The sequence below is a fragment of the Conger conger genome, chromosome 5 (assembly GCF_963514075.1).
Source record: "Conger conger chromosome 5, fConCon1.1, whole genome shotgun sequence".
Lineage (NCBI taxonomy): Eukaryota > Metazoa > Chordata > Actinopteri > Anguilliformes > Congridae > Conger > Conger conger.
In genome coordinates, this window is record NC_083764.1 from 43,039,137 (window position 1) to 43,100,084 (window position 60,948).

At 42.5% G+C, this 60,948-nt stretch overlaps 3 protein-coding genes across 3 annotated transcripts; 1 reads left to right on the forward strand and 2 right to left on the reverse strand.

Moving 5' to 3' along the window:
• Window positions 1-9,635: 9,635 nt before the first annotated feature.
• Window positions 9,636-11,533, reverse strand: camk2n1a (calcium/calmodulin-dependent protein kinase II inhibitor 1a). The gene is made up of 2 exons (XM_061243127.1): window positions 11,085-11,533; window positions 9,636-10,369 (listed from the first exon to the last, which is right to left on the reverse strand). Exons 1-2 carry the CDS (start codon window positions 11,251-11,253, stop codon window positions 10,299-10,301), a joined length of 240 nt encoding a protein of 79 aa, XP_061099111.1. The 5' UTR covers window positions 11,254-11,533; the 3' UTR covers window positions 9,636-10,298.
• Window positions 11,534-22,833: 11,300 nt separating this feature from the next.
• Window positions 22,834-28,666, forward strand: alg3 (ALG3 alpha-1,3- mannosyltransferase). The gene is made up of 9 exons (XM_061243674.1): window positions 22,834-23,107; window positions 23,809-23,908; window positions 24,034-24,181; window positions 24,538-24,698; window positions 25,270-25,390; window positions 25,492-25,697; window positions 26,156-26,231; window positions 26,734-26,879; window positions 27,460-28,666. The coding sequence occupies exons 1-9, from the start codon at window positions 22,927-22,929 to the stop codon at window positions 27,635-27,637; spliced, it is 1,317 nt and encodes a 438-aa protein (XP_061099658.1). The 5' UTR covers window positions 22,834-22,926; the 3' UTR covers window positions 27,638-28,666.
• A 24-nt stretch (window positions 28,667-28,690) lies between these two features.
• vwa5b2 (von Willebrand factor A domain containing 5B2) lies at window positions 28,691-53,110 on the reverse strand. Its single transcript, XM_061243673.1, has 22 exons — window positions 53,019-53,110; window positions 46,858-47,070; window positions 46,310-46,525; window positions 44,747-44,972; window positions 44,423-44,583; window positions 43,297-43,428; window positions 42,584-42,708; window positions 41,661-41,837; window positions 41,257-41,367; window positions 39,853-40,055; window positions 38,041-38,155; window positions 37,372-37,557; window positions 36,469-36,688; window positions 35,784-36,064; window positions 34,759-34,996; window positions 33,528-33,833; window positions 33,066-33,203; window positions 32,217-32,345; window positions 31,418-31,468; window positions 31,218-31,308; window positions 30,832-30,955; window positions 28,691-30,595 (listed from the first exon to the last, which is right to left on the reverse strand). Exons 2-22 carry the CDS (start codon window positions 46,994-46,996, stop codon window positions 29,915-29,917), a joined length of 4,050 nt encoding a protein of 1,349 aa, XP_061099657.1. The 5' UTR covers window positions 46,997-47,070; window positions 53,019-53,110; the 3' UTR covers window positions 28,691-29,914.
• Between the last annotated feature and the right edge of the window lie 7,838 nt (window positions 53,111-60,948).

Genomic DNA, 60,948 nt, shown 5'->3' on the forward strand with positions numbered 1-60,948 from the left:
TATTGCTTTGAAATGAAACACAAGCCTCACAAGAAATCTGAAGGTTCACATACATTTGGAACATAGACGAAACGAGACGTTTGGAATATAAATATTAACTTAACCCAGTTGGGGGGCAGTGCCATGAGATTAGTCATGATGGAGATGTGTACGCAGTGAAACCATGTAGTTTCATGACTTAGTGAAAACACAATGGGCACAGAGGTGACCTCTACTGCCCCTGTAACCATTAGTTGTAGTCACACAAATGTAGACTGCAAGGACAGATATACTGTATCTATAGTGGCGGAATATGTTCTATCTAGAGCAGGGCTCAGCAATCCTGGTCCTGGAGAGCCGCAGGGTGTGCTGGCTTTTGTTCTTACTCTGCACCAGGGGTAACAAACTCCAGTCCTGGAAGTAGTATCTGCTGGTATTTGTGGTTTCCTTTCAATCAGCAGCCAATTAAGGCCTTGAGAACAAGATGTGTGGACTCTTTAGCCAATTAAAGACTTTGAAATGTATCTCTCATGCTGAAACACACCAGACACCAGCAGACACTGCAGCCCTTTAATTGATCAATTAAAGCAGTCGATTACAGTTAACTCGCCTCACCTGGTTTCTTGGGTCTGAATCAGTTGCTGGTATTAAGGCAAAAAAAAAAAAACCAGCACACCCTGCGGCTCTCCAGGACCAGGGTTGCTGACCCCTGATCAAGAGGGAGCAACCGCAGTTATACCATGATTTGGAACCCATGTCTCTTTGGTCATGCTATGTTACAACTTTGGAAAATGTCTTTTACCAGGAGCCCCACCCCTGTTGGCTGCAATTTCCTGTTATCTCAATGCCTTTGTTTCTATTCATGGGCCTCCTACCATAACCAGTCCCAGCTGCCGGCAATGAGGCAATTAACCAAAACCAATGTTAGTTGAGAAGAGCGATTACCATGCTCTGCACTCAATTATCCCCACATGCATGCAAACATAATCATTTAAACAATTTTGTCATTCTGAAAGTATGATTCAATCAGACATGAATTGACGAAGGACATCACCATACAGGCAACACCTGCATGTGAATTCCCAGTTGCATTCCCTTGCTCTGTAGCAGTGGTCCTCATGCCCAGTCCTGGAGAGCCACAGGGTGTGCTGGTTTTTGCTTTCGGCCTTAATATCAGAAACTATTTCAGACCCAAGAAACCAGGTGAGGTAAGTTAACTGTAATTAACTGCTTTAATTTATCAATTCAGTGCTGAGTAACAACAAAAGCTAGCGCACCCTGTGGCTCTCCAGGACCAGGAGTGAGGACCACTGCTCTACAGCATATCTGCCAAAAAAAACACAAAAACAGTCTGTGAACAATGTCTTAAATTTCTTCAATTGGCACTCTGTGCGGTTCTACATTGTCAGGCAACTGAACTGAACTGAACTGAACTGAACTGTACTGTAACTGGAGCACCTGATCAATGTGTTTTTGCAGGGACCTCTGGTTCAGTATATTGGCTCCTGCATTGTGTTAATTACTGAAAAGTCTCACAGCTTCTGTCCTTGCGAGTGACTCAGAAGTGTTCATGTTGTCCCATAAGTGTCACCAGTTCTGTATCGCCATGTTGAACAGCAGGTGTGGACACTCCGACAGCCTGCAGCCATTTCCACAAGGAAACCGACCGTTTTTGAGACCCAACTCGATGAACGTTCCAGATTCCCCATCTGACACTAGTGCCAAACTGAATCGTTTTCTTGATATGGTCTTCTATCTTTTAAAGGGAACCAATTCATTTTACATAAAATTATTTTTGAGGTAATACTGTATTGATCAGACAACAGATCAAATTGATAATTACTGAAACTTATCCAGCCGACTGTTTGATTTGCAGAGGATGTTCCACTCAGTGGCTTGAACATAGAAAGTTATGTTTTCAAACTCCAGTACCATCATATCAAAGATACAAAAACAGGACAATACTGCTGTTCTGTGCAGCAGTTATCGTTGAAAGGGATGCGTTCTGGGTATCGACTACTTTCCAGGTGTCCACTTGTACTTTATCCTGCTTCATGCTTCAAAGATCAAGCAAACTCTGACCCAGAGCACCACTCTATTAGATCAGCTTCCAGCAGAAGAAACAGACGTGACTATTTCACCATTCACTCAATGTCCTCTTCAAAGGAAATACAAACGTGAGAAGTTATGCTCATCAACTTACACTCAGTGAGCACTTTATTAGGTATTTATTTGACTCATTTTTTAGCCTTATTGGCTGCTGCTGTAGCCTATCTACTTTGAGCCTATCCACAAGTTCAGAGCTGCTCTTCTGCATACCACTGTTGTAATGTGTGGCTATTTGCGTTATTGTCACCTTCCTGTCAGCTTTGACCAGTCAGGCCCTTCTCCTCTGACCTCTTTCATTAACATGGCGTTTTTGCCCGCAGAACTGCTGCTCACTGGATGTTGTTTGTTTTTTAGTGCTCAGTAAGTGCATAAGAACGTGTTATATTTTATCTTTTGGAGCTCTTCTGCTGGCTTAATTAAGGACTGAATGTGTAGCTTAGTGGGGGGAGATGCGTTTTCACACCCAGAGGTTTCGACATTAGAGAAAGCGGAAGGCAGGTTTCCGAGCCTCTCCGTCCTGCATTATTCATCGGCTTCCTGTCGACACACTACCTCTGTGTGAGACGAGTCATGTGACAGGACTCACTGTGGTATGCAGTAGCCCGCCCCAGGAAAACTTGCATTGCCTCACATTACATTGCGCTCAATTACGCTACTTACCTTTTTCTCTTGTAAGGCCGATCGCATAGGTTAGTACTGTGCTTATGGTTAGGGCTCAGGCCCAGTAGAAGTGAATCAGTGGGTAATGGGATTTTAAGTAAATGCCTGAGGCAACATGTACGGTATGTATGTATGTATGCAGAACGCATGTGCGTGGAGTAACTGTGTGGTTGTTACCATTTGGGAAAGAACCTGCGTGTTGTTATGTGTTAAAAACTTTAAGTGGGACAACTGTGTCCAGTCTGATCATGAGTCAAGTGACGGTGTGTTCACTGACTGTATGTAAGGTGATTGTGGGTAGAGACTTTACCAAAGAGCGGTGCTCTAGTGTATTTTCAAAAAGGCATTTCCAAAAATCCTTTCTAAAAATCCTTAAAAATGAATGTTGTTGCAACAAAGTATGCTTGTTTATTTACTGAATTCATATTCTGCTCTTTTTCATCCTGGGCTAGCCTTTTGTCCACTTAACTATTTATGTCCCCTCACAAATTTGCGGCTGTGAAACAAATGATCCTGGAGCCCACTTAACTAAAAGGCATCCATCCATACATGACAAACACAGCCCCTCATATTGTCATTATTATTATATCATTATTATAAGAGGAGCATCAACTGAAGGCACGTGCTGCTGCTGCAGCCTAAATATAGACTTCCAAGGAGCTTCTCTGTGACCATTAATAAACCAGAAATCATTTATTTTTAATTCTCCACTGAAATGTAATTACAGTCTATTTTTAACACTGGAAAAAGCATGCAATTCTTTTTTTTTTTTTTAGACTTGCTCCTGTTTGCCACGGTACGCTTGTGAACAGAAATGATCCCCGTTTTGTTTTTTTTGTTTTTTTAATTCTCTGGAATGATGGTCCGATGACTCCACAGCAAACAATCGCACATAAAAGCATAATTAATGAACTGGAAGCAGAAACTGGAGCGGTGCAGAAAAACAAAGCAAGAAAAAAAAAAACAACAACAACAAAGCTCAACAGCAGGCACTAAGAAACATGAATAATACAGCGTCTCACTGACGTATGCTGGAAGTGAATGGCGATGAAGGATTTCTGCCTGATGCTGCCAGAGTTCTCGCTCTCCTACCATGTTGATACTAAGTTGCCTCAACCTGCTTCTTAACCCCAGTAGGACACAATGTTGATGTAAACACAAGGTCTATTACTGGGAGATAACCTACAAGATGTGTGGTGGGAAAGAACAACAGCTGTGTATGAACTGTAAGGGGAACGGGAGATGGCTACCTTCACGTTTATGTTGATTCGGCAATAACAGGAACAATTGGCCATGCAAAACCAAGGCCATTGTTGAAGGCCACACTTTACCTCTTCATTTGCTAAGCTTTAATCAGTCATACAGAACGTGTTTTGAAGACTACTTCTCTTTATTGACAATAACTAAATTAAGGAATACTCACTGTATGGAGTCATAGACCATTCAAAATTTTACCCACAATAATTACATTTTTGTTTTACATAGTAAATTTTTTTGCAAGGGTTACTTTTTTCTTTTCTTCTCTTTGGTGGATAAATGTACTCACCAAACTGAATAATAATAAATTAAACTAAATAAATGCAAATGCAAATTAAATGAATTATTTGCAATGTTTGTTGATTGGCAGTCTGGGTGCTTATGTAACCCTAAGAGATGATGGATTCGACATTGATAATGGATGCAACCATGGTGGGTGGCCACTCTGTAAGAGAAGTGGGGTGTCCTGAGGGCTTGGGTTTGCATTGTTCGCTGACACATGACAATACAAAAGATATAGAAAGCAATATAATACTTGAAACCCAATCCATGGGACTACCTTGCAGGCTGTCGAGTGCACAGACACTCAGAGGGCAACCACCCAGAACCCTGGCTTCCATTACAGCTCTCCTAACTGAAAGGTGTAAAGTTCCCTGAAATCTCATTTATTTCCCCCATCTGTCTCTCAATATGGCTTTCTGAACCTGCCTACTGTAGGTGGTATCTCTGGATTTATACATTGTTATACATGGAGTCTGAAGTCAGGTCCTAAATTGTTGTAAAGATCACCTTTTCTGCAAATAGGTCATTGTAGACCAAGGCTGTATTTTCAGAGGCTTCAAAAATAAATTCCTACATTTAAGAAAAAACCTCTTTTGTCTGGGAAACTGTAGGCAGATGCTTGACTTTACTTGCTTTTCAAAGTTGGGCTCAGTAGTTTAATGGCAACAGGCCCAAATAAGATAAAACTTTTCTTGAGTCAGTTGTATTCTTGCCTGTAAGCTGTATATATATTTTTTCATTGTTAGAGCAAGCTCATATCTCATTTTAAACTATCTGATCACAACTGGTTTCTTTATACTGCTGCTACAAATCTTGTGCATGTGTGTGTGTGTGCACACATATGCACAATGTTTGTAGCAGTGATATGAGGAAACCAGTGTGTGTGTGTGTATGTGCAAACCCACAATGTGAACATAGTGTGAACACATTTTATGCCATCTGCATGCTTGCCTGAATTTGGTAGTTTGGTGTCATTTGTTTCTAATTATTGACCTCGCCATTTCCAGCACATTTTCCAAAAAAGTTCCATCAGATGAACATCTAGCCTACAGTTAGCATGCCTACAAGCTAAATATCCTACATTAAACCACATGGGGCAGAACTATGTTGTTAGCTGCCAAATCTGCCTCTGAACAAGTAGGTAAAAGTTTCATAGAATAATAATAATAAATAATAATATGTAAGCCCCGGCAAATTATTGGTTTTGAACTGTGAGCATAATGTAAACATAAACATATGCAGCAGAGAGCAAATGGCAATTCATCGAAATTTCACCAATTCAGGCACCATCGGGTGCATTGTTACTGGACAAGTACAATAAGTCACCATTTTGGGGGGCAGCAAATTGCAGTGGATTAGGTATCGTTTAAATTAATTTAAATGAGTGTTTTTTAGGCTTAATCGTTTCAGGCCTAGTCAGGGAGTATTGATCTGTGGTCTTCCCTGAGCTCAGGTTAAGCACAGCTAACAGATTACCCTGGCATGTACATTATGCTGAGCTATACCTTACAATATATATGACTGGCACGGTTTTCTACACATCCTGTACTTTAACCAGTGATAGATGAAAAATGGAAATCATAAGGTAGAAAAGTACCAAATAATTTTTGGTTGTATAATCCGCTGAAACCCTTTCCATCTGTTGAGTGAGGAGAAAGAGGACATGGATATCAGCAGAGATTGTGCTCTGGGGAAAATAAAAAGTAGAGCCTGTTAACTCAACCCTTTTAGCAAAGCATTCAAAGTCCTGCAAACAATCTAAGGCTGCAGTTCTACATTTAACACAGTGAAATCACGAAAGACAGGAACTGAAAAAGAGCAATCTCAACAACAGGCTCATTCATTTTGAGCTAATCTTCAGAATAACTGTTGATATAACTATATTCTCAGCATTTGCCACTTGATATTGTTTTCCTATGAGTACCACAGTTTGTTCTAACAGTTTTCTGCTGAACTTTTGATGAATATTTTTGATGAAAATAGAAAAAGATATGACACGTGTGACAATTTTGTGAATGACATGGTTTATCAAACAGAGACGAAATGGCATTGGCATGTTTCTGGCAAAGGATAAATGGTCACTGCGTGGAATAGCCTTCCAGGTCATGTAGTGAAGGCAGAAACACTGGGGGGTTTTCAAGACCAGGCTTGATATGGTGCTAGACACTATTTAGCTTTTAGGCAAACTAAGCAGTACACATAGTGGTAGGAAAAGGCAAGCATTGATAGCTCTTTCTTTATCCCTGTGGGGAAATTTCAGTCTAACAGCAGCAGAGATTAATAGAATAAAAGGAATAAGGAAATAAATAGGGGGAACACAATCAAAATACTTATGTAGTATGTTAAGAACAGTTATGTGTGTCAACATATGAGAGTATAAGAGAATAAAAGTGCAAGATGTCCATAATAATCAATACAATGCATTTAGTCCATTTAGAGGTGTGGGCCTCAGGAACCACTGGAGGAATCACCATGGCAGGTGGCATTATACAGACGAACCATTGCTAGGTGGAATGGCCTGTTCTTGGCATAATGTTATGTTAAATCTGATGAGAACATTTCATGTTGACTGTAGTGGAAGCTTATTGTGTCTAGTCTTCTGGTAACGAGAAAGGTATAGATTTTTGCACTAAGCTGTCTCCTCTTCTCCCTCAATCACACCTCCGTTCAAGGAAATTCTACTTCTTAACTCCAAAAACAAGTATACACAATGTTTGCAACTTTACCTATCAAATTACTTTATTATATGTTTGTGTGTGTGTGTGTGTGTGAGAGAGAGAGAGAGAGAGAGAGAGAGACCCACTCACTGGAGGCAATGTGTGTATTGGTTATGTAGCTATTTTTTGAACCAAAATGTTGCACATTTTCAATCCTTTATGGGGCATTGCCATTGTACCCTTGAGCTAATTACTTAACCTGGCATGCTTAGGTACATTTCTCACTGCAGAAACAGATCACGTGTGAATTGTAAACTAGGCCAGTCTGTTTAACAAATGATAATAATTAACCCAATTTGCCCTATTCTGTGGTCTACAGAAAAGCATTAATCAGCATTGTTTCTTTCCATGTTTCTGTCTAGAAACTGCATTCTGTGTGTATAGTCATAAATAGTTAATATTGTACCCTTACAGTTGCAAACATATATCTTTTTAAATTGCCCCAAAATGTATTTACAGAATACCGGAATTCCCACTTGGCAATGAAGCAAGCACAACATTGAACTGTGAAGGAGTTGTTGTCAATGAGACACGTTGCATGCCCGAGTTGTGCTTAGGTTTCCATCCCAATGTGACCTGTGCAATGTTGTTCTGCATTAGTGGCCAATGAGCCACAAACTGCAGTATTCTGTATACTTTCAAACATGTAATGATCAGTAAACATATTTCTGTTATTAACATGTTCCACAATTTCAGTAAGGCTCAACCATTGATGTTCCATTTTGACTTTAATCACATATGGAAATTGAAGCGTACCCTTCACATTCAGTAACTGAAAGTAATGATATCATAGAAGTTGCATTCAATTGTAAGTATAACAAATACTGAGCATCTGTTTAAAACTTAAATGCAGTTACTATTAAAATATAGAAGATTTAACATATATAGATTTAACAGTTATATATAGGCTACAGCTACCAGGAATTGGTGAAAATTATTTTGAATAGTTATGTTTGATAATGGTGCAGGCAATTTAATTTAATTTTCTATCGTATTGAATGCAGTTCTTGTGTTATTTCTTGGTGCCATATCTGTTGAATTACAAATGTGCAATTAAAATATATGACCAGAGGCAATACCTCAACATAAATAGCTTGTGAAGAGATCTGTCTCACTGCAATATCTTTGATGTTTTATTTTCATTAAAAACTGAACAGAGAAAGTGTAATGAATTTCTTTATGTAAGTCGGTTGAATGCAGAAGACATGTTTGCTTGTTGCTGTAATGCTCTGGCATGATTGTATGGAACATTGTTTTGATCACTGTCTGTTGCTTCTGTTCAGGGTTTTAGACAAGTGTGCTTTTCCTATTAAACTGTATAGTTTCACTTGTATTTCTCTGGTCAAATAGTTCATTATGTGTAAGGGAAGATTGTTATGGCACCGTTGCCAGTGAAATTGCTTGGTTGAAGCTTAGCAGTTCTTGGACCTTCTAGCTATTGTGCCCCCGACCTCCCCCCCACCCTGAACCACATACACACATACACACCTTGAAATTATTCCCATGTCAGACTGTTCAGAATTTTAAATATGGCTCAATTTAAACAATTTACCCATGATTAATAAATACAACAATGTTCTTTCACCATTTATTAATTCACCAAATACAGTGAAAATGGCATCATAATATACAATGAATCATTCTTAGAATGTCATGACGTTTTGTTGCTTTTTTGCTTCATAAAATGATGTTTCATTTTTTGAAAATACTAAGGTTTCATGCACAACAAACCATATTAAGTGTCTTTAAAAGAATGGTACAAAAGAAATAAAAAACATAACTGTAATGTCCAAAAGAAATTCTGTCAAATAACAATGCGTTATTTGAGGATACTCGTAAACAGTGCAATAGACTCTAAAGTTGCCATTTCTAACGAATCCATCAACGAAGCTCAAGTCACAGTATACGATTTCTCAATAATAGATTAACATTGATGTGTGCAAAACCCGAAAAACATTCAGTAAGTCTTAAAAAAAAAAAATACGTCTCACACTTGATATAGAATGAGACAGACAAAACAAAATCTCGTATATTCTCCGGTAGTCTCAATCTGAATATCCTTTCCAAAGTACAAACATTTTTGTTGATGAATTGTAAGACGTTAGACTAGCATATCATTTTAAATAACAAATATTTAGATATAAAAATACAAATATGAATTTTCTTAAAAAGAAGCGTGCCAGGGTAAGAACGGTGATGGCACCTGTACTGGCACCGGAGCGAAAGTTCATGCAAAGAGATGGAGAAAAAAGTCAACTTTTTATTTGTGTAAGACGAAAACATAAATAATTTTAAGATTTCAAAATAAATAACAATATAATCCTTCCCAGTCCATTTAATTATTGTTATTATTACTGTTATTCCATTAATGTTTGTTTTGACCATCCCTGCTGGCATCGGGAAATGTCTTCCGATATTTGTAACTGTTATTGTTGAACAGATATGTTCAGGTGGGGACAGTGAAGATGCCAACCTGAAGCACTTAAAAGGGGTAATAATAATCAGCTTTTTCTTTTAAAATAATTCAATGTGTTTATTTGTTTACAACGTAATGTCCCGAGACAAATTATATATATATATATATATATATATATATATATATATATATATATATATATATATATATATATATATATATATATATATATAATACGAACAATGCATCATCCTCGTGTAGAATTTCCATGAATACATACATAGGGTCTTTTTTAATTATGAGACTTCAGTGTCTAGTTGGTCTGTTTGAAAGATAGCGCTAGCAGCAATCGGAATGCATTCTATACGTTTGATCAGTGCTGAACTGAACAGCTCCCTTGAATGCGGCGTTGCCGATCGTTTTCAATATAAAAGCATGTTTTGGGGAAAGGGGATCTTCGACCTTAGATACTGTACAGCTATAGAAACAGAGCTTAAATGCAATTCAGTTTCCAGTTGTTGACGTTATGTGGCTTGTAAGCTCTTTTTTGGAAGAAGATGGTGGTGAAATAATGGCAAGTTCATCCATTGCTATACATCTGCAGAGGTGAAAGACGGAGTAGCACAAATTAGCCATCTCCGTATCTTTCTGCGCAGCAGTGGCTTAAATCGGGTTTCGTTTGGAGAATTGCCAGCAACCCCAAAATAAATCTCGGTCTTTCTATCTCTTCTGCTTTCTTCATTTTCTGTTTCTTTCGCTCCCTTCTTCGTTATCGCTTCGTACCCTCGTTTCTCCTTACAATCCTCGTACACATGCACAGTCGACAAGTGCTTCAAACCGGTGATTAAAATAAAAAGTCAGCAAGGCGTCGTTCACTTTTAAACGCCAGGTGACGATTTGTCCGTCATTCCCTTCAGAACCTCGTCTATCCGGTCGTCTTCGATGACCACTGTAGAAAAAGAGTGAAAATATGTTTATGTCTCATATCCTTTTGTTGCAACATTACTGAAGAAAAAACTGTATTTTTTTATCTGTATTTTATATTTCCCGGAATTGCTTTAATTGATAGTTATTTGAAGTGATGTGAAATGCAATATAATTCGAACAGTTGTTATATACCCTATATATTTTGCGAAAATACTTCGACGTTTTTGTGCTAGGCTATGCATGAGGAAAACAAAAGGCAACTACAGCGTTGAGGTGGCTTAGATGCCTCAAATCTGGCCAGTAAAGACAATGCTGATTTATGGCCAGTATGTTTATTTACCTACTGCAGGGTTGACAACGCAATGCAGGGAGCAGAGGTGTCAATCGAACGGTTTACATTACGTTTAAATGGCAATTCCCCCCAGAAAACAACAACTGTAACGATGCAATTTTATGTATGTAATAGTCTATTGACGTGCAACAGTTTGGTAGGTTGTCGGCATACAGCAAATATTATCAGTTTTCTCTGTTTGCATAATTCAGTCTGTCTCAGGCATATCGTCGTTTTTTCATTTAGGCTATGTAATTAATAGATCCTTTTTCGCATTTTATGCCAAAAGCTAACTTATAGCTCAACTTAAATTAAGAATAAAACGTGTATATATGGTATACTTTTATATAGGCTACTGTCGTCAAATATCCCACCACACGACTACATGATTTATTTCTGTGCTTACCTCGTTTAGCTCTGCCAATCTGTCCAAGTTTTGGGGGTCTTTTCCCCTGCGATGCTCCGAAGAAGGCGTTAGTGTCTTGCAGCCCACAGCTGAATGACATTTGACTGACTTCGCTGTCTGCTCCATAGCCGCTCATTTTCCCCTCGCTGTATGGCAAAACCTCGGACATTATGGCACAGAGATAAAAACGGGCTCGCGCGAAGAATAAATCTGTTATAATCTTTTGGAGATCAATGCAGATCTCTGTAGATAATTGCACTTCTCACACTGTCCTCGAGAAATCCTTAGACTCAATGTAACTCAAACTCTTGTACAGCCAGCTTCTGGTGGTGCGGAGCCTGGGTAGATAGCGTCTTGGTAAGCGAGAGCGATGAATTGACTATCGACGATGAGCGTTGTGTTCGCGTCTGTGTTCGGAGAAGTCTGATGAGGGAAGTGGGAGATCCCGGGATCATAAAGGAAACCCAGGCGGAACAGTGAAGTCATCCATCCGGGTTTTGAAGTGGTGTGTGTGTGCGTGTCTTTGCGTGTGTGTGTGCGTGCGCGCCTGTGTTGTGTGGTTGGGGAGAGGTCTCCAAATGCTAAGAAAGAAGAAAGAGTGACCTCCGCAGGCGAACGGCGTAATTGACTATGAGTACTGAGGAAAAATAATGGGCTGCAGTATTAATCCAGGTCCACTGCATCAGAAATAAGGAAGAGTGAATAATGTTTTCGAACTTCGTGGGCGTTATTTATATTCATTTATTTGGTCGACACGATTATGCACGAGTAGGCTACTATTTGACTATTCGGGCAGTTATGTCAGTACATTTGGCGAATATCCCAAGCAAATAGCTAATATTCAACCGTTTCACATTAATTCCGTTAGCATACAATACGGAAGCTAATCAATAGTTTGTTTTAATCCAAAAATCGAAAAATCAAGCGTTATAAACGATGTATCCTTATTCGATTTATTAACATATTGGGCTATTTTGAAAATCAATATATATACTTAACTACACAATAAAATGCAGCATTACAACATCAGCATCAGATGTTCTCTAGCTAGTGGAATTGGAAATCATCTAGGATAGCCATGAACACCTATTGTAACCGACACTGTAGTATAGCCTATATTATGTAGATAGTAATAACGATTGCAGGAATGGCATCTAAAATGTACTTCGTGCAGTTAGCAATTACTCGTTCAAACTGCGGATTTTCATCTCTAGTAAACAGAGGGCTTGCTTTCCCCCTCACACAAAGTAAAAATTGCCTTAACAGCTGACCTCGAAAGTGTTTTGAAGCGAGGCTTTCCTTTCACGTTGGTGGATGGATGAATAGGCCTATATTTAACAGCAGTTCTCTTCAACTTTAAATATACACCAATGTGATCTATTTGGTCAGACATGAGTGAGGTGATTACACGCCGTCCCCCCACCAGACCCAATCTAGAACTTGTGAAATAGAGACACGGTAGGCTACTGCATGATCGCTACGCCAATTTGGCGGTAGACGTACAGAAGCACTTTCCTGTCTGTTAGTATTTGACAGCCCCTGAAACTCTCGGTTTTATTCGTACGAAATGTAGCCTAGAAAGCTGCTAAACATCAAACGCAATTCATAAAATAAAAACCTTTTTTCCGTTACAGTATCGCTGTGGTATAAATGGAATTTTGTAAATACCATTTTTGTAATGGGATACTTTGTAAATACCATTTTTGTAATGGGCGCTGCCCTATGACATTCAAAATAGTTCCACCACGGTCCATTTCCTGGCATAGCCTTCACGCCAAGAGTAGCTGTGATAATTTATTAACCAGTCGCACTGTATCAGTCAGGAAGTGTCTGGAAATGTTACACCGATTGTCTTGCTTTTGCCAGTATAGGCTACTTAATTAATGCTTTTTGCCACTCTCTATATAGAGCTATATATCGAATATTAACGGCGTTGTACAGTCATTCATACTGTTTCAGAATTATGCATATTTTAAAGCATACTTGGTTTGAGCTTGTGCTGTATTGTACAATTTATAGAAGAAAGCTTTATAACCGCACTGTTACCCTTAAGGGCTTACCCTACCAATAGCCTCAAAAGTCATACACCTTCTACATTATGAACTATTGAAAATACATTTTTTACAAATAATCGTATAATATTTTTGTGCAGATGTATATTTTTCCGGAGAATATAGCCTATTCCGTTTTGTACCCATGATATTCGAATGGAGCTATCCATTTAAAATGATGGCCTTTTTTTCTCTGCTGTAACTGAATACATTTATATTCAGCACCAAGGCCAGCGTTCAAGGCGATCTGTCGCAGTCTGCAACTTCACCGACTGCAGAAAATGATTCCGGGTAAACAGCTCCACACAAGCCACTGTTCACCCATAGCTGGTTACATAATCCCAGGTCGTTACCTTACACATCTAGCCGGCTATAACCATTACTGCCGATTCTTATAGCAATGCACGAGGCCCAGGTTCGTTATTTTCCCCAAGATGCCCAAGGGCGTACGGGGCTGGCACTACCTGCCCTTTGCTGGGAAGAGCATAGAGAAGGAACCGCCTTTTCAAGATAAGTTTAGTAAAAAGTTAGATTGTCCACGCCTTCCACACGAGATGATTTGTTGATTACATGAAATAAGGAAAAGGGTTATTTGACATTATTTATAGACGAATGATTTGTAATGTTTTGATTGATTGTTGATTGTTTTAAAGTATGTCACTTTTAAATTGATGACTCTTGTCTTCGTTTATTTATCGAGTGAATGGTTGAAGTGTTGCTTTGTATCTTTTCTACAATGGCGTTCGTACTTAACCCTTTGAAGAGTAGGTTTTGTGGAATTACCATGATTGGAATGTTCACATTGGATGTTCAGTGGAGAACATTCCACTAACATATTTGTGATCTCACACCTTACAGGGTTAAAGTAGAAGCTGGTCCTCGCGTTATGTCATTCTTCTCTCTGATTGGCTCCGAATTTAAAGGAACTTGCCTGCTGTCGGAATAAAGCCTCGATATTAAATTAATCCATAACAAGGTTGTGTAACAAGACGGGTTTTCTGAAAATACCGTCTCATGGAATGTGGTTGTTGTCAGGTATACTTAATGTCCAGTTATTTGTAATTTCGGATCATAATAACCTGACACTTACCCGTTTTATGTAACATTTTATTTTCATGAAAAGGTATGGTAAACCGTTTTTGATGGAGTCTTGATTTACGAAGTAAAAAGGAAATAAATACTAATTGGAATGTGGATAATTCTGGTGGTATGGAAAATGGCATTTAAAAAATGATGCACTGATTAGAGCTTTGCTTTTCTGCTGTGAGTTTAAATTATCATTCTTTGAATGTCAGACTTTTCCCTTTCTAAAACCTGCTATGCTTTCAAATACATGCAGAGCACATCTGAACGATGGAACTTCTTTAATGATGACCTTGATAAACCCATCTTTGAATAATTGCATCCCATTTTTTCTTCCCTTGTTCTCCCATTCTCATGGAAGAGGAATGCACTTCCTGGCAGCTGCACAGGCAGACTGCAGGGGCCTGATTGGCCAGTTGAATTTTCCTTGCATGACAAAGCAAGGTAAGCTCTGCTGACTGATTCCTTCCATCCCTGAGCAATGCCACAACAGTGTATGTTTTCATGCTGGTCACCTGGGCAAATCTGGCACTAGAGTGTGTATTGTACACTCACTGAGCACTTTATTAGGTAGAGCTGTACACCAGCTTGTTAATGCAAATATTTAATCAGCCTATCATGTGGCAGCAACTAAATGGATAAACCCATGCAGACATGGTCAAGAAGTTCAGCTGTTTTTCAGACCAAATGTCAGAATGGGGAAGAAATGTGATCTAAGTGACTTTGACCGTGGAATGATTGTTAGTGTCAGACAGGGTGGTTTGAGTATCTCAGAAACAGCTGATCTCCTGAGATTTCATTACATTACATTATTGGCATTTGGCAGACGCTCTTATCCAGAGCGACGTACAGTTGATTAGACTAAGCAGGAGACAATCCTCCCCTGGAGCAATGCAGGGTTAAGGGCCTTGCTCAAGGGCCCAACAGCTGTGCGGATGTTATTGTGGCTACACTGGGATTAGAACCACCGACCTTGTGTCTCCCAGTCATTTACCTTAACCACTACGCTACAGGCTGCCCCTGTACATGCACAATAGTATCTAGAGTTGGCAGAGAATGGTGAAAAACAAAAAATCCACTGAGCAGCAGTTCTGCAGGCAGAAACATGTCATTAATAAGAGAGGTCAGAGGTGAAGGGCCAGACTGGTCAAAGCTGACAGGAAGGTGACAGTAACGCAAATAACCACGTATTAGGGTGGGTTACATTACATTACATTAATGGCATTTGGCAGATGCTCTTATCCAGAGCAACGTACAACAAAGTGCATACCCATAACCAGGGATAAGTGAGCTGAAAGACCCTAGAGGGAAGTACAATTTCAACTGCTACCTGTTTTTTTTTAAACTAACAAATAAACAAACAAACAACAAAGCAAAATTGACCAAACTTAACTATCCAAACACTGCTTACCTAGCCAACTAAAAATACCGATAAATCACAAAGACAACAATTAAGGTTCACAGGGAGGTAGGGAGGGACGGGGAGAAGTGCTGCTTGAAGAGGTGCATCTTCAGTTTGCGCTTGAAGGTGGGGAGAGATTCTACAGTTCTGACCTCAACGGGGAGTTCGTTCCACCACCGTGGAGCCAGAACAGACAGTAGTCGTGAGAGTGAGGTGGAGGTTCGGAGAGGGGGAGGTGTCAAGGGGCATGTGGAGGCTGAATGAAGAGATCTGGCAGGGGTGTTGGGTCTGATGAGTTTTTGTAAGCTGGGGAAGACCCCTTAACTGCTTGGAAGGATAGCACCAATGTTTTGAATTTGATGCGAGCCATGACAGGCAGCCAGTGGAGGGAAGTAAGCAGGGGGGTGACGTGTGAGTATTTGGGAAGGTTGAAGAGGGTTGTAGCATAGTGTTTAAGGTACATGACTGGGTGGTTCGATCCCCGGTGTAGCCCGTTGGGCCCTTGAGCAAGGCCCTTAACCCTGCATTGCTCCAGGGGAGGATTGCCTCCTGCCCAGTCTAATCAATTATACGTCACTCTGGATAAGAGCTGCCAAATGCCATTAATGTAATGTAATGTAATGTATTACAACAGTGGTATGCAGAAGAGCATCCCTGGACACACAACGTGTCAAACCTCTAAGTAGATAGGCTACAGCAGCAGAAGACTTAGTAAGTCTAGAAAATAGGTCTAATAAATACCCAATGAAGTGCTCACTGAGTACTGGAACAAGGTAAATAATGGGAGTGCATTGTGTCAAAAAGACTGAAACCATGTGCATAAACACTCTCTCTGCTCACTCTTTCTTCTCCCTTTCTGTTTCTCTTCCCCTTTCTCAAACTCTGCTCTCATTTCTCACTCTCCTTTTTCTGTCCCTCTCTCTATCTGTCTTTCTCCCTCCTTCCCTCTTGTTTGATAGGCAGCTCTTGTGTTGCCCGGTGCAGCAGCTGACTTGATCAATCCCAGACCCTCTGACAAGGGCATCAGCCTCCAGATCTGTGTCTGTGTAAACCGTGCTTCCAATTACTGAGGCCTTTCAGTGCTGACTCACCCCCAGCACTACCTCTGAGGATGAGGGCAGAACACCAAATAAGTAGGGGCCCTTCATTTGTAATGGATATGTAATGCCTAAAGGAGTTTGTGTGTGTGTGCATGCCTGCCTGTGTGTGTGTGTGTGTGTGTGTGTGTGTGTGTGTTAAAATTAAATTGAAAACCAAAAGAAAAGTTTTAAAAAATGCTACAAAAAAAAATGCAGAAATGTCAGCCAGTGAAAAAATTGAACCCATCATTACTGGAATAGAGTAGCCCTTGTTAACCCCTGTGGTGGTATACATACATATAGTGGGCTCAAGAATTATTGGCACCCTTGATAAATATGCACAAAGAATACTGGAAACTAAAGAATAATACAGTTATTGCCACAAGTTATACTTTAATAATAGAGTATATATGTTTAGTAGTAAATATATTGAAATGAAAGGATATAGTTTTCCAATATGTTTGAACATAAAATATAGATCACATTCTTTTCTAAAATAAAAAAAAACACATTCTTAGAGGACAGATATAGGTCGTTATAAGAACATTCATATATAAGAATAATAGGGGTCCCAGCGTTGACCCTTGAAGAATTCTACATTCAATGAGCTTAAAATCAGAGAGGCAATCCTTCCATAATACACACTGTTTTCTATCAGATAAGTCATTTCTGAACCATCCATGTTATGCATAAAGTTATAACTTCTCTTACAGGATGCTGTGGTTAACTGTATCAAATGCTTTAGAAAGATTTATGAAACCTCTGACAGTTATTTAATCATTATCAAATGCTCTAGAGATATTTTCTATTAACTGAACTCAAGCCATGGAGGTAGACTGTTCATGGAAGATAGTGATACAGTGTTTTATATTTCTTTCAGATGACATATAGAGATGATACATACATACAACACTATGTTTCACTGCACAAATATGATCAAACTTACCATCCTTATCATCTGCCCACCTTGGTCCTGGGCTAGACTGAGGGTGCAGACAGGTTCTGAGATGTTCCCTTTCCCTCTGCTGTTCACCAGGGAGAATCGTGGACAGTTGCTGCTTCATCCTTCCCAGCATGCCGCACCTGATGTCTCCTGCTGCTTCTCGCTGTCAGGCTCCTCCATAAATTGGCTGTTAGCTGGGAGCTACAGGCACCTCTTCACTGGATAGAGAATACTTATTTTCCCACTGAGTTGTGTGTGTGTGTGTGCGTGTGTGTGTGTGTGTGTTGTATCTTCATTGCATAAGTGAATCTAATTTGTATGAGGGATGAAATAAAATGTTTAATTATTTAGTTGTTGGACCATAAGCCAAAAATGCTGAATTAAATGAGAATGGAATGGAATGCTTGTATACGAAGGTAATAAATTAAAAGATATCATATTTATCAAAAATAACCTGAGAACACCCTCATAAATAATCATAAACGGCACTGATATTACCCATGCCTGAAAGTGTGAGTGAATGCAGATTGCTTTGCAGTGAGTCATTATTAAATGAGAGTTTCATGTAGTAACTGTCGGTGTGAGGGGCAGGTGTGATTTTTCAAAAATTCTATAAAGGGAGTGACATTATATTTAAATATAAATCATTCAAAATAAATATTCTTGCTGTAATTTCAGCTCAGTCTTCCTCATTGCATTCCAGTTCATATTCTCTCTCATAACCTCGACTGTAAATCTCTTTTGGGTCAATTTCAGGATTCGATAGCTTAATAATACTCAATTCCACCATCACGAATGTGTTGCACCCACCTGGGTCATGCACGGCAGCCATTTTGTGCCAGAACTCTCACTACACAACAGCTAAGGTGAAAGGGAAATCACTATTTAAAAGCCAATTTCTGTAAACTGGGGAAGATTAAGTGGCAGTTTGAAGGTTGGGAATTAGTCTGGACCTCATTTTAACACCCCGTCCAAAACAAACAGCATGTCCTTCAGCACAGTGTCCCCATCATCGCACTGAGGAACTGTAGTTTATTTAACCAGAGGAAAGATTGCCCCCTACAGGCCCACCACCACCACTTCCAGCGGCAAATTATTTTTCCCAGGAGGTTTCCAGTTTAAGTACTATTTAAGCCCACACTTACTTAGAGTCAGCCACTTGCCAAAAGCAGGGTACATGGTGGTATGGCTGCAGGCACAGCTTATATCAATCCTACACACTGGATGAAGCACAGTGTGTACACAGGTCTCCTACAGCACATGGCTGTTACCCTTGCTCATCTACATAAAACCAGGAGTCAATCCAGGGTACCTGGAACAAATTTAAATGGTGCTCCTTGAGAACAGCCAACTGTAACCTATGCCACTTATGTTTTACAGAGGAAACGCCCAATGTGAAATTAATGAATCTCACAGGACAACATAAAGACATAAACTACAGTCCTTAATGTATACTTGCTGTCGTTTATTTTATTTTATTTTTTTTTACTTCAGAACCTGCTCATGTGACTTTGGGAAAGTATTTTTATGATGAATTGGACTTTTTTGTGAACAATATTTCACATGATATATTCTTAAAACGTCATACAATGTTTTAATATAATTTTATTAGAATGAAGGTTCATCATATTCAGTAGCTAGAATAAAGACCTCAAGTGCACTAGCTGTTTTCATTAAAAATCTAGAGCTTTAGGCTCACTATACTGTATATTATTAATACATAGGCATGTTTTTTTGTCACAGTAGTTCAGCAACTAGGTCACAAGTGACACGTGCTTTCAGAGCCCGCTGGATGCAGGTAATTGGCAGTGCCTGGCTGAGGTGTCTTTTTCAGATGCTGCCTGCCACATTGTTTTCAGATACCCACAACTTCCAAAGGTGTTCCTATCAGCAATGACCGAGTGCCTTTGGAGAGGTGGCTCCTGCTGCATCACCTGTAGTGAGCTGCGTATACCATAGCTGTTGCCTAGCGTGTGGCAGCAACTGCCACTTCCTGTCCTCCAACAACTGCCTCCTGGGACACAAACAGTATTCTAATACGGTGTAAAACCATAGGTGGAACATTGCCCGCCTGTCATAGCAAATTACTTTCACCACACTATCGCAGCACAGACATTTCTCTCCCAGCTAGCCACTGACTTTTCAAGGAACTTCAGTTGCGCTTCAATTCATTAGGTAAGAAAAGACCAATTCCATGTTTTGGAAACAAAAGCTAATTACTGTGAGAGACAGTTGCACTTCGTCTTGTGTGACTGGGGTCAGGGTTATGGATATTAATTCAGCTGTACATATTTTTGTCTTAAAAAAAATAAAAATAAAAATCATTGCAGTATACCAAAACTATTTCCACATATAAGCTTGGATAAATAATAAAATGTAAAGTTTTAAAAACATGAAATGTTGTTTCATTCATATACAAAACACAGACCCCTAAATTCAAGGAAAAAATCAGTGCTCAAATCTGAAAGTATACATAATCAATCCTATTTCAATATGATAGGCCTTTGCCAACCTTCATCATTGTGGACCACAATTTGCTTCAGCACTTGGTCCATGCAACATGTGAGTCACAGAAGAATCATTATAGACTAGATATGAAAAATCAAGTATGTAGAAGTGGCAGGAACCATAACTGCAATATGATTTTCTTTGCTGCAGTAAGTAAAGCAAGCAGCAATTTGCGGTCTGGGTGAGATCCAGGAGATAAATTATGTGGGGGTGTGATGCTGACATTTGTTTTATTTTAGAACAATTTTTCTATGTTTTCAAACATGCAGGAGACGACATTATACAGTACAGTGTGGTAAAAGGCCCATGGCTGCTCACAAAAGTATTGTTAACAGGGAACTAATCCAAAACAGGATACATAATGGTACATTTATCGACCAACATCTGATAAATTTGAATCCCTCAGAATAGCTGCATAATCTTCTGTTGCACAGAAATGATACTATTGTGAGACAGCAGTTACACATATGACTAATTAAGCTAATTTATTTTCTTCTTCTTTTTAATATCAGTGCTCTGAGAGCAATCATTAACCTCATGCATGAAAACATATGTAACATTTCTCAGGGTTTACATGGATTTCATACCATCCACAGTTAGAACCAAGGCTTGTTCTTTCCCTTCATCTGATTCCATGCAATGACTAGTGATTTCATTAGTCTGTTAGGCCCCCTGGTGGACATTTTCTTAACAAATCTCAGTATTTTCCTATGCTGCACAGTATTATAGACAACTATTTTAGGACTTTCTCACAAAAAATAATTATCCTACAACCACTGATGACATTGAGGAGAACAAGAGCACGAATGTAAGAAACAGGCCAAAGCAAAAACAGTCACCAAAGAACACAAAAATAAACAAGATGGAGTCCCTCTGGACGTCAGGCAACCTAAAGGCATACGGGGTGAATGTTTCTCAGATCCTACAGCAGTCTTTTCTTTGCCCAATACACAGTTTAACAAGAGGCAAGCGTCACCTGATCCGTGCAGCTGTTGCTGGGACACTTGAAGGATTGACCTTTCTCACCCCATGGGGGATTTATAGAACTGCAGAAGTGCCACCTGCTCCAAACCCCCCCTTACTCCCCCACCCCAATTGGATAGTATTTTCTCAGTTTTTCCATTTCATCACTGTAAATAAGTCTGCTATCTTTCCATCTCTTGCGCCCTCCCCACCAAAACAATAAATAAACTCTCCATGTTTGAAGCTGGCAGAAATAGCAGTATGTTTGGAGTGTTTTTCCCCCCAGTAATGCTGCCAACATGGAATGACAATGTATCCAGTGTATTCAAAATCCATTTCTCAGCTTGACAACACATTATGCAGAGTATTCAGGTGTTGGAACAAGTGCTTTTGAGTGTGAAATTGAGATAATAAAGAACTGTCATCTTGAGATATCTAAGAGAATTGTACTTGGGTCTGAGTTTGTTATTTTGAATGGAAAGAACTTAATTTTTGAAAAGCAGTTGGGTGCACATTTAATTCACTTCTATTTTGTGATTTCTTTTCAGAATTTAACACTGAACCAAGAACTTGAAAACCATGTTGATGTCTCGGACTTGGGTTGAAGACAGTGGTTAGAAAGACACAATATAGCATACATAGGGTCCCAGTATAATATACACATAGTGACCACTTAATTTGGTATTTTCTTTTTTTACTTACTGTATTGGTCTCCTGCTGCTGTAGCCCACCCACTTCAAGCTTTGATGTGCTGTGTGCTCAGAGAGGCTTGTCTGCATAACACTGTTGGTTATTTGAGTAACTGTTGCATTCTTGTTAGCTTGAACCAGTCTGGCAATTCTACTCTGACCTCTCTTGTTAAAAAGGCATTTTTGCCTGCAGAATAATGTGTTAATACAACACAGTGAAGTAGTCATCCTTTGTCAGTGTTTAAATAATTCCCCTTCCTGCATTAGGTGAGGGTAGGCTGCCTAAAGTACCCACTATTTTTTGTACAGGCTCCTCTTTATTTCTGCCAAAGAGGGGTTCCTATGAGAAGGCCATGTTACCAGATTTTTTACTGTGTGGAAAAATGATATATACACTTGCTCATTAGCCAATCGGAATCAAATATTTATCCAAGCCATACTATATATAACTTTACAAGAACTTTTACAAATTCATTTTTTCCCTATAATGTAACAATTACCTTACTGCTGCTGAGTGTAACATTACATTACATTACATTATAGGCATTTGGCAGACGCTCTTATCCAGAGCGACATACAGTTGATTAGACTAAGCAGGAGACAATCCTCCCCTGGACTAATGCAGGGTTAAGGGCCTTGCTCAAGGGCCCAACGGCTGTACGGATCTTATTGTGGCTACACCGGGATTAGAACCACCGACCTTGCGCGTGCGTCCCAGTCCTTTACCTTAACCACTACGCTACAGGCCGCCCTAACAATGGACCATCTGTAACTCAATGTTCTATGTACAGAATACATGCAGTAACATTGTACTCCCCCTAAATTGAGAAATTATATATTGTTGTGTTGCTTCAAGTGGGGCATACTTGTGCTCACTTCGGTTCAAATTCAATGTAAGCAAGCAACAGTTTGTTTCATAGTTGTAATTGCACAACAAGCTCTTATTTTGAAATGTAATCTCTTATTTTGAAATACATGTCCTTATTGGTCACAGGAAGTAACATCAGCTGGCCTCAAGAGAAATTATTTGAAGCCCGCATGTAGTTGGCTTTGAATTTTCCCCAATCATGTGACTGCAGCGAAAATAGCGTTACACATGGTTCGGCCTACTTGCGTGGGCAGACATGGCTGGAGGTGCAAAGAAGAAATCAACCGGTCAAGTGTCTCGCGTATGGGGGACTCTTCGTACATTATGGCAGGAGAAGCATTTGATTTTATTCAAAGCCGAATACACTTTCCTGGTGGCTGCAGTTCTTTGGTTCTTGGAAATCGGAATAAATATTTGGGTTATACGCAAGGTAGCATGTAAGTAACTACAGTTCAGTGAATCATGCCGACTTACTATGCTAGCTAGCTAAGTTAACGCTAATATGGTTTATAGCCGTTTCGTGTAACTTACTGCTTCTGTGGCCACGTAATCAGCTGTTTCGTTGGTTTGCCACCATGTTCTTTTAGCTAGGTCGTCAGCGATCCATGCTATCGTAATGTCAGCTAGCTTGCCATCTAGCTGCAAAGTACACTTTGTTGCTGATAGCTGTCAGCTAACGTTAATCACTGCATGTATTGGGTTGCTGGCTGGCTAACTAACGGTATCTCTGAATTTGTAAACCTGCACATTTATCATGCTGTCCATTCATAGTGACTATCTTTGCGTTTCTTAAAGGAAACTTCCCTGAACCATTCAATGCCTTAAATAATGTGTTTCTTGTACATTAATGTTTAGCAAGTTAGCTACGTAACTAGCGAACTAATCTTAAGTTTATTTTTATTTTTATATATATCCTCCACTAGATGGGTAGCTATAATACTTGGCTAGCTAGCTAATGGGCGAATGCTTAGTGACATCTGTGACTGACATGTGGCATCACCAATTATGGGTTGTAATATCCAGATACATTAAGCACTGGTGAAGTATTGCTTTGAATGAAGATGAAGATAAGATAACCCTAATGTGGTGCTAAGGCTGAGCTAATGCACCGTTTCATTTGTGTTCTGATTCCGTACAGACACGGAGATCGACTGGAAAGCTTACATGGACGAAGTGGAAGGTGTCATCAACGGCACCTATGACTACACCCAACTTAAAGGAGATACGGGGCCGCTGGTGTGAGTTTCAAAACCGTCACCACTGTGCTTTTCTGACCACCCGAGGGAATTGGAATAAATACGCACCTTGAGAACCACGGTGATATGCAAAGTACTATTGTTTTTATGTATTTGTGCCTGTGCAGGTACCCAGCTGGATTTGTGTACATCTTCACGGTGCTCTACTATGTCACTGATCACGGCGTGAATATTCGGATGGGGCAGTATCTCTTCGCCATGTTCTACCTGGTCAATCTTCTGCTTGTGTTCCGCATTTACCACCGTACTCAAAAGGCAAGACTAGTCATACATATTTGGTATATTTCACTGTGGTGGTTTAATGTGATCACAAGACTATTAATGAACAGTGGTGGTAAAATGAAACACTCAAAGGCTGATTCACAGACGATGTGGTAATATTATGAATCTTCTTAGCGCAAACACTAATGCTGATAATTTGCAGGAAACGTTATGCTCGACCTGTTAAGGGTCATATCACGTTTTGTGACTTAGAAAGGCAAAACCTTGCTTTGGACAGCCTTCAAGACTGATTCTGCAATGCCTAACAATGAGCACAGCGTTTGTTTGATGAGCTGCACCAAAAGTAGTGTTTCTTACTGATACCTTTCTCCCTGACGTGGCCTCCGCAGGTTCCCCCCTACGTGTTTTTCTTTGTTTGCTGTGCCTCTTACCGCATTCACTCCATCTTTGTCCTCCGACTCTTCAACGACCCCGTAGCCATGATGCTGCTTTTCGCTGCAGTGAACCTCTTCTTGGACGGTCGCTGGATGCTGGGTTGTGGGCTGTACAGGCAAGTGCCTTAACCTCTAGGAATTGTATATCTGCATACTAATGTCCATTTAGTTCTTGTTGTTAACTTGTTAACTGATGCTATCAGGAACTCTCTGAATGTCATCTGCTCAATATACTAACTCAAAAATATCCTGCATACCTTCCTCTCAACGGACAAAGCTGTGTGTGCAAGGTGGACCTTGGTAAACAGTTTGTGGAGGAAAATATGTGATTTGGCCCCCCAATAAGTTATCTGTTTTGGAGCATAATATGTTCTCTGAAGTAATTTCCTGAAATGCTTTCACCCAATAGGCAGAAATTGTCAACAGTCCAACAAATTGCTTACAGTTACGAAGCACATATTTACTCAAATTTTCATAACAAACATCTTCATTTTCACGTATGTACACTTTAGCCAGTTCCTTGAAAACTGCTTGTTATATTTTGGAGTGTTTGCAAGGTTTCCTGATATCTAAGTTGTTAATGTCCATGATGCGATTCTCTGTCATGGCTTTGTCTCAGTCCATTGGCTGACAGAGACTTGTGTCCCTCTGTCATATTTGATGTCCGTCCTCTTCTCTTGTGGACAGTTTAGCAGTGTCTGTGAAGATGAATGTGCTCCTCTTCGCCCCCGGACTCCTCTTCATCCTGCTCTGGGAGTTTGGCCTCCTGAAGACCCTGCCCAAGCTCTGCCTGTGTGCGGCCATACAGGTGAGCTCTCCACGTCGCCCCGGTGACACTGGCACCCGTTCGTCCAATCAACAAATGGCCAGTGCGTGAGCCCTCCGCCCCTCTCCTCCTGTGCATCATAGGTGCTGCTAGCCCTGCCGTTCCTGCTGGAGAACCCTGTGGGCTACCTCAGCCGGGCCTTTGACTTGGGCCGGCAGTTCCTCTTCCAGTGGACCGTGAACTGGCGCTTCCTGCCTGAAGAGGTGTTCCTCAGCCGCCATTTTCACCTCGCCCTGTTGGGGGCGCACCTGCTCACCCTGCTGCTTTTCACATTCCGCCGCTGGAAGAGGTAACGGACCGACACGTCGCCCGCCGAATGTTCGGCTAGGCGCGGCTGCAGGTCTCCAGTTTTTAACCGTACTCCTCTCAGACTTATAGGGTGAATGTGTGTGTTTGTCTGGTACCACTGGCATTGGAAGTAGCCCATGATATCGGTCCGAGCTTTGGGCTCTATCCCTGAGTTTTTTTAATTTTTTTATTCGTAGTGTCTCGCTAAAAAGCTAAAAGCTCTGTTAATTTATGGAAGGTGAGCTGCAAATTTGTACACGTTAAAGCAGGTTAGTTAATGAACTGAAAGTGAACATGTAAGTCACAGCATTAAGGTTAGATGCTTTCAATAGTAAGATACTTTCATAGTGGTTTGATCATTGCAAATTAATTTTTGTAAGTAAATGGGGAGCTAATTGTTTGGCCTTTGTTGTTTGTGATATTTGAATGTGCGAGCATATGCTGTTGATGTAATTCCAGGCCTGGAGAGAGTATAATGGCACTGCTGAAGGATCCAGCTGACAGAGAGCAGCCCTCACCAAAACTGAGTGCTAATCATATCCTTCTTTCTCTGTCTGTCATGTACCGTTCAATTACATGTACCGTTGTTGGAGGGAAAAAACACAATAGTAGCCTGTCTTATATCCAATCTTTATCTAATTAAAGCCCAACATACAGAAATATTTTTGTTAACAAAAACTTTAGAGACAAAAACAATTCATGGATAGTGACATAAATTTGTGGTCTGTAGTGGATAAGGTACATGACTGGGACCCGCAAGGTTGGTGTTTCGATCCCCGGTGTAGCCACAATATAAGATCCGCACAGCCGTTGGGCCCTTAACCCTGCATTGCTCCAGGGGGGGGGATTGTCTCCTGCTCAGTCTATAAACTGTACATCGCTCTGGATAAGAGCGTCTGCCAAATGCCATTAATGTAATGTAATGTAATGTAATGTAATGTAATGGTCTATCCTGTGCCCAGCCATTTCACCACAGCCTTTGTGACATCGGTCTGTTGCCCTCCCCCTTCACCTCATTTCTCCTTAATGACCAATCACAGATGACTTTGGTCCTGTTTACCTCCAACTTCATCGGCATGTGTTTCAGCCGCTCGCTGCACTACCAGTTCTACGTGTGGTACTTCCACACCTTGCCCTACCTGCTGTGGAGTGGCGGGGTGAAGAAGCTGGCGCACTTACTGAGGTGAGAACAGCACTGCTCCATGTGGGTGCTGCCGTTGTGTCATTTTTCACTGAAAGATAGTACGGGTGAAGGTGGAAGTGGGGGTGCGTGAAAACCTCTTTGTGTCGCTACTTCTGGTGTTGGTATACATGTCTGCTTTGTTACAGTTCCATGCAGACGATATTGAAAAACTTTGACACTTTGTAAGTGACATGTTGCATATTTGCTACTTTTGTAAGAAATACATGTTTGACCAATGCTGTAAGGGTCCTAGGGGTGAGACCATGTACTCCAGTAAACGTGTGCTTTCTGAAAAAAAAAAATCGCCATAGTAATGGGTCAGAGCATCTATAGCCTTCTATATGTATTCTGCTAATCCCCTAGCAAGCCTCCCCAGTCCATAATTGCTCCTACCATGCAGAATTAATGATCTGTAAGTGACCTGTTTGCTGAGCCAAATAAGTTAGCCCATCCTTATATTGTGCATACCATTGAACCTGCATAGTAGTTGTTATAGTACAAATTAAGTTGCTGCCCATTTTCTATCCGAGATACAAAGCATTCTTTTTAGCGGTGCTAAAAGAGTCTTCTTTCTCCACAGGGTCCTCATCTTGGGGCTCATCGAGCTGTCTTGGAACACGTACCCCTCCACCGTCTACAGCTCCGTTGCCCTGCACGTCTGCCACTTCATCATACTGGCCTCCCTCTGGCTGTCTTCCCCCATGCCTAGCCACCAGGGCGGCGACGGAGAGTCTCAGGAAAAGCCCAAACGGCTGTGACCAAACTTCAGCACACGGCGAGGACGCTCGCCCGTCACCACCCTGCCGTCAGTCATCTTCCACTGTGGGTGTGGGCTCGAAGAGCAGGGGGCAATATCAGTCTTAAATGCCAGCAGCCCTACCCTTTTCCACCTAGGCGTGGCCCCGTCCCTTTGTTCCCTCCACCCACTACTCAGGAGGCAGAAATATCTGCAGGTTTGAGGACTGGCAGCTAAAATAACTTTTGTTTTTGTTTTTTTTCTCCCCTTTTCATTTCGTCTTACCTCCCTTCTATGGTAAAATTTGTGGTTGAGCAGAGAGGAAAGTGAAAGTCGGAAGTGCTTTGAACATCACTGTTTCGCACAGAAGGTTTTCATTCTTGATTTTATGTATTTAGTATTGACTAAAGTTGGTCACAATGAAAAGGTTGCACTGGCCACTTTGGGAGAGGTCCCATTGGGTTTTGTGTGGCATTCAGGCATAACAAACAAGACTCATGCTATCATGATATTGTACTTATCCTGCCTACGTGTTCTAACCTGATGAAGAATGACCTATACTTCCATGGTGAAGAGTCAAAGCCGACTTGTAGCTTTAAACGCTGCCATCTCTGCTTGTTACATTTCAGTCATGGAGAAAGTAAAACCTGAAAGTATGCAAAAAGAAACAAGGTATTCGCTGGACGGAGAGAAACAAGCATTCCGGAAACGGTGTTTGTGGTTTTGTAAAATGTTCTGACAGAATCTGCAGGGCTCCGGTATTGACAATCGCAAGAAAAATATGAAGAGCATTTTATTTTTCTACCACTGTGATTTTCTTTCATTGTCATGTACCAGTGTTAGATTTACACTGAGACCCTTTTGGCTAGAGCCTACTGGGCAGTGTTCAGTGGTAATGAATTGGAATTAATAAATGCTATTTTCAGGATAGAGCTTTTCTTGTGTGGGATATAGTGTGGGGGTAATCATGGCTTTGGAATACTTGCTGAATGGATAATTTGCATGAATTCTTTTTGTGGAATATTTGACAGTAAATAGAAAGTGACAAAAATGATTCAAAGCATCCCTTTATTACATACTCAGGAGGACTAAAACAAACTTCAATTACATTTCAAATTGAACAGCAAATTATTGCCTCTGACATTAGTAGTTCGGTAATTATTCACCTCTTGAAGTTGACCATTGAAAGTACAGTTGTGTAAGTCAGTTTTCAGTTACTCCCGCCTTCCCAACACGCACGCACGCACGCATACACACACACACAAACTCTTCAGTTCTATGTTCCTAAAAAAGCAGTTTAACTTGCACTGTGAATGTGTAATGAAGATGTGGGGAATGCTCTGAAATATAAAACTACTGTGGGATCAGGTTGATGGATTTTAATAAGGATCTGAACAATGTACCCATTGTGTGTCAAAAGTGTCAAAAGATTCACCTCCACTTGTTTAACAGCTGTAGTGTAAAAAATATTTTATGCCTTCATGTCCTTTAAAGGTGAACCTTGGGATATGATATCACACACGTGCAAATGGAGCAAAGATTGTACAGTGGGCAACTGAACGAGTCACCATTCAAGTGTGAATCTTCTACTCTCCTTTGCTTCCAGCAAACCTGGCTCTGATTGGGTGATGGCAAACTTCAACAAAAGAAAATTGATATGTTTCATATAAAATAGATGGTTCTATATCTTGTAGTAACTCCTGGAAGATAATGCAGATATTATTCAGGGGAGATATTGTTAGTGTCTTCAACTGAAGAGGTATAATAAACATTTTCATTCCTGTTTTGAAAGCTAGCTTACTATAGTTCCATTTACTATAACTTGCAAAGATAACTAGCAAATTAATAAATGAATTCAATTTATTGCACTTGTTTTGCTTCTACATCATATCATAGGCTCCATTAATACACTCCAGAGATTTAACTGAAGTAGAATAAAATAAAAAAAGGTCTTGAGCGGGGATGTCAAACTCAATTCCCAGGGGGCCACAGTGTCTTTCAACCCGCTGACAAGTCAATTAGCCAATCAATAACTTGAATGAACCGCAGGTGCTGAGAACAACCAGAAAACCAGACACTGCGGCCCTCCAGGACTGGAGTTTGACATCTGTGGTCTAGAGGTTGAGGTTTCAAGGCACATGACTGTTTCTTCTCCACCATAACTGGTTGTCACTACCAACATCGGTGCATAACTCCCTCTTCCCCACACACAATTTCAAGTGGATTCTTATTGCCCACGATTCATTGTCAAGGCTTGGGAGGTGATGGTGACAGAGTAGCAGGGCGAAGGGGGTAGTGGTCACATATTATTGGGGTTGTAGCAGAGCAAGTTGAGCTTGATGTTCTCGTCCCAGTGACGCAGCAGCAGGAACAGCTGCCGCGCCGCCCCCTTCAGGCCGGCCAAGTCCACGCCCTCAGGCAGCGTCTGCCCGCGGAGCCAGAAGTCGGCCTTGGCGGCCACCAGCTCCCACTCCACGAAGAAGGCGGCGCAGCGATGCTCCAGCCAGGCCAGAGCCACGGCCGTGGCCCAGGTAGAGCCCTCCAGGTCCCGCAGGGCCAGCCGTTCCCCCGCCAGGTCCGGGGGCTCCACGGGAGACCCCTCGCACACGTCCGTCTCCGAACCCCGCCCGCTGTCCGCCTGCCCCGGGCCCCCGCCCGGCTCTGGGGTGGTGTCCTCCGGGCTCGGGACATCCGCGGGCGGAGGGACGGAGTCGTGCTGAGAGTGGCGTGGCCTGGGGACCCTGTGTTTGGAGGGCGGGGCGCCTGACTTGGTGTCCTGGTTGCAGGCGGAGAAGGGCTTGGTGGGGGCGGGGTTCGGGTTGGTGGGGCTCTGCGGGGATCCGCAGTGGAAGGGAGGACTCTGGCTGCTGCGGTGGATGGTGTAGGGAGAGGCCCTCTTCAGCCTCTCCTGGGGGATCTGCAGGCATTCCGAGTACAGCTCCGTCAGGAGGAAGGCTCCGGAGGCCAGCTGCAGACGCACCTGTCGTAGGGAGGAGGAAGGAAAAGAATCCGCATGAAACGGTAGGCCTACCATCCTGCCTAGAAGAAGTCTGCTGCACTTGAATGACTTTCATGGATTTGGCCCAAGTATGATACGCTTTTCCCCCAAAATCTTGGTCAGATGTGATGTGAGCGGTGTAGAGCAGTAGTTGTCAGCCAGCAGCGGTGTTGAGTTTGCGTGTGGAAACTAGGCCCTGGTCCGTGTGCTGTTCTCACCAGCTGCATGTAGTCAGTGCTGTCGCAGTCAGAGGGTTTCTCCGCCTCGGCTGACAGGCAGTGTGGCTTCAGTGGCACCTGCTTCCCTGTAGAGCTGGAGGCTCGGAGCTTACCCAGACTGAACCTGCAACACGGACAGGGACTCGGGTGTACTCTCAAACAGACCAACTTCAATACTCCATTTTACACTGACAGATTAGGTTAGGATTAGGTTTGAGTTTCAACTAATGTTATCTTTTGACTTGTTACGTTATTTGAATTCCCACACAGTCAAGACAAAGGGTTTACAGTTGTGCCTTTTGCCTAGGTTAGCCCTCTGACTTTCACTTCTTTGGCAGTCGTGTGATATCATCAGTGGTGTTCAGCTAAGCCTCTCCAGTTCTCACCTAGAGCCAAAGAAGGTCTCCACTGACCGGCTCTCCATAGACCGCTGGGACTTCGCAGATGGGCTGACGGGGTACCAGCTGCCCCCTGTACCTGCAAACATTTACACAGGTGTCATGTTTTATAATGCATTCACTTTATCTTTCAGCACATGTACGCCAAATCAGATCATTGGGAAAGTTGGGAAAGTTAGGATACTCACTGCTGTCCCAGGAAGTCAGGCTACAGGGAGAGGCTGGGGTGTCCTCCCGGTCTGCAAAACCAAGACAAGACATTACTATTTCTGGAAGAACGGAATCAGCAGCAGTGATGCTGGAAAGTTCTATGTTAGAAAATAATTACTAAAGGCTCTGACTGAATGAAACTGAGATTAACCATTTTGTCTAATGAGGACAACACAGGTGTCATTGCTGAAGCCAAATTAAACGTTACTGGGAGGTTACCGTCAACACAGGTGTCTGCTGCCGGTGTGGTTATTACAATGCTTGACAAGTGGCTGTGTTGGGTGTTCGAGATAAGCAATTTGATGATTTTGTTGTCAGCTATAACGTTTATGATCAATCGTATATGTTCTTATCCCTTGGAATTCCAAATGACTACTGTCTGTTTGGGATACCTTCAGCCTGCTTTGGCTCATATATGAAGAAAGAAGTGTCTATTAGGACCTTAACATAAGATGTTCAGTGAAAGAGAGAGAGGAAAAAAAAAGGTACAGCTATTTTTACTTCAGTCCCTGTTCCAGATTTAGATAGGGACTGGGTTTTACTCAGTGCAGTTATCCAGCTAACTCCGTAATCCTGCTTTGTGGAAGAGGGCCCCGGACTACTGAGCTGGGTAACTGCCTAATAAAACCTGGAGCAGCTCCTTTGACTTGTATTTTACTTCAGAATTGGGAGCATTCCGATTTTCACGGAATCCAACTAACTCATTCATCATCCTGAGTACAATTAGGATAAATAATGCAACATGAATATGTGTTTATTTGGGGATTCCTGTTTTACCTGTTGATGCGAAGGTGTCCTCAAACTCCTCAGAGTCCCGACTGGATGGCCTACGCCCCAGTCCTGTGGAGTACGCCCTCTGTCTGCGGCTCCCAGAGTGAGAGCTCCGTCTGGTGCTGAAGCGCACCCCTGCCAAACGAAGGCGGCCATGCTCGGTTACCATGGGGACAAGGGCTAATACAGGCTTGCTGATTGTTTTAACCCTTCGAAGCCGAAAGACGCCATTTACGTCAAAAGCACTCCCTTTAACCTCTAATGTTTATTATACCTCTTCAGTTGAAGTCACTAACTATATCTCCCCTGAATAATGTCTGCATTATCTTCCAGGGTATACTACAAGATATAGATCCATCTATTTTATATAAAATATATCAATTTTTTTGTTAAAATAGCTAACTAAAAAATTAAAAACTAAAAATAACAAAAAAACAACAACTGAAATATCAATAAAATAAAATAAAATAAATACAGCATAACATACGCAAATATATACAGTATAAGACTAAGACTATTACACCTATTATTTTCATAACCAATAAATACAGCATAACATACGCAAATATATACAGTATAAGACTAAGACTATTACACCTATTATTTTCATAACCAACTCTAACTCTCAAGTGGTGGAGTTAGTGTTAGTGTACAATTGTGTATCTTTAAGCAGGCAGGGCCACAACCGTAGCAATCACACCAATGATAATATAACCAATTAGATACTAACTACTATTCACAATTGTGCCCCTAATCCTTTTATGGCAGAGCACAGTCATCTTTGCTATTGCGGCAGGTGCTTTTTATCTTGGAGCCCCAGGCCCTGATAGCTGGTAGTGCTTAATAATGTCATACCTGTATTTTGCACTTCCACAGACCCCGAAAGACCCTCTTTGGTGTTGCCATCAACCGCAGCGAAGGCTGTGTACATGCAGATTGTGTTGCAGCCCTTACTGGTCTGGATGGCTTTCATGCGGTACCTCTTTGCTGGCCCTGCCAGGAAAACACAGTAAGAGGAGCTTGTTTTTCTGCTGCTGACCCACCCCACATCCACGGGCATGATATCTTTTAAAATCGATAACTGCCTGGGAGTAGTGTGAGGCATTGCATCACTGCTCCTGCTCAAGTCACATTTCCTGAGGACTGGCACCGAGGGTGGCACTTAAAGAAAGAGTTTGGTTCCACCTTATGCCAAACTATAATAAAGTTAAGCAGTCTTAACTTCTACTCAGACCTCAACCTCTGCCGAGAAACTACAATACCCAGGATTCCCTGAGTACCAGCCCACCAAGATCAGTTTGAAGACAGAACGCTCACCGTGCTCAATGTCGGCCTCCTTCTCCGCCATGTTCTCGAAGTCCCGGATGACAGAGCGGGCGGTGAGGTGGTGCACTATCTCTTCCCAGCCTTCTGGCCCCGGGGCGGGCCCCTCGGGGGTCCAGAGGGGGGACAGATCCACAGTCACCTCCCAGGACACAGGCTTCCCGGACAGCAGCCCGTGGATGACAGAGCGGCACAGGGCGGGGGGCGACTGGGGCTCCTCGGGGGGGGCAGCGGAGAACAGGTACTCTGGATCAGTGAAACTGTCCCAGTCCAGAGGGGAGGCAGGGAACAGCAGGCCACCTGGGTTACAGGAGGGGAGAGAGGTGACTGTATGTTGCTGAATGGCACTCATTCATCTATAATTTGGAATTGCAGGCTCATAGATGGTAATCTGTATATCGTATTAGGGGCTATGCATAGTCTGTCTGGGTGTTCTTAATGAGAATGGTAACAGAGAACAGAGAAAGGCTGAGGGGTGAGATATATAGTGCTGGGATGGAAGTTGTAGTTTAATGCAGTTGGAATTATTTGAAATATAGGATTTAAGGTGCTGGATTTGAGGTTTCATTAGGGTAAAAGGTGCCGTGGAGTGTAAAGTGTAAACATTTAGGTAGTTTTGTATTTGGGGGTATTTGAGGTGTAGCAATTGAGGTGTTAAATAGGAGCAGGAAAGAATGGTTTGGTTTATTTCTGTTTCACACCAACTTCTGCTCTTAGTTTATTTAGCCCAGTCTTTTACAGGATCTGACATTGTAGCTACATTTGTTGACAAACTAATGAAAGACAGCTGAATATACTTGTGTCCTTGAATAAAATGTTTCACTGTGGTCTAACCTATGAGTTAACCAACATGCATACAGTTAATTTATCTAGGACAACTGGTCGAAACAAAAACCAGCATACAGAAGCCTCCAGAAATTAAATTACCCACCCTTTCTTAATCAATAAAAGGCGTATACTGTATTTTGAAGTGTAAAGTGCAAGGGTATGGCAGGCTTGGTTTTTCGGGGTGCGGTATTTGGGATGTAGCATTTGAGGAGTCCGTTGATTAAAGCTGCATGTTGGAGTGTAACCTGAGCAGTGAGTGTATGCCAGGCTTGGTTTTTGGTGGTGAGGTCTTTGGGATGCAGCGTTTGAGGAGTCCGTTGATTAAAGCTGCATTGTGGAGTGCAACCTGAGCAGAGAGTGTGTACGGGCAGTTTGGTGAGGAGGTCATGGGGCTCACTGGAGTCGGTGAGGCTCCGTCGAGAGAGGGCCACCATGGGGGTGGGCTGAGCCTCCCCGTCGCTCTCCTCCAGCCGGCCACCCACGGCCTGGTCGAAGGACACCTTCTCCAGGGCCCGCCGCAGACGGTGCATGTCCAGCTCGCCCTGCGGCGAGGAGAAGCTGCGGCTGGCCATGGCCGAACGGGCCAGGGCCTTCTGTCTGCGCCGAGACTCCTCCGCACTCAGCACCCTGCCCGCCTGCATCACACCCGGAGACAAGCCCACACAGACACCGTGTATCTACCTTAAAGCTTAAGAAGAATATCGGTGTGTTTAACAGTACATACTGAATACCTTAAAAACATTCAAACAAAACAGTGACAGACAAACTAATGACACGAAAGTAGATTCACCCTATTTTGGCTTAATGCAGGTGCTGTGTGGAAAATCTCTGTCTCAGCATTTATTGGTGAGCATGTACTGTACGTCAGCTTCCCTTTGGTCACGTTAAGGATGCAACAGGTAAGATTTTTGTGTTAAAACATTGTTACAAGACCATTGTAAATCCCTTCCTATAATTGAAAAAGGCTCACTGACATGTTGACTCACCCTCTGCCTGTGTTTATAGTCCTTAAATTCGGGTTTTAAAATGTACAGTTGATGGCCTGACACTCTGTACCAAAACATTGTATAACCGTACAATAATTCAAGCTCATTGGTTGAAAATTCTCTCATTTCTAGAGAAATTGCTACAGCCAATGGCATTTCAACGTCAGCGTGTTAACAGAGAAGGGGGAGGGATAAACAGTGTTGTGGTTTGAAGGTGTTTATTGCTGCTATTCCTCTCTTGACCATTAGAAGTCCGAAATTACCTATTGTACCTTTCACTGAGTTTAACTGGGACGGAATGAAGTTGCTGATACACTGAATGGCCTCCACTTATTTTTTTTGCTGTATCCAAACTGGCACTAACACGCAGGCACTGGTTACAGTAATTGCTGCCATAAATGTCGCCTCTTATCAGTTTCCACCAGTCGTCGGTTACCTTTCCTGACTCTGTTTCAGTGCTCTCCGAGGACTGCGGGTGTTGCCACGGCGACTCCCAGCGCGATAGCCGGCCTTGCTCGGGCGGGGCCATCCTCTCCAGGCCCTGGGGCAGGGAGACGGTGTCCAGCAGGGGGGGCTGTGGACACTCGGAGCCGGAAGACCCCTGGGTCAGGCCCCTCTCGCTGCTGAGCGAGCATCGCGTCAGAACGTACTGCTCCTGCACATACGAGTCCCTCTGGATCCTCTTCCGCACGTCGCTCGACGGCTCCACGTCGCCCCCTGCAGACACTGCGCACACGCCCGTCAGCAATCGCACTTCCTCTGTGGATGACTTTTAATGCTATTTCCAGTTGTACATTGCATTACATTACATTATTGGCATTTGGCAGACGCTCTTATCCAGAGCGACGTGCAGTTGATTAGACTAAGCAGGAGACAATCCTCCCCTGGAGCAATGCAGGGTTAAGGGCCTTGCTCAAGGGCCCAACGGCTGTGCGGATCTTATTGTGGCTACACCGGGGATCGAACCACCGACCTTGCGGGTCCCAGTCATTTACCTTAACCACTACGCTACAGGCCTCCCTTGTACTTGACTCGAACACACAACTTTCTGCTAACAAGCCCAGTTCCCTAAGCAACCAATGCCACTGTGTTTTCCAGACACACTGACGAATAGGCCTCACCGTTGCCAGGGCTGGTATCTGTGGGCCTGGCGCATGAAAACTCGGAGGAGATCTCGCGGGATATCTCCCGAACAGCCTCCTCCACGTTGTCCTGCTCCAAAGGGGCCAGCAGGGGTTCGAGGGGGTCGGCCGTGAAGGGGACGCAGAGCTCGTCCTGAGAATGGCCGAATACGGAGCCCATTGAGCCCCGGGACTGGCCCTTGTAGACGCGGCTCTTTGCCTGTGCAAAGTGGGGAGAGGAATATACACTCACACCAGATTCATTCCAGTCTCACCCTGAAGGCATTTGTGTTTATTTACCAATTGGTGCCATATAATGTAATACACAGTAATACACTGAGGTACTGTGGCTTTAATGACAATTATGCAGTGTCTTAGGTCTGCCACTTGGAGAAATCTGTGCAGAGCAGAGCTGGCTCAAAGTGGTAATTGCTTATCTGGCTGCATTGTGTCTCTGACTGCACTCAGTTTGGTAAAGCTCCTTTTGCAATGATATTTGGTGCCTTTATTGGATATTTGACATTGTACATTGTATTTCACCATCAATTCGAGAGTTATACCAATTAAGTATCAGCTGGTCTTTCAAGATCAGAAGTGGAACTGGAAAACAATCAGTGACTAAATACCCACAGAACAAATGCCCCACACAACACTTATTCTCATGAGCTTGGACTTCTTAATCTGATTACTTCCTTAAACTGAAGTACTGCTATAGACAGGTTTAAAGAAGTCATTTGTGTTCTACTGGGGGTGGGTTGGGGTTTCAGGTGGTGAAGAGACAGAACACTGATAAAATACATTTGAAGGCAATCGAGGTGAAGTTGTAAAATGTGTTTGAACTGTTATTTTTCTGGGAGACCTATGACTGCATTCCATCAGCGTGGCTAATTGCTTCGCACTTACCTCATTCTTCTTACTTCTGAAAGGAGACACATCATAGATGGTGCAGTAGCCAATCAGGCAGTTTCCAGGATACAATGGAGGGATTTCATTGGGTGAGAGGAGGGCCTCCAAGCTATCCGGGACATACCAGTCAATACGTACATCTGTGAGTACGGGTTCAAAGGCCTTCTTCAAGGATTTTATCAACTGCAGGAAAGTAAAATTACATTTTGAAGATGAAAATAGATAAAGACAACAAGTTAAACAGTAAATACATTATAAGTTTGAAGATATTTTAAGTAGTTTTAAAGGTACAATAGGTAATTTTGGACTTCTAATGGTCAAGAGCGGAATTGCAGAAACAAATACACTCAAACCACAGCACTGTTTATCCCTCCCCCTTCACTGTAAACGCGCAGACGTTGAAACGCCCTTGGCTGTGGCAATTAGAACCATTTATCAACCAATGAATTATTGCACAGCTATACAATGTTTTGGCCTTCAACTGCATATTTTGAAACCCAAATTTAAGGACTATAAACACAGTCAACATGTCAGTGAGCCTTTTTAAATGATAGGAAGGGATTTACAATGGTCTTGTAACAATGTTTTAACACAGAAATCTTACCTATTGTACCTTTAAAGGTTCTTTTTTTTCCCCAACAGAGGTCAAAGTCACATCATCCTCACCTTGGGCTGCAACCTTGATTCCTCATTAAGGAACTCTGTGATACCTCCTGTAATTTTGGCAACCCCTTGCAGCAGCCTTCTACAGGCTAGTGGGCCCAGGCCCACTCCAAAACACCTGCCAATCAAAAAAGATTTAAAGTACATAACAAATGGATTATGAAAAAACAAAAAAATGTATTGGCCTCAGAAACCACATAATATAGAATTGTTCTGAACATTTTGGTTTGTCACATGAGCACGTTACATCAATCTACCCTGTGCAGAATCTGGACAACAACAACATCGCAATGTTATGACAAAGTGGGGACTTCACTGTTTGCAGTAAATGAAAACTCAAAAGCAACAGATGTCCTGGAAGGTGAGCTGGCCTAGCTCTCCCTGGAATGATGAGAGGACTGTGAGGAAAGAGGATCATGGGAATCCCACTGCCCAGGTGAGACACTAACCCACATACAGTACTGCAGTGCTACTTGCATAATAACTCAGTAACAAACCTTTGAGGAAACAATCCCAGAAGTCCAGATGTAAACAGGACCCCACTTGAGCTTCACACTCACACTATATTACTTCACATTATTCTCTGATCAGTTTCTCTTGCTAACTGGACATGTTTATTCACCAAGGTCTTTTAAACCTTGTAATTTGAAGGATTAATATTCTTCATGTGGCAGAACCTATAAAAGCTTAAATACGCCATGAGTTATTGGGCCATTTCGTGAATTAAATGTCCAAGATACAACCTCCAGACCCCTCTTTAAATGCAACAATGACAAGATTTAGGCAACCCAGGCACAAATCCAACCATTATATGTATATATTTAATTGCACCAAACATAGGTTCTCGGTAACCAAGAAAAGCTCTACCACAAGGAGGGATTCAGGAGTTTCCTCAGGCACCTGTTTGTGCGCGGAATACAGATGTACGGAAAGAAATGGAATTAGCCTGAGTGATTTTTCCACAATGCCCAGGGGAGCGGTAGAGCAAAGAGAGGTGCGGCAGCCCCGTCGGCAAAGTGGAGCACTTAGCGTGATTACTGGGAATGACCTAACGTTACGCTGCGCTCCGACCCTCCATCTCCCCTCCCTCCTTCCCTGTCACCGTACCCCGCTGAAGATGTGCTGTAATTAGTGCTCTAGTCATTTGGACAAAGTTTGGGGAGGGACAAACTACAAAGTGCCTTGTAGCGTTTTCTCCCTTTGCTCATCTCCCCCTTGCTTTGGAACTAAACTGATGCATGATTCCTACCGCCAGCCCCTGTACAACCTACAGGGCGCAGGCCCTGTCTGCAGAATTACAATGAACAGTTCTGTTCTGGTTACAAATTGACAGGAACAGTGCCAGGGCTAACCGATAGCAGGCTGTTCAGATTCAGAGAAGTACCATGAAATGAAAACCTTTAAAACTGCATAAATTGCTTCAGAATTTCTGATGGCAAATCCAGGTTGTTTCTACAGATTGTGATTCTGTCCTCTGCAATCACTATTCGGTCCTTTGCAATCATTATCTCATCACAATAAATACACATAAATATATATACTGTATATCACTATTTTTCACTGCTTCAGTATATCACTGAGCCTAACCCATTCTAGTCATCGCTTTGTATGAACTTACAAGAAAAGTATGAACTTGCCAAGTTTACTGCAGTTCAGAGTGGTGGGAGATCAATGTGCGTATCAATGTGCAATGTAACAGAATGCAAATTCGCAAGGCTTGCATGGCAGTTACTTCTGCTGGCTGCAGCCTTTCTCTTTTCCCATTGTCAAGCTGTGTTAAATGCCTTAGGATGTGCTGGCCCCTGCCGTCTTTACCTGCCCGAGCAGGCATTCCTCCGCACAAGCTCGAGCACTCTGCCAACATTGCTGACCGTGCCATCTGTGATGATGAACACCTGGCGGGGACTGCTACGTTGCACAGGCTGCTGGTACACCCAGGAGAGGGCGCCCAGGAGATTGGTACCCCCCATGTCGGCCCTCATCTTCTGGACATACTCGTAGGCCAGCACCAGATTTTCCTGGAGAAAACAAATACGTGAAAATACAGAAAACAAGTTAAACAGATAAAGTTATAGCTGGTCACAAAACCACAGTAGCTACAGTATGAAATTATACATGTTGCAATACATGCAATATTCCAATAATAAAATGCATCTGACCCAGTTCATGCTGTGTAGAAACCTGACAGTTCAAACAAAGATGCAGACTTTGTGACAAGGATGGGGGTACTTGAAAGGACCCGGATGACAGGAGTGATGGACAAAAGGAATATTCCCTGTTGTAACTGCTTGCAATTGATGCTGCCTGTTGTTATTAATGTTGTTAATCTTAGCTGTTTTAATACAAATCCAAGTAGGTTTAAAGGGAAGAACTTTATAGTAAACTATTCTTGTATCTCCTAAACATAACCCAACTTCCCAAGCATACAGTTTTTTTTATTGTGCACAGATTAGATGGTGATTACTTCATGTCATGAATGTGGAGTCAAATCACCATATGGCCATCTTTATTAAAAACCATTTGTCCCACCTGGCCCTTGCACTGACTAAACCTGATACTCTGCTGTCAAGGCAACCTCAGAGGGGTGACCTGGACATTGTTATCCAAGAGGGAGCAAACAAGGTAATTCACTCAAATAAATAACAGCTCTGTTCAAGGTAAAGTCATCTCTAAGTGCATCGTGATGTTTTGGTGTCATTTATTTTCTGGAGACATTTTAAGGCCTCTTTGTCCTCCTGAGCTGTCAGATTAGACAGGTACATGATTGTGAGGTTGTGATTCCAGTGTGTGAGAGCCAGAACTGTGTTCTCAACGCAAGGCTTCTTCTAAATTTAACTGCCAGGAAGGCATCCTCAGTCACGCTGAAATTTACACCTTTTTCTGACTTCAAATTAAATTGACAATGAGCTGAGGTAATGCATACAGAGGGAGGATGCACACCACAAAGATACAACAAGGTGCTGGCTAACAGTTAGCGATCATAAAAAGAGAAATATATTTGCATACTGTATTATGCTCTAATTTATTGGAAAAACCAATGTTTTGACAAGATAGCATCTTCTTCAGGGTCTGTATGATTTTTGGATGAATCTGAATACCCTGTGAGAAAAGCTGTGGATCGTAATGATACAGTATATCATTGTAATTACTTATACTACAGTTGTATGTAATGAAATACATTATAAACCACTGTGAGGATATAGTTACACTGGTACTGACATCGGTGCAGAGTTTGCTGGTGGTGAACAGGGTCTTTGTGGTGGAGCCAAACCCCACGATGTTGAGCAGCGTCCCAGGGGGCAGACTCTTGAGGGCCACCACCATACCTTCCTGTAAGGTACAGGAGAATGGGGATGCTATGAGTGCAGCACTGTAGAAACAGGTAGAATGTACAATAGGTCTTCACACTAAAATAATGGGTATGATACATGAAAATGCATAATCAGAAATTTTGTTGAGAGAGATATGTCATTCTTTACGGTGGTGGGACTGCATGTACTTCTATTCAGCATGCCATATTGGATGAGTTGACTGGACCCGCCTCACATGCACGTCAAAACTTTTTCACCCTAATCTGGCAATTATATTTCTATTTCTACCCTAGTGTAGATTCGAAGGGGCACCTTGATCTTGTCAATGTTGCCGCCACTCATGCTCCCACTGCGGTCGATGAGGAAGACCATCTCCCTGGTGGCCCGGTGCAGCTCGACCGGTTCGCTGAGCAGGTCTGGGCAGAAGTTCAGCATCAGAACCGGGTTACACAGAATGTCCTTGTGAAACCGCTTCCTCACAAACTCCAGCTGAAGGAAAAATGCAGTTCTTACAAACAAGGACACTTTGTATCTGACACAGTGTAAGCCTGAGCTAATATTCTAAAATTTGAAAAGGAAATATAAAAAATAACTAATAATGAGCAGGACTTTTGACTCAGGACAGGAATGATTTCCTGGGTGATACATGTGTTTTTTTGTGGTTGGAGAAAGTTTGTGAAAAATCAGCGAAACACCGTCTAGGCATTCAGGTGAAAAGTCAAAGTATTCTAGCAGACTAGGACCTGGCAATTCCAAATCAGGGTAAAACCAAAGCAACATTTGGGTTATCACCAGTCTTCTAGATGTCTACTGTAGTTGCTTTTGCTCATTGAATAATTTGACCCCGAAAAGGATGGAGCAGTAGTAACTAATGGGTAGAAGGAAACCTTTAGAGAAATCCTTTGATTGGGTATGCAGAATTAATGGTGGCTCAAGGTGTGAGGTTTCAAAGGCTGCAGAGACCAGAGACAACCATGGTCATCCATTACATTACATTACAAAGCATTTAGCAGACACTCTTATCCAGAGAGATGTACAACAAGGTGCAGATCGAACACAGGAACAAGTGTGAAGAGGACCCTAGAGGACAGTACGGTCCTAGCATGACCATACAGATACAATTGGAACCCTTGAAGAATACATCAACTTAAACAAGCATACCACGGTTGGCAGGTAGAATATTTAGCATCCATGTTTAGCACCATTGCATCAGTGCATCCTTTGCATCCCTTCACCTTCTTTTCACTGTCTGATTCCTTCTTGGAACAGCGGATGAAATCGCGCCGGGCACTGATCTGCTGCTCATACTCCTGGAAGGTGAGTCGCCCTCTCTCCAGGATGATGAGAGGACTGTGGGGTTCTGCAAGAAAGAGGATCATCCCACTGCATGTCTCTCTGTGGTAACTCATGGCAAAGCCCTAGTCAGCAGTTCTCTCGATGCCAGTTGTAACCAACACTGTTCCTGGAGCTCTGCCATCCTGTAGGTTCTAGCTCTAATGCTAACAAAGCAAACCTAATTCAGCAGCTTGCGGTCTTGTTGAGCTGCTAATTAGTGGAGTCAGTTGCATCGAATTCAACAGAGTTGGTTAGAATTTTCTAGAATGCTTCTCCCACTGTGGCCCCCATGTTCAAATGCAGAACTCAAGACCTCTTGGCCTTTTAAGTGGACACTCTGTCCCTTTAGCATGTGGAGGTCCTGGTTTGTATCTCTTCCCCCAGCCCCTAGATGCTCTAGTGTGTAATTCCTTCCTCTCTGGTTCCCATATAAATAGCAGTGGTTCCCAAACTACTCCTTGAGTACCCCCAGCTGCTCCACATATTTGATGTGTTCCACCTCAAGGACACCTGATACAACTCCAGTAAGTAAGACCGTAGCCCTTGCTGTGCTTGAGATGGGACACACAAAATACCTGGACTGGCTAGGGGCACCACTGCCTCAGGACCTCACCACTTAGGTGCAGGATGATCTCCAGGTGCCGGTCACAGGGGTGCTCCTCGGCGAGGGTGATGTAGGTGGCAGAGGCGCACTGGGCACTGGGGTCCGCATCTGCACGCAGAGCATGGGTGGGGCTCTCCAGACCTTCAGAGACAGGGGACAGACAGCCAACTGCCAAAAATGTCCGTAACTGAAAAAGGTGGCATCACAACACCAAATGAGGCATTGACTGTATGATGAAATTTAAATGCATGTATTGTCCAAAGACTCTTTTTGGTGTTTTTCTGAGGTCATCTCCGCTGCTTAAATACAAACAAAATATTTATCTTCTCCAGAGGGAAGTGCATTTGCTCCCCTGGTGAATAAACAAGGCTTTCCCTCCTGGCAGATGAGAATAACTGAGTGTCCCCTCCCCCACTCCTTTCCCCAGGAGTACATTCACTGTGGGGTGATTGAACGTCCTAATTAACCACCCTCTTAATCTTGACTGATACGTTCTGGCCCTGCTCCAGGTCCAAACAGGACCACTCCCTCTCCCCCTCCATCCTCGTCTCAAGCCCTGTTGCTGTCGGGTCCTCCGGCCAGTAGGTTGACATATTTCATAAAGGGAGTGGATGTCGAAGTCAATTGAGTCTGTCAGTAAATCAGCTTCGGAGACTGGCTCCAGCCATTAGTGCCTGGCCCTCCCTCCTCCTGACTCTCGCAGACAGCTCTGTTCCTCCAGCCAGACCCAGTGCTCCATAAAGGGAGCTCCTGATCAGGTGCACTGTGAGGCAATGGCACGGGGTGTACTGTACGTTTATATGAGGGGCTCTGTTGTGCAGGCATACGAACCAGAAGCAGAATTAGCAGGGTGTGCTGAGTACCCAAACATAGAGACTAACATAGGCCAAATTAATGAAAAACACTGTTTAATGAGTGTTGACACAAGTAACATTGTAAATTGTTTATGAGGAAAAAATAAATATAGAGTCAATATATTTTCTCATCAGAGTTATTTATTTAAATGTTTTTTCATTGTATTTGTAAAATGGATTTGCTTTTCCTTTGCGTAGTTCTAAGCAAGGCACTCTATTTCCCATCATGCCTCACACCTATATGTAGGACAGGCTAGCTCCGCCCCTGATATTAACCCTACCTGCAAGTAGACATGCCCCCCTCACCAGCAGCTGAAAGTTGAGCTCGTAAAGCATGTGAGTGACAGCTGGACTGGTGAAGATCCCATGGGCACAGTACTGGGGTGGGCTCATCATTCTCTCCTGTTTGACCCCTGAGGTGCCCCCAAAACAACTGGTCGGGCTAGAATGGGGGATGGGAAGGTGCAAAGAAACAAAATAAATTAGAATTGGATTCAAAAATAGTTTTATCTCTTTAAACATTGCATGAACCTCCTATACATCCAATTAATAAATTAGTAACAAATCACAGAATATCACAGGTTTGATACAAAGGTGTTACATACCTCTGTCCATCCCACCTCACCCCGAGCTCGCTCTTGTTTGGAACCATCCTGCCTCTCACTATGGGGGTAAGCACTGAAGGGTAGACCAGGTGGATTGCTCCATTCTCCAGCGTAGGGAGCTCCAGAGTGGTGCCTATGATAATGGTAACTACCTCCATTGGCCCGATGACACCAGTACCAACAATGAAAGTGGTCCTCTCCAGGTCTTCATCCAGAATGAGATGCCCTGAAACACAACACCTTCCCGTCAGAAGCTCAATGTTCTTTTACATGCAGGTGACCTTCATTTGGATTTGATAAGAGAATAAGAGAGAATATTTCATTGTTATTAAAGTACTATTATATTTGAAATATAGAAGCAACTGATTCATTCAAAATAAAACAGAAAATAATAGATATAATTTCCACTTTACTCCAAGGGAGGTACTTTATATTTAAACTGTCATATAGTATCCCTTTGAGAAAACTTTGGAGGACCTTGAATTTGCATACCACAGGACAATTCTAAATAAAATAAAGGAACATTAATAATATTAATTCATTCATTCATTCATTATCCTTACCCGCTTATCCTGATCAGGGTTGCAGTGGGGCTGGAGCCTATCCCAGTATACATTGGGCGAAAGGCAGGAATACACCCTGGACAGGTCGCCAGTCCATCGCAGGGCACACACACCATTCACTCACACACTCACACACTCATACCTACGGGCAATTTAGACTCTCCAATCAGCCTAACCTGCATGTCTTTGGACTGTGGGAGGAAACCGGAGTACCCGGAGGAAACCCCCGCAAACACAGGGAGAACATGCAAACTCCACACAGAAAGGCCCCGGCCGACGGGGATTCGAACCCAGGACCTCCTTGCTGTGAGGCGGCAGTGCTACCCACTGCACCATCCGTGCCGCCGACACATTAATAATATGTACATTTTAAATATACAGTATATCATAATAATTAATTAATTATTAATATAATAAGAAACAATAATAGCCTATATAAAATCTAATATGAAATTAATATGAATCCACCAACAAGCACCGTAAAATAATTCAAAAATAGCAGCCTCCCTGACAACAAAAACATCAACCTACAATATCTACTGCAGACTTACGTATTCCAGCCATTTTTCAGCATTAGACTGCTCCCACATTGTGCTGCTGTGTAATTTAATCAGTGGAAGCCTCATTAGAAATGCCAGTATTACACAGACATTCAGCAATCTGAGATAGGGAAAGGATTAATATGTCTCCCTCTGTCTCTCTCTCTCTCTGAATACATTTTTCATGCTATTTTTCTAGGAGTATCCACAACAGAGTAATGGGTAATGTAGCTATACCAAAATCAGTATTTTGGCAAGCCTGCGGTGATTGTAGTCCACCTGCAAAATGGCATTGACATTTGTTTTGAAACGGTGGAGATATCCCAGTTCATAAATTGCTATTTTGAGTGCATTGAGTGAGCTCAGTTTAATACAGAGGAGCCCCACAGAGCTGCCATCTTTCCTACCCTCTCGTGTGGGTGCTCTATAAGCCCAATTACTCCGTCCTTGTGCCGTCTCACCGTTAGTGCACTGCATGTCCATTTTGGAGCTCCCGCAGCAGCCCCAGTCCTTGCTGTTGGAGCACTGCATGTCGAGACCGGAGCTGCCGCAGCAGTCCAGACAACAGTCCTCCATCTTACCCCGGCTCTGGATCTGCACACTGACCACTCTGCCTGCAACCACTGCCTCAAACCCCACCACCACCTCTTTCTCCCCCAGAGGGTATACGAACACGCCTGGAGGAAAGAACGGGAGGGAATAGGACACATCAGAACCACGCACGCACCGCACACACGCACAGCACACACGCACCGCACACACGCAGCACATGCACTGTAGCAAATGGAAACCGCTGTTCCCTTTGAGAAAATAGTGAGGAAAGAAGAATACACTAAAATTATTTCGGAAGGTGTTGTGTTTCGATCTACTGTATTGGTATTGTCTGCCATATGGAACTTGGGAGACTGGTGTCTTTTCAGGTGTCCAATTTTTAGGGACTTGCTTCAGCACCAACTAGAACAAATATATTATATGAACAAAAACAAGGTGAGGAAACAGACTTAAGTACCTTCCACGGGCTCTGAGTCAGTGTTGGCATAGGTGAGGTGGGAGGTGATTCCCAGGGAGCAGCCGTTGGAGCAGGACTTGACACAGGAGCTCTTGAGCAGCAGGGGGGCCCATGTGGAGCGGTTCCGCAGGCCCGGCATAGTCTCTGCTCATCAGAGACGGGGGACCCTGGGAGCTCTTGGTGGAGCAGGTACTTCAGAACTGTGGCAGTGAGCTGAAACAAGAGGACAGGGAAACAGTGTGAAGAGACCTCAGTTCATGGCCCTGTTTGGTGAATGCATGAGAGCTCCCTGCTGTAAAATCCAGCTATGCCAGGTTGAGGCCAACTGTTCTCCATTTTCTCCTCTCTCCTCAGCACACCTCCCCCACCATCTCAGTCCTCGCTCACTGCTGATGACTTTGCGGTATTTTTTGACTGGAAGGTTGCAGATATCCGCAGCACCTTCGCGACAACCACCACTTCTATGCCTGCCTCCCTTTCTGTGTCTGCCCCCTGTTTCTCCTCTTTCTGTCCCCTTACAGATGCTGATGTGTCTCACCTCCTGCTCTCCCACCGCCCTACTACTTGTGCCCTGGACCCCATCCCCTCAAACCTCTTTCAGGCAATCACGCCTGACATCCTCCCGTTTGTCACCTCCCTTGTTAACTCCTCTCTGTCCTCTGGCTGCTTTCCCTCATCATTCAAGAGGGCCTACATCACCCCGCTCCTAAAGAAACCTACTCTAGACCCCTCCTGCATTCAAAACTACCGTCCGGTATCTCTCCTTCCTTTTCTATCCAAATCCATTGAACGAGCTGCCTCCAACCAACTCTCTTCCTTCCTCTCACAGAATAACCTGCTGGACTCCCACCAGTCCGGCTTCAGACCTGGCCACTCGACGAAGACTGCCCTCCTCTCTGTCAATGAGTCCCTTCAGGCTGCACAAGCAACCTCTCTCTCCTCTGTCCTGATCCTCCTTGATCTCTCTGCGGCGTTCGACACGGTCAACCACTCCATCCTCTTGGCCTCCCTGGCATCTACAGGGATCTGTGGCACAGCCTTAGAGTGGATCAAATCTTATCTCTCTGGCCGGTTCTCCCAGGTGTCCTGGGCTGGAGGGGTGTCAACCCCTCGCCCCCTTGTTACAGGAGTTCCCCAGGGCTCAGTCCTCGGACCCCTCCTCTTCTCCATCTACACAAGATCCCTTGGCCCTGTTATCTCTGCTCATGGCATCTCCTATCATTGTTATGCCGATGACACCAAACTCTTTCTCTCATTCCCCCCATCAGACACACAGGTCTCTACCCGTATCTCTGCCTGCCTGAGAGACATCCAGAGCTGGATGGGCAACCACCATCTAAAGCTCAACCCAGGTAAAACAGAGGTCATCTTCATCCCTGCTTTAACCTCTCCCTTCTCTGATTTCTCCATCTCACTAGGGGATACCACAGTGACCTCATCCCCTAGTGCAAGAAACCTTGGAGTGGTGATGGACAACAGGCTATCCTTCTCTGAGAACATCGCTACGGTGACCCGGGTGTGCAGGTTCTTCCTGTACAACATCCGGAGAATCCGATCCTTTCTCACCACCTACTCCACTCAGCTCCTTGTTCAAGCAATGGTTCTGTCCCTCCTGGACTATTGCAATTCTCTGCTGGCTGGCCTTCCAGCATCTGCCATCAGACCCTTACAACTGATCAAGAATGCTGCAGCCCATCTGGTATTCAATGTTCCCAGACATTCACATGTCACCCCCCTGCTCCGCAACCTCCACTGGCTGCCTGTTATGGCTCGCATCAAATTTAAAACTTTGGTGCTCGCATACCAGGCAGTTAAACGATCAGCCCCTGTATATATTCAATCCCTTATCAAGACTTATACACCAGCAAGACCCCTCCGTTCTGCCACTTCGTGTCGTCTGGCGCCTCCTCCTCGCTACACCTGCACCTCACGCTCAAGACTGCTGTCCGTCCTGGTCCCACGGTGGTGGAATGACCTCCCGGTGGATGTCAGAATGGCAGAGTCTCTGACCTCCTTCAAGCGCAGACTGAAGACCCATCTCTTCAGGCTACACCTTTCCCTCCCAAACTCACCACCATGATTAGCCTTAGCCTGTAATGGCACTTATGTATAGATTGTATAGATATTGTTACTTGTATAGGTATTGTTATTTTTTGTAATTGTGGTATGCTAGTCGGAAAGTTGATTGTACTCTTAAAAGGTTCTGATTTTCTGCATGTTTACACTAGGACTCGGAACTATACTGTCCTCTCAGGTCCTCTTTGCACTTGTTCTTGTGTTTAATTTTCACTTTGTTGTACGTCGCTCTGGATAAGAGTGTCTGCTAAATGCCATGTAATGTAATGTAATGTAATGAGGCTGGTCAAGCTGGTCATAAGCTGGTCTAGCTGGGTATGAGCTGGTCAACCAGCCTGGCCAAGTTGGTCATAAAGGTGGTCTAGCTGGGTTTGAGCTGGTCTACCAGCAACCAGCTGTTTCTTATCATAGCTTGAGTTGGTCTAAACTGATCGACTAGCGAAACGATGTTGAGCTTGGAGCTTGTCTGAACTGGTCAACCAGATTCAAAACCTCTCATCTACTGTAACTATTTAATTCAAGGCATGTCAAGACCTCGTGCAGTAATGCACAGGATTTGGATTCCCATCCTGAAACTGTGCTTGTATAATTAGGAGTCAAACAGTGAGCATCATTAATTTTAACTTTTTTTTTTACATTGAAGCTTAAACAGTATAGGGTACAGGCTACAAAAATAATTTCTTAACAATATTTTTCTTAATAATTATTATAAAAAATAATCATTACTTAATTTCTTGAAAATAATGTATATGGTTCTTCTCAATCAAAACAAATTCCCTTAATGTGAAAACTTAATAAAATGTATTGTACTTGAGAAAAATCACATATTGAAAAGGTTTCTGTTTTGATACTGACTTTTGTGAATGGCATGGCTGATGAGTTTTGTCAATGATACCCATGTCTGAAGTTTGCACCCCTCTAAGGACTTTCTGCTCTTGACTACATGTCTAAGATAACCTCTCTCACACCGATAAATGATTAAGTTTCTATGATTTGTTAACCCCATATTCTGTTTACTCTCCTCAGTGATGTTTTCAAAGCCAACCATCCTCCTTTCCCAATAAAGAAAGACAAGAGAAGTGTTCATATTTGTTCCCCTATGGCCGTGATATTTATCCCCTTCTGACAACATCTCAGGCCGGTTGCCAGGCTAGTCCCCGTCTCTGGCTGCGTGGCAACCATCAGAAGCAGCAGGCAGATGCATTAGCACACGGCTAAATCATTAACAGCTCAGTCAACATTCCAGGAGCACCAAGCTCACCATCAAAGCCCATGCTAATGCAAAACCAAATACCCAGCACTCTCCGGGGACAGACACAGCAGGGAAATGTTCAGTTGATTTCATGGCACAATTGAAGAAAATGCCAGCAAAACCTACTTTACTGATGAAAATGTGTGTGTGAGTGTGTGTGTGTGTGTATGAATATTTGTTTTTTGTTTATTACTTGTGTTTCCAGCCTTCTGTCACTGAACTCACAGAACCACAGTGTTAGGTGAAAAGAACTATGACAGAACTAGGACATTGAAACAGTGTTCATCATTTTACCATTTATATAACAGCAATCGTTAAGAAATTAGATGGTTTTGTAGATTTGGCCACAGCTCAGTGAACGGACAATTGTGGTAGCAGTCGTTAGATGTTTGCTCTTACCCAGGTAATAACTTTTTACATTTATTCTTAACAGTAAATCAACAACTTACATCTGTCCACACAAGCTTGATCAACAGCCATTAGGTGGGAATAATGCAAGTTCTAATACATAAAAATACAGGTGTGAGGTAGACAGATGTGAAATTTATACAGATCTTTTTTTTTCACATTGACAAGACTTTAGAGGTGAATCTTAAGAATAGGCAAGGAAGGCAACTGTCTAGGGCCCCAAGAACTGGAGGGCCCCTGAGGGCTGAATTTGAGCAGTTTGGGGAAATATGATGACAGTGGAAGTAGGTCAGAAGGGCCCCTGAGATTTTCCCCCAGTCTCTATAATCACCTCTGAAAAACTTTCTTAGGTTTCTAAAATTCCAGTATAAATATGGTTGATTCGGAGCAATTCAGAGAGATCGTGCCATGTCATCTAAATGTTTAACAAAACTTGCTAAAATTGTTATGCAGCATTGTTATTTAGTAGATAAATCACTTTTAGAAACCCATTTGTATGCATTGCACAGAGCCTACATACAGCCCAACAGAGTTTCAGGAGGAAAAAAGCAAAGAACAAATACTACCGTCTGAGTGGTATTTCCTTTGAGATGCTTTCTGTCAAAAATGTGTGCTTAGAATTTTGGAACTTATTTTTGAGCCGTTTTACATATTGCAGGTTTGACCCATATTGGTTAAGATTAAACACCTGCTAACCATGAAAATCAATGGACTCACACCACTGGATGCAAGTACATGGAAACATTGGTGAGACGAGCAGTAGTGAAATGCTTGGACTCTGGCCCTCAGGTTTATGACCTTTATGCGCATGGAAACCTGCTTTCTCAAATGGGTGGCACAGAATGCATAAAATGTAAAACCACAAAGGTTACTTGGCCGCAGTGAATAATTAAAAGGATACTCTTCTGGCTTGCTGTTGTGAGTCAGTGTTCGTTTGGAATAAACAAACAGGTCAACGGGGTACGCAGAGTGGCTTGGGTCGCACCTGTTTTTGCACATTCAGGTCTGCGGTAATCAGATGCAGTGTGCGATTTGCTGTGATCGGGAGGACGCGGCAGGCTTTGCGCCCACATCGCCACCCACGACCTTCCTGCTCTCCCACCCCCAGACCAATGAGCGGGCAACGAGGATGTCTGTGAGGCTCAGCATGGAGCCAGCCACCAGTAACTATCGCTGTCTAACACTTCTCAGGGCAGTGAACACACAGCAAAACATTCAATGTGTTAGACTGCAATTAAGTGAATTTCTGCCTCACAGAGCGCATCTTATCCCTTTTGGCCTTACATAAACCGTTTCTTTAACTGTTTATTTATTGAACATTTAAGTGTTCAAATTTGCCTGCAAACGTCCACTTCACCCCTCCAAAACCTTTTCCAGCAACACTAACTGACATGCCTAAAAGACATGACATTTTGTTATCTTTGTTATGTTAAAACATTATCTTACATTTTTCAAATGAATGACATGCCTTGCCTTATCTTCTCGGCCTATAAATAGTTACTTGTCAGGCAATGACAGTAAAACAGAAGAGCCAGAAACTACACCAGGGCTCTAAGAAAGCTTTATGTCATTATGAAACAAGTAATTACAACTGTCAGTGCTATATAGACATGATTAGTGTTAAGTCAAAACAGAAACAGTCTATTGAGAGAATCAATGTTCATTTTTCAACTGAGGATTTGGAGGCAAATACTTGATGTTTAAATATAGGGATATATCTTTGTTTATTTACTTGAATCGCCCTCGTGAGATGCATTCCTGTTCTGTGTAATTCTAGATGGAGATCTGAGCTATACATATTCTTCACTCAGTTACTCACCAGGTTGGATCAATAAATGATTCACACAAGGATGAAACCATAGCTTTGAAATTTGAAAAGCATAGGATACAGGACAGGTTGTTTTTGTAATTTCTCAGAACACACAATAAAAGCATGTCTCCATTCAGCTCTGCTAGGTTGACTGCACCGCAATCACACTTAATCTATCAAAGGGCAATTTTGGAAACGATTCCATCAAGAAATACAAAGATAGGGGTTGGCACAAGAAGCAGAATTAAAGCCACAAGTGCCCACATTTCCAGATACTTAACCGGCATCTGATAAAATAAGTCAGTATAGTCATAGATTTATTTGCACTAAAATAAGTGTATAAATAATATTCATATATTTACAAATAAAAACACAATTTCATGGCAATTTAAGTGATGGCATAAGAAACATTAGCATAAATATATATAGCAAAACTGGATATGTATTTTAGATATAATAGCTAAGGAGATGCTAGATAGAGGAAGCTGTAGCCTATACAGTAGCTAAGCATGATCCCTGTCCAATGCCCTCTCCCAAGTTTTATAAAGCTGTGCTATCCTGTAAAACTTAATAACAACGAATAAACCGTTTATGACGCGTGTAGATTACACTTACTTGCAGTTTGTATATGCTGTTCAGGAGAGCTGCAGTCGGGAACAGGAGTTTCCGATCTTCCGCTTCCAGCTCAGTCGGGTCTTGGTAATTGCTCCAGGATGCCTGGTATCAACAGCGCCTGATCTCGATTTCGTAGGGCATTTCACTCACGTGCGCTCTCGGAGAGCGCGCGCGCTGTTGCGCGTCTGGAAATCTCTGTTACAGACTTGATTTGCAGACACTGCATAGGCTACACACGAGTCACACCCGTATGATCGTGCTGTAAGTCGTATTATTTTCTGTATTTATGCATTCATGATGTAACGCGTCGAGATATGTTCGCGAAATTTGGGGAAATTAAATGGTAACGAATATGATCGTTATCATGGCTATTTAAACATACACGTTCATATAAACAATAATCTCTTCAAACATCAAGGCATTCATGCAAATGCTCGTTGAATGTGACTCGTATTATATTGTAGCATCATTTGTAATGCTTACGGGTATTAAAGCAGCTGTATAAATGATCATTTCTGAGTCATTCATTCTGTGCAAGGTGGTCAATGCTGTTTCATTGATTCAGCTGCAGTTATGGGCGGGCGGGCGCACGCAAGGATTTTGGTCTTTATCCAACTTTTGGATATAGTATTGCTTACTTTAAATAGAGAACGGCGTTTAAGCTTAGTGTTTTTTCCAAGAGAAGACGAATAAAGGTTTGGAAGTGGAAGTAGGCTACCTAGTACCAGTCCGACCCACTATGAGGAGAGTCTATATGAGGCGGGCCGTTCTTTGTCAAGGTAATTGACTCTGACTGCTAGTTAGAATGTTCTGGTAATGACCCTGACAGCCGATGTCTGTTCAACATGGTTCCCCCCACCAGGTTGCAGGCTACAGCTTTGTTTGGTACAAAAGAAGCACATGAAACCTGCGTGTGATGATGTAGCGAGTATCATCGTCCGCGAAAATGATGGTTCAACCATTCAAAGTTCCAATTTGAATAAACAAAAACAATTAAATAAATAAATACTTAAATAACGTTTCTGGCTTATGACCACTGCAAGTTCAAAGTGTAGGGTTGGCTATGTAGGTTTTTAGACATTTTTAAGATGCTTTCCATTTTGCAGATTGTAAAGAGTTTTTGTTGTTAAATGTTCTTTTGCAGTCTAGGCACAATAACTTTCACTCCAAAAAACTCCTGTAAAAGCCTATGTGATTTTTGCAATAGTAATCCTCATCCCCTAAAAAAGTGTAAAATTGTTTACAATAAATTGTGGGACTGACACGATAGGCCTGCGATCTTTGACGTATTCCCCACTTGCTCGCAAATCTTTTTGTTTCCCGAACCTGTTAGAGGTGAACGTGTAAACAGCTCGTGAGAGCGAGAGATTAAGAAAGAACGTAGTGTTCAGTGAAATAGGTCCTTTTTTGTTTCGTGTGACAGGCATATCGAGGCGTAAGCTTCTGCAGAGACAACTAATCCCTGGCTCGACGTGACAGCGCTGACCAGCGTTAATTTGATCTTGAGCATCCCGTGGCCTTTAATGAATTTTAATAGCTAGGGACGTCTTGAGAAACCATGGGAACCAGCCGATCGGCAGGTAAGAAAAATAAATGTATTATTAGGACTAAACCTCCTGCACGGTACACCAGTCAACTTGGTTTTAAATAATGTCCTTGTTGACGGCTTACACACGTAGGCTACTGCACAACTTCATCGTTTGCCGTAGTTGGAATGATGACCGACTTGAAAACAAATATTCTGGAGACATACAGTGTAGACCCTTGTTTTTAAAGGGTGTCGTCAATTTACTGTCAACGCGGACTTAGGGTATTTAAATCTTATTTGATTGTTGTAGCCGAAGTCTAACGTACATGCAAAATAATCAATTGGTAACCTATGGTGTAGTAGACCGATCATTTGAAAGCATTAATGGCAAAAAACGAATTTTTGAATGTCATTTAAATCTTTTGGACACTGATGAATCCAGTCAACCAAACATCCCCCCAAAATCTACCTGTGCAGGGTTTTATATTAACTTGTCTTTAGCTCCACCTAGAGACAATTCCAGATACTCAAGAAAATGGAGGCTGAGATATCAATTTTATTACGTTTTATAGCAAATAATCTGTATGAGCAGACACTAAAAAATAAATTACATCTCATAGAAAGTCATAATGAGCTCAATATATTATCAAAATGTACAAAAATATATTTGCCGAGAGGTATTGCGATATACAGGTATGATTTGATACACGATACACTGATTATGACATTTATAGCCCTGTCACATAAAAAAAAACGTATTCAGAATTATTACTTGAGGAGAAAAGCACAGCAGTGTTTTGTTATGACTCCAAAGTTTCTTTGGGTGGGTTCTCTTCCTTCCTCTGTCTGATAGATGGTAGAACACGGTATCTGTTCAGTGTGGAAGGAGCGGGAGGAACGAGGGTTGGGCTTTGGTTTGGCGGGGATGGAAAACGCAGCTTTGGCTGTTTGCTGTCCCTGACTTGTTGCACGAACTGCCAATCGCGTGGAGGTAGTGATTCAGTACCAGTGGACGTTTGGAGCCTGAACTCGTGACTTCTTCCACTGCTGCTCCCAGACGTCAGAGCTGGCTGGATGAACGGGGGTTCTACAACACTCGCCTGTTGACTGGGTATGTTTTCCAGCCATTCTTCTTGACTCGGAGCTTGCACTGAATTTCGTCTCCGCCCTTTGGCTGATTTTGGCCGAAGCATAAGTGCGCTATTCCCAGGGTCCTCCTGACCAGGGGTGGCGCTGTTAATCTGGTTTCTCCTTGAATGCTTGCGGTCCATTAAAATCTCTGTGGCGGTTTAAAAAGAGAGGAATGTTCTCAAAAAGTTCAGATGAGGTTTTCACAATATCTATGTTGGCTGAGGCAAGGTTCTGAAATCTGCTTGTGTCAGATTATTTTAATCAGATAGTTTATGTGTTGCATAAGTTGTTTAAAAGAATATTGAAACATTTTCTCATAATTTAACAGGAACACAATACATATTTATTTTATTTAAAGATAAATGCAGCCCATTTCAGCTTTGAGGGTATTGATAAAGAGAGGGAAAAAATGCAAAGACAATATTCAAACACCATGTTGATCACACAGTGAATACAATATTGCTAGGATTTATAATGATTATTCAAATATTTGCATTTCAAGCTTGATTTATTCTGAAATTAAACTGCTATTGCCAGCATGTTATGTTTATGGAGATTTTACGAGCAAAGTATATGTTTGGCCAAGCTAATTATGTGTTTGTGGCATTTGCTAGGATAGTAGCCAGGATGCATTACCTTTATGGTGGAAGTACTTACCTTTTCAGTATGTATCTGTATTTAATTGGTACCACTAAACAGACCGTGAATTGGCAGATTATAATAATATTATGGGATATAATCATGTTATATGTTTATATGTCCCATAAAATGACTCATATGTATTGATGGTCTGTTTACTGTGTGTATATATACAGTATACAAGTTCAGAAATGCCAATGTGCGTGCGTATCTTCTATCCATGTGCCATTTTAAAATTTACTGTCCATTATTTGTAACAAAAACTAGTTCCTGAAATTCCAATACCTGTCTCATCCCTGGGACATCACATGGAGTGGGCACTCAAAAGTAAGAAATAAAGGAAAATTGGGTCAAGCGTTCTTTAAAAACCGAAATAGCCATCGATTGTTCAGTTCTTTACTATAGACATTAATCGGATAATTATTTATCTTACCTTTCTGGATATTTTCCTTCTTATTCAGATGTCATTGACAGCTCTTTCTGATGATGTGTATATCATGCTTATCAGGTATAACCTAAATGGCAGTGATGTTCATTCTTGGTCCTGGAGAGCCGCAGGGTCTGCTGGTTTTTCTTGTTACTCTGCACTTAATTACAGCCAATTACAATAAATAATAAAGCAGTTAATTACATTAACTCACCTCAACTGGTTCCCTGGGTCTGAATTGGTTGCTGACATTAAGGCAGAAACAAAATCCACCAGACCCTGCAGCTCCCCAGGACCAGGAATGAAGATCACATCTATATGCTGTCCATGCATTGAGAGCCTGGATTCAAAGCTTAACACTGTAATTTCTACTTCTCTGAACTACACAGATAAACACTACCTTGCAATCCTTTTCTTTTCCAGTGTATGACAATATTAACACAAACCACAATCTTACAGAGAAAGACAAAATATGATAAATTAGTATATTCTATTCCACATTACTTATCCATATTTTTGTCTGGTTCAAAATAAACTACATAGTTGATGTCGTGAAAGTGAATAAACCACAACTGGTAGAAGGACTTCTTCTTGACAGGAGGAAACATTTCCCAACAACTGTGTCCTTAAATTGAATACTGGAAGACCCCTCCCCTCTTATGAGTGCAGCCCAGGAAATGAACCGGTGTGATAAAGAAATGTGACAAGTTACCTTTGCTTTTTCCTCCCCATTTGCCGCTACACCATCCTCATTACGTCTGGCAGCCTCACTGGCTCAGAATGGCAGTGCAGTGGGAAAGTCCTCCGTCTCAAACATCTCTCTCCCCCACACTTTGCACCAAGCTACATTACCTTGGAAACACTGTTTGCCTTTGGCAAACCCTAGCCAGGGAAAACAGCATGTGAGTGGACTGTGTTTGTGTGTGCATGTGTGTGCTTTTACTAGAGCAAAATAATAAAATGTAGAATTAAACACAGCCATCCTGGTGCTAGGTAACTGCGTACTATGCTCATAAGAGCCGGAGTGTAGGAAACAATCTAGATGCACAATGCGGCAGTTTCTGGGTCTAGCGTTTGGAACAAACAACAGGGCGCATAATACTCTGAGAAAGATACACAAACAGATTTCCCTACCTCCACAATAACTAGGCTTTATTGGCTAAGCCTTTTTAAAGTGGGAATTATGCATTCAATTACATAGCAATTTGTTGCACTGCACTCACCTGCCTCCCAAAGCATGGGACATTTAAAGTAACTGCATGTATGCCCTAAACATGGTCATATTGCATTTCAGTCTTACAAATGTGATCTTTTTACAATTATTTTGCTGTGGACTGAAAATACAATGGCTTTTTTATTAAATAATATCAATGTCTAATAAAAACATGTATTTTGGATATTTGAGTGTTTGAGCAAAAAGTTGTGTTTCCTTAGCCAGTTTGTTCCCAGAAGATTGCAGCTGACAGCCCTATCTAGTAAAACATATTACTTTGGAGCTCCCCAGTGTAGAAGAGGTAGCCATAGTTAGCTAGGTTGCATACAGTGCATTTTAAATTGACAGTGTTCAAATGGTCTTAGGAATTATCCTGGGGAACCGGAAATTGTCAATGTGCAAAGCATTCAGTCACCACAGGATGTCGTAGTTCTACATTCAAATATAAAATCACAAATACAAGGCTGATTTATTCAACATTTTGTTTGTGTTAGTTAGATCCCAAGGATGCAACTAAAGGTCACACATTAATGGCATGAACGGAATAATACAAGATAACTCACACACCCTGATGCCAGAATACAATACAAAACTATACAATTATATTCATCCTTTTTGGGCAATCATTAGGGCTACAATGCACTGAAACATAGACAATAGCCATTATACATTGTGCAGACACAGATGGGTTTATCTAAGTTCAGCTAGAAAGGGAAATAATAATAAGACACCTCACATGCAGAACAGATTAGACTTTATTACACAACATTAAAGTATAAAAGCAGTCACACAAAATCTTCACTCCCAGGCCAACTCGAAAACGTATTACATAATATTTCGGAAACATTGAAAAATACCCTGCCTTGATGTTTAAACAAAACTGGAATAAATATTATAATTATTTACACTGAATAATATAAAACTGAATAAATATTATAATTATTCACTTGGTTGAACTCCTAATTTCCTTTGTGAACAAAATAGATTTTATCTTCTAAAATTAGAAGAAAGGTATTTTGGGGCTCTGAAATGTAATAAGGGATTATTGTATAAGGGAATATTGTATTCTCTGGGAGGAAATACTAGCTGTAAAATGTTGGGAACCATATATTTTGTTCTCCCTTCCCCATCCCGTTGACCTACTTTTCAATTGTTTTCTCACTGAAACAATGAGAAATGGTTTCATAACTACACAATACCTGAGTGTCATTGAGCATGACTGCCGTCGTTTTTTTATTGTGGTGCGTTTGTGGTGCGTGCTTTGTGTTCTTGCTTTATGTAACCACCCCATATTGCCTGCCAGCCTGAACTCATGGATCCTTTTCCATAGGCGGGTCTCCGCCATGCCTTAGCCCCTAGCTGTGAAGAAAGAGAGTCATTTCCCTCCGGGGGACCCTTTCTGTGGAACAGCATGGTTTCTTCTATTGTGGAGGTAGATAACCACCAAGGGTTAATTACAAGAATAAAATTATAATCTGCACTATTAGCTCAGGTTCAAGCCAGCAGCTGCATCCCCTGGGATCTCCAGGACTGCTTTAATGAGGGGAGTGGAGAGAGGGACCCCCGTCATACCCACAGAGACATCTGGGGGAATTATGTTTTACCCTAAAACTGGACCCAGCAGGCTGTGGTATGTCTGCCAATGCAGACTTCTCTTCTCTTGGGAACTATGGCCTCCATTCATGAAACAATGTTGGCAACAGTCATAATTTATGATGGGCTTTAAACTCGCCACCCAGAGTCTAGGGCAAGGTAAGTTAAAGGTAAAAATGTGCTTCAGTAAGTATGTCTGTGATCTAAAAATTGAGACTGGATATTAAGTCCTGAAATCTGATTCCTGTCCTTGCAGTTCCAGGACTGAGTAATTTCTTTGTATTATTTTTATTATCAAGCCAGTAAGAGTGGACCCGAAGGGGTGAAGCCTGTGTACCACTAGAGGAGCAAAATCCTCTGTCCCACAGGCCTGAAAAGACAGTTAAAGAGGCGAGAACCCAGGGCCTGGATCAGTACCTCTCCACACATCCATACCCCACACCTCCAGCTCCCACACTGATTCCCTGATGGGTAGAGGGAGGGAGTGGAGCAGTTTGGCCCAGAAGTGGGGGAATCTGTGCCCACTAGGGGCAAGAAGGAGCGGGGGGTGGGGGGGGGGGCGACAGTTTAATCAGAGGACTTCAAAGCTGCCGGAGGAGGGATGAAAGAGTGCCGCGCGCCTATTCCATGCCATCCCGCTCTGCCTGAGTTGGCTTACAGATCCCAGCGCCATTGTGCGCAGCGGGTGCATGGAAGGGGCTGGAACCGGCCGCGGGCTCAGCGGACTGTTCCGACCTTCCAAAAGGGGAGGAGAGGCGGGATCGTACGCCCGTCCTCCGCGGCCCGACCGTTTCATCCGCCGCCCCGCCACAAAGCGAGGGTCCCCTTTTTCACGTCCCGGCAAAAGTTGGCCACTTGTAAGCCCGCCAGAGGTACCCTGTGTCTCTCCGAGCCGCGTGCGCGCGCGTACGTTGGCATTGGTCATCATGCCGTCAGCATTGGCTCCTGGTGCGAGCCAGCTGAACCCCTTTGACAAGTGTTTTCGGCGGCTAGGCGCAGTGATCTATCGGGCCGGGCGGCGTCTGTGAAGTTGACTCCAATTTGCATTTCCGTGGGATCTGCACTTTTCCACTGGTAGTTTTTCCTAACAATGGTCGGCATATACAAATGTATTGCGGTGCATTCGTTTGTCAAATGTGCTTCTGCGTCAGTATCGATTTCTCTGCAGTTTTGCATTTTTGCATTTTTGCAATCCATTTTTCCCATGGAACCTAGGCATATCTACACATCTAATAGGTTTGTCATTGTTATTTTCACATCTCTAAAGCACGTGTCAAACTCCAGTCCTGAAGGGCCACAGTGTCTTCTCAGCAGTTGCCGTTCAACTAAGTAATTGCTTGGCTAAAGAATCCATACACCTTGTTCTAAAGGCCTTAGTTTGCAGGTGATTGAAAGGAAA

Bases quoted from the DNA above. Each gene is read 5' to 3' on its own strand.
- camk2n1a (XM_061243127.1), bottom strand. From the start codon at position 11,253: ATGTCCGAGGTTTTGCCATACAGCGAGGGGAAAATGAGCGGCTATGGA. The intron at 10,370-11,084 runs GTAAGCACAGAA...CTTTTTCTACAG, and splicing joins GATTGGCAGAGCTAAACGAG to TGGTCATCGAAGACGACCGG.
- alg3 (XM_061243674.1), top strand. From the start codon at position 22,927: ATGGCTGGAGGTGCAAAGAAGAAATCAACCGGTCAAGTGTCTCGCGTA. The intron at 23,108-23,808 runs GTAAGTAACTAC...GATTCCGTACAG, and splicing joins GGTTATACGCAAGGTAGCAT to ACACGGAGATCGACTGGAAA. The intron at 24,699-25,269 runs GCAAGTGCCTTA...TCTTGTGGACAG, and splicing joins CTGGGTTGTGGGCTGTACAG to TTTAGCAGTGTCTGTGAAGA.
- vwa5b2 (XM_061243673.1), bottom strand. From the start codon at position 46,996: ATGCCGGGCCTGCGGAACCGCTCCACATGGGCCCCCCTGCTGCTCAAG. The intron at 40,056-41,256 runs GTCAGTACCAGT...TGTTTTCTCCAG, and splicing joins CCAGCAAACTCTGCACCGAT to GAAAATCTGGTGCTGGCCTA. The intron at 31,309-31,417 runs GTGAGTATCCTA...AAATGTTTGCAG, and splicing joins CCTGACTTCCTGGGACAGCA to GTACAGGGGGCAGCTGGTAC.